This window comes from Lycorma delicatula, chromosome 10, assembly GCF_047948215.1.
Source record: "Lycorma delicatula isolate Av1 chromosome 10, ASM4794821v1, whole genome shotgun sequence".
Classification (NCBI taxonomy): domain Eukaryota; kingdom Metazoa; phylum Arthropoda; class Insecta; order Hemiptera; family Fulgoridae; genus Lycorma; species Lycorma delicatula.
Window position 1 is genome coordinate 22933027 of NC_134464.1, and position 72089 is coordinate 23005115.

General features: G+C 29.9%; 1 protein-coding gene across 2 annotated transcripts; it reads right to left on the reverse strand.

The window, feature by feature from the left end:
• Window positions 1-474: 474 nt before the first annotated feature.
• LOC142331784 (uncharacterized) lies at window positions 475-54045 on the reverse strand. 2 transcript variants are annotated; one of them, XM_075377883.1, is made up of 5 exons: window positions 53824-54045; window positions 49858-50046; window positions 44763-44910; window positions 36778-36912; window positions 475-10764 (listed from the first exon to the last, which is right to left on the reverse strand). In XM_075377883.1, the coding sequence occupies exons 2-5, from the start codon at window positions 50016-50018 to the stop codon at window positions 10543-10545; spliced, it is 666 nt and encodes a 221-aa protein (XP_075233998.1). In that variant the 5' UTR covers window positions 50019-50046; window positions 53824-54045; the 3' UTR covers window positions 475-10542. The 2 variants fall into 2 exon arrangements, with proteins under 2 accessions (XP_075233998.1, XP_075233999.1); XM_075377884.1 differs by lacking the exon at window positions 475-10764 and adding an exon at window positions 23232-23537.
• Window positions 54046-72089: the final 18044 nt, after the last annotated feature.

The window sequence follows — 72089 nt, forward strand, 5'->3', positions numbered from 1 at the left end:
TTGTACAAAGTTTAAAATATTTTGTAGAAATCAAAAAGAAAAAATGTTTATGATAAGGTTTGTTTAAGCATCATTGGCGGCAGTTAAGATAACAATTTTTCTTTAGATGTTGCACACCAAAGAAAAATGAATGAAAAATTTCCATTCTCTCAAAAAACATTTTTTGTTAATTTTTATGTAGAATCTGAAAATTAATGGCTGGATACACTTATTTTCTACATCTGTATACTCATATTTTTAATAAAAGAATACATTTTTGTAAATAATTAATCAGGCTTAAAAATGCACAGGTAACCGACCAATTTAAGAAAGAAAAAAAAGGTTCATGAGAAAAGATCTTAAAGCAGAATAACATAAAACACAATATATTTACAGGATCCAAATTTATTTATTTTTTAAAACCAATTATTATAATCAGTAACAATAAAAAATATTAGTAGATAAGATAGCAATATTATATTCATAAATATTTTAAATAAGTTTGTATAATACAATACAAAATTTTTCATTTGCAAAATGTCAAATGAACTTAAATAAATAATTTAATTATAATTTTATTATATTTAATTTAGTTATAATAAATAATTTATTATAATTCTAAGTATATATACATTCAATTTTACAAGTTTTAAAATAAATTTCACAGGTAACTGGCCATTTGAGATTCAGCATTTTAAAATTTAAACATAATAAACATATTATCATTCATCAATTTATTAATTATATTAGCAATTTGTTATCTAAATTATAAGAAAAAACATACTGAGATCTATTTCTATACTATTTTCAATAAACCTACCAGAAAAAAACACTACATCAGTAGATCACTTGAGACTAAGCAAAACTAAACCTATAATCCTGTCATACACACCAACCACTAATAATAAACAAACTTAAATGCAATTCGCATAATAAATATCTTATTTTAATATTTACTAGCTGTAGGAAACTTATAAAAAATAAATAATAGTAATATAACTGAAACCAAAGTGAAATATTAATTAAAAATTGGTAGAAAAATTCTACCTAATGCCATGAAATATTATGATAAACCATCTTCCCTTCTCAGAAAAATAAACAAATTCAGTACCGTAGATACACCTCATTAAAAATATTCCATATTTATCAAATTATTCCACTTTGTGCAAAGGATGACTGAACACAAAAAATTCATCTTTTCTAACATAAAAAACTTTCTCTACTCAATCTTACTCCTAAAAATAAAAACTTAACGTTTTTGCAAGTTTAACAAACATAGGGAGTTTTTAACACATACTTTTTACAAATTATATTTCATTTTTGAATTGATCAATTCTACATATTCATACTAATTAACAAAGATAATAAAAAAGAATAAGATTTCTAGTTTAATTGTGAAAAAGGCATGATCTGAAATTTCTACAGTACACATTATATTTGAACTGGGATTTCCTTGATATAATATTTTATTGTTACTGATATATATTATATCTTTTATTAATTTTAGTTATGAATAAATAAAACTTATATCAAGGCATATTAGAAATTAAATATTTCACTTCAAGGTATAACTTTTTTCCTCTTTTAAAATGTTTTTGAACTCTCAATGACCATCAAGGCGGCCATTATTAATTTACGGATGATGGCTTAATATGCTTTAGGAAATAATCCCTTAAGCATCTAGTGTTTTGTGAAAACACTAACAAGTGTGCTTGTATATTTTAAGTCTTTTTTTTATACTATTCACTATATTTTTGGAACTTTATATTAATTATATAGTCATGTTATTGGAAGAGATTATTATTATCACAAGGTTTTTGAGAATTACAGCATTTATTAGAATTGGTTGACTATATCGATAACAATGGAGTGAATCATTATTTCCATATATTCATTATCAGACTGATATCATAGTCAGTAGTCTGGAGGTCCCTAATATATGCTCAAATTAAGTGGGAAAAAATAGGGGCACTAAGGAGATTACCAGAAGGTTTAGAAGGGTCAGTTGCTGGAAAAAGCAAGAGAAGATTCAATAAACCAGTAGGTATAAAGGAGATCAAGAATGAAGTGGAATTCTTGAAACAGTGTTATCAAGCAAAATTCAAAAGTTAAGAAGGAATTAAAAGAGTATGGACTTAAGACTGAAAAAAAGTTTGAGAATGTAAAGAGTATTGGAGAGGATAAGAGATGTATTGCCAGGAATGAGATAGCCACTCGGAGTGGTTGGAAAGGACAAAATTGTTAAGGTGTGTGCAGGAGAAGAGGAATTGCTTGGTTTACTATAGAACAGGGGGCCAACAGATTTGTATAGAAACATGGTGATTGTGTGGGGAATATTTTTGAGAAGGACATGGCTAAGGTGGGAATAGTGTATGAAGACTAGCTAGTAATAAAAGATTAAAATTTGGTCAAATATTGTAGAAGATTCTCATAGGGTGAGTATTCTTGGTGAGGAAATAGAATTGGAAGTTAAGAAGATCTTTGTAACTGTCGAACTCATCTAGTTGTCTCCCAGGAGTGATCTAGTAAGAGCGGTGTACAAAATTGAGGAATTAGGGGTGAAGGTGCTATTCGGAGTGAAAGATGACAGCGGTGGACTAACCTTAAGAAAATTCTTGAGTATTTAGGATGGAGGAAAGGGCGTAAATATAATTTATATCTTGGAGGGGAAGTACCTAGAAATGAATCCAATAGAGTTTTGGGTGTGACGTCAAAGTTGGTTACTGTAAGAGCAGATGATAGAACTTATACAGATCTTTTAAAGGACATGAAGAATGGCGTAGGGAATGATGTACCAGAAGTTTTTTCTCTGAGGAAGGAGTAGGTAACATTAAGATAATCTGTAAGGATAGGAAGGTAAACATGGAACGGTATTAAAGATATAGATGAGTTAACCTCAGATGAGATTAAAAGGAATAAGCAATCTTGGAGGAAGAAGAATGTTGGTGGTTATGAAAGTGGCGAGGTGGCGATCTCTGCCAAAAGCACAGTCTTTTCTAAAAAAAAAAGGTAGAATAAGGTTTGGATGGTGGCATGCAGGATAGTACCATGCAAGGATACTGAAAGGCCCTTCAGGTTTGGATTGTAGAACACACAACAGTGTGATATATGGGTCCCAAAAGGAAGAAAGCATGTTTTAAATGGAAATTTTAAAGATCAATGTATGAACCTTCAAGGTGTATGGAATGCAGAGATGGCCATCAAACATGGAATAAAAATTTTACAATTAAATGTCAGTCAAAATTACAATTAAATGTTGAGTAGCGAATCACAGATTACCTTACAGGCTACAGCAAGACAAATAGGAGGAGATATACTGCTTGTCAGTGAGCAAAATCATCAGGTGGACGGTGAGAGTGGAGAGTAGGTAATTGTGCAGTTGGGAAATACCCAATATGTAATAGTGGAAGAGGTTCTGGTTTCACCTGGGCAGAGGTTGGGAGATAAATGTTATACTTCCTAAAATGCTCCCATGGATGAATTTCAGAATACTATTGAGAATCTGGAGTGATTAGGAGATTGAGAAGGAGATTTAATGGTAAACTGCATGGACTGGGGAGGTTACTGCATGGATGGGAGGATACTAGAGGAATGATACTAGCAGAGATGGTGGCTTCTTTAGGAATGATTTACCTGAAAACTGGGGAGAATATGTTTGACAGAAGGGGTTCGACTTTGTCTTGGACTTAACATTCATTTCTGAGGATCTAGTAGAGGATACTGAAATAGGATGTTTTGGAAAAGAGATGCTCAGTAAACATAGATGCTTAAGAAATTGAAGTAGCAGATATGATTGCTGGGCATACAGGGAGGGTTAAATCCTGTAATCTTAGGGAAGGTTGATTTAAATGATTTTAAGATGGTCATCTTTCCAGATTGAAAACGAAAGATTTAATTGATCTAGACTGAATTCACAAATCATTTTTAATCATATAACATTTTAAAGAAGAAAGATATTGATAAGAAGAAAACAATTTATTGGAGAAATAGGGAAATAGAAGCATCAAGCCAGAGATACAGAAAGGTTAAAAGGATGTTATATAGAGGACAGCAAGGAGGTACTATTGCTGGAATGAATGAGGTATGGGATCAGCTAAAGGGGGAAAGAAGTGGTCTTCAAGATGGTATGCAGGGTTCCACAGGGTCAGTTCTGGGTCTGATGGGAACCTGGTGCATGATGGGGTTTTTGGGTCTCGACTGCTTGAGGGGGTGGAATTTGTCATATTTGCTGATGACCTTGCCTTGATTATAACAACCAGGGATGTTAAAAGTGTAGGAGCTAAGGTGAATTTAGCAACAGATTTAAATGGAGAGTGGCTCCATCAAAGTAGTTTGCAACTGGCCTCAGAGAAAACACTGGTGGTGCAAATGACAGGAAGAAGGCAGCTGGAAAGATTTCTGTTAGGATTGGTGATTTGGATATCCAGCCAGTCTTCAGGGGAAAAAACCTTGGTGTCTATTGATGAAGTGGTCAAGAAAGCAGGGAAAGTGACTTCGGCATGAGTCAATAGTTATCTCTGTAGTAGAAGAAGATCTGCATAAAAGCATGTATACTGCAGGTACAGAGATACAGTGAAACATACATTCTTTGATTGTTGGAGGTGGGAAATCTTAGACCATTAGGGGAGAAATTTCAATACCCTGAAACAGTAATGGAATACATTACTAGAAGTGATGCAGATTGGAAGATATGTGCCAGTTGGTTTTGTGCAGTTTTGTAAATCATGTCATATGAAGAATAGTGTTTAATATCAAATAGTATTATTAAATTGAATTGTATATATACAATGCATAGTGTGTGTGTATTAATATAATATATTAAACGAAAGGAGGTTGGACGATATTTGCCAGATGGCTTAGGATAGTTTTCATTCCAAGTTGTATGAAGAATAATTAATGTTTAAATGTATATTTGTCCTGTGCATTTAGTGTTACATGTATGTTATGTACAGTGTATACATTGGTGTTTAAATCTTATTAAAGCAGACATGTTGATAAATATGCGCTGCCTGTTTTAGGGTAGTTTTGCTTATTGGCGTATGAAGAATGATGTTTGACTGCACGTAATTTACTGGGTAGAAATAGGAAGATGATAGGATAGCCTGTGCAAGAAGGCAGTTGGAGGCCTTTAGGAGTTGTCACTATTGAGGTACACAGGACTCCTCAAACTATTTTAGGCAGCTGCAACAAGTGCAGCACGCACCTGAGTAATGCTGACAATGAGGGGATCAGGGCATGCTGTAATAAGAGAGAAGAGTTATGTACAGACATAAGGTGTTTAGTAGAGCTGTCCCTTTCTCCGACATAAACGAAAAGGTATTAACCCCTTGCAACTGAAAACGTTTTGATGTTCATTAAGAAAAAAAATGTAAATACATAATGATTTGAAAAAACTGTTGCTATTGTGATTATTTATATTTACTCTTTGGCTTAATTCTTCAACAATTTTATTAGCTGTTTTTCATAATTAAGAGTCAAGACGATACAGTAATGTTACAATTAGTAACACTAAGCTGCCTTCTGGCAAGCCAGATGGGATGAGGTAGAGGGCGGATGTTATATGCATGATCTCTTCCCAAATGTTATTGGTTTGCGGACAGTTCTTGGATATACCCTAATAAGTACGTGATGCAATTTCTTTCTGACACTTTTTGGGGCAGACTGTACAAATATGGCCTGGTAGACTCCGGAATGTGCCCACAATGTGGACAACTAGATGATCACTTACCATGTGTTTCAGCTATGTGCAAAATACAAGCTGATGCCAAGTCGGCATTAGATCTCCATACTTATTGGAGGAACCGGGTTGAATGGACGATTGTTGAAAATTTTATAACTTATCTTGCAAATGAAAGGATTTCTGACGGGGTTTAGTGTTCTGCTTGGGTTTTTTCGTTTTATGTTTTGTTGTTAAGTGTTAGTGTTGCTACTGTTATTGTGTTTTGGTGCTCTTGTTAGTTATTGTTTTATGTTTCATGTTGTATGCTGAACTCACTTTTGACTATTTTGAGAAGATAGTTCAGTTCCTTCACTACCGTGTAGTCCATTCAGTCTTGGCATGATGTGTTTTGTTTATGAGTTCATTATAGTTAGTAGTAACACCAATGGGAATACCATTGGTGGTGTTGGTGGATACCACCCATCGGTGGCATCCTGGCTGAGACTAGACTGAAAGATATCAATGCCAAGATATTAAAGATGACCTTCAGTAAAGCTCATAATTGCTAGGTACCACCCATAAGGGTGTTATGGCAACCGGAACCAGTCAATTACATCAATTACTAAATCAGTCAGTTTACATCAATTAATAAATAACGGTGATTAGTAAAAAAAACAAAATCTCGCAAAGGTATTAAAGTATTAGATTAAAGATTTTTATTTAGAATTTTAAAATTTAACTATTTAAATTTACTTCTTATCTTAATTTAAATTTGTTCATCTCATTTTGTCTGTCAGATTTTAAAATTACGATCAATTAAAAGTGAATCAATTCATAAAACAATAGTCACAGATATAATTAGATAATTATTGTTACTGTACTTTGATTAATGTTACTTTTAATATTAAGGATATCGGTTTATGAAATAAATGAATATTTTCTAAAATATAAAATGAATATAAAAAATAAGCGAACTGATATTGTTCTCATAAAATGTCCTTCCTACACATATATTAATATGTAGTACACAAACAAATTCATTTAATGAATTGACATAATTGACATTACCACATAATTGTGGCTTAGATGAGCAAATCAATTTGTGTCACAGTATGCTATCATATCATATACATTCCATATTGATCTGTGCCGCTTCTGATCTTTTATACAGGTTACAAAATAATATATATATATATATATTTTAATGTGCAAATAGACTAACATTTTTTTTTTTTAAATTTACAAATCAAATGATACAAGCCTACAGTAATCAAAGATTTAACCATCCCAGAGTAAGGCCTGTTTAAGCAGTTAATAGGTCATACACTGGGATGGTTAACAGGTCAAAAATCATTCACATGTTTAGACCAATATCAGTGACTAAGAGTCATCAGTGATATTGGCTTCATTCAAGATATCCACTGAAATAAAATAAAAATCCTCATGAGAAAAGAAAACTAAATTAATACAAGGAAGATTCCAACAAAAAATTCTGCCAGAGGAACCAATTGTTTCATTTGGAAATGATACTAAATCTCAACGAAAAGCAAACTAAAAGCAAAGATTTCAATCTGGAAAAGATAAATTGCTGTTTTTTCAACACAACCATTGGTAAACAACAATTAAATTTCTGACTAGTAACCTTTGTACAAAAAGTAAAATGAATCTGCTTCTTCACATCTCTTAAAATACCTCTTAACAGTATGTCTTAAAATTTAATTATTTCATGAAAGCTAATGATGTCTCATTAGTATGCAGCAACTACAAAATTAAACAGACCACTACAAGTGTAAATCATTCAAATTACATTTTAATTAACAGGTTCCTGCAAAATACCAAAATTAAATAATGCTGGATCTAATTTCACTATACACTTTTGCCTTTTTTTTTTAACAGCTAAAGATGCCATAAATATTTTAACTGTAATTACGAGAAGTAATAACTCATGAATTTATAGCACAGTAATGCATAAATAAACAAATCTAATGTTAAATAAACTAATCAATGGTAAATAAATTAGCAGAGAATACTACTAGGATCTAATTAGCTCCCTTGGCTCAACCATAATTCAATTACAGAGTAAGTGATTGAAAGGGTAGTAACGTGAGCTATTTTAAGCTATTTTAACTTAAAATATTTCATTGCAGATAGCAGTACAATTTACAGGCATATTTACTAGAAATTTATGTCCTGTATTATTAAACATGTCAATATTTACAAAATATGTAGTATTTTTATTTTTTTAAAATGTCTTCTCTTTCATCTTAATATTGAGTTAGAATTTTAAAAATATTAAAAACAACAATTACTAACTAAACCCAGAAATAGTGAAACAAAGGATTATCATTTCTGTGAAATTGGGAAATTGATAAATATTTCACAAGATGTAATGAAAATCAAAAGATAAATGTCTGTGTAGAATAAGCGCAAGTGAAAAGAAAATGGAAAATTTTGATAATCCAATACAAATATGTTCTTTAATCAACAAAATTTTTCAATTTCTTTACACTTTTACTTATTCTACTCGATATTTAAGTTTTTAAGTTTTGTTACATCAATGAAGTATCCATCAATCTCCCAATTTCTTGCCAATTAAAATTAATTATGTGTACAGTTATTGTTAGTAATTTATGTAAGATATTTTTTATTATGTAATAATATAATTAATATGTTATATTACAACTTAGCCCACCAGGTTGGTCTAATTGTAAACTCATCATTGCATATCACTAATTTAACAGAAGGTTCTAACATTCAAATCCTAATAAAAAGTCAGTTACTAGACAGTGGATACCAGTGTACTTGGTAGTTGGGGTTCAATTAACCATACAACTCAGGAATGGTCGGCCAGATTCTGTACAAGACTACACCTCATTTACATGTCATACATATCATCCTCATCTCATTGGGTCATTGGCGGTTTTTTTGTTCAATAATTTTAACAGATTGCAGACATACACACTAACAATAAGATAAATATTACAACTATACTTTTATACAGTATACTTGAAAAAATGAATACAGTATGATGAAAAAATATTTGACATATATAATGACAAATATTTTTTCATCTTTAAGGATAAAAAGTTAACTGAAAAATAAAAACTTCCTTCAATATTTCCATAGCTTATTTATATATAAATAAATGAAATACAACCTTACCAATAATTCATCCGCAGTCTTTTTTCTTGTACCTTCGGTCATTTGACCATCCTCAGGTAAAATTATTTTAAATTTATACCATCAATATTAAATTAAAGTAAATTTATAACTACAACCTTCTTACATAACAGACATAACTAATTTTACACTATTATGACCAGTTGTAATTTTAACATTTTATAAATTTACTTTTACATTATATAATTTTAATGATATAAATTGAACTTTGTCCTAACTAATCATGCTTGTAGATTTAAGTGTATCTCTACTGAGGAGTAAAGATTATTGTTTGTGAAAATTTAATTGTAGAAAGAAAAGCTGTAAAAATACTGCTGAGTAGAAGAGACCTGATCCACACTTTTGGGCTTTTCTTTTCTGAACTCTTAGAAATAGAAAAAAAGCAACTTAAGTAAATGTGGGAACTTTTCTTCTTCATTCTCATAATACATATATTATATGAATTACACATATATGTATGTATTATGCTACAATATAATACATACATAAAAGCAATAATAATAAGATATATTATTTGTCATAAAATCGTGTTTTCCCAAATTCATCAGAACTTTCCTGAGGATTTTATTGGATGTGGAAATAAAACCCAAAAGCCAAAACCGATGGAAATGTAAGTTACACCTACATACTACTACTATACTTGTAAGTATTTCTAAGTATTTCAATGAAAATACTTCCTTAGAAAAGATATTTAGATAAGTTAAAAATAAAAAATAAAAAAGCAAACTGGAAATCGGTTTTGTCTCTCGAAAAATATTGGGAGTTGGGTCCACACTCTTCTATTAATTCATTCAGACTACTGATAAAATCAAGAGCTATGAAATTTTTTCAGTTATTGACTGTAATGACTTCAGATAGTAAATTACAGTGACAAAGACAGTAGCAAAATATTAAAATATTCTAAATAAGTTTATTTATATTGCCATACAAAACTTGACACCCTCAATTAACATTTAAGTATGCTGAGAATTAATACCACAAAACATTTGTTACTGTAAATTAAGTACTTTATATTTTGTCTTTTAATTTTTTTGCATTTAGAAAGCAAAAATCGAAGTGAACAAATCAATCTACATTAGACAAGATAAATGTTGCAACAATACCAGATTGCGCCAATACGGCAATAGTATTTTTTTGTCCATCTAGAAGAGAGTGTACCTTATTCATTATCATTGTAATAGCTATACAAGTATGTTACATTTCAGTGGTGATGCTTGATTTTGTTTGCTTAAAAATATAAAAACATATTTGCTAATATACTCAAGAGTATATAGTCATTTAAGTGCCTTAAATCAATAAATAAGTTATTTTATATCCAATGCCCACAATAATTTACTCTTACAATATTGTGCTGTAATATAACCTGGAATTTTACAGAGATCTTTCACACATTCTTCAAGTTAATTGAAAAACATTTTTTAAAATGTTGGTACTGCAAACTGAATTTCACAGTAATTATTTTATAAAATTTTCTTCACGATGCACTACAAATGTACTCTACACAAACATATATCCATGCAAATATTTACATAACAATGCTGCTCCAGAGCATTTTTATTTCTTTTACATCAGGTTAATTAAAAAATGACTGAGCGGTTTTATACTGTAAGAACAAACAATAACGTGCCAATGAGTAATACATTATGACAGCACCATTTTCGGTATTAACAATGTAAATTAGTAAACTGTCATATACGAGCGTGCACTAACAGAGAAAAAAATCATTAACAATTTTTTGGTAAAATTTCTTTCCACCAATTATCAGGATAGTGGTACTTCTGTATTTCAATACCTTCTCTTGGAACCGGTAAAACATAACCACCAAATTCACGTAACGGTAAAGGGGGTTTGACTAAACGAGGTGGAAAACAATTTAATGAAGGTAATGACTCACAGTCCGGTGGTAGAACACGACGTTTCCATCCCACACGACGCAACATTCCAATCTGTAAACATAACACAAATAGTATTGTTTTTCACTCATTTAAGAAACTTCCACAAAAAAAATCTATTAACTGGTGCAAAAGCAGACAAATTATAAGAAAATGAATCAATAAAACTAAGAAAAAATTCACATGGAAGATAAGTTCTGAGTAATTGGTAAAGATCTCAATTTTTTCTAAAAAAAAATCTAAGAAAAATATACTTAAGCTAACTGCAGTAGTTCTAAATTAAAGACAAATTGTTGTAAAATGAAATTTTGATTAAAAAATGTAATATGTCAAATTGGAAAAAAACAAAATATGTATTTTGATTTCAACAATAATTTAAAACATAACAGCTATTTTGATGCACACTACCGTCCACAGAAGTTTTGTATGGAATACTTTAGTATTCTGTGAAAATCCTTAATCCTGCAACAATATTATTCTGTACGCAACATCTAAGGAAAGTACTGTTTATCGAAACAGCTTAAAGTTTTTTAGTAGAGCCTTCTTTATTTGTAATAGTTCACATTTAGTACTTTTCAGTGACCATAAGACAATGCTTTTTTTATCTTTTCATTATAAAAAAAAAACCTACTAATTTAATGAGGACACTTTTGTGATTCACTTATCTAACAGATATTAGATGGAGTGGACACTTTTCCTTTTGATTTTTTGCATATGCCCTGAACATAAAGTACGATAGATTAGAGAATGCACCAATTTTTCTAGTTTTCTTTGGTCTAGTTAGCATTTGCTTTAGCCCATAATTTTTTTTCAAATTAAAAGTATTTAGAGTTTCTTTTAAGCTGACTAGTAAACTTCCTTTCCAATGTAAAGTAATATATATATATTAGGTAGATGTTACATGTGCATTTTTTCTGGTACCTACAAACTCTTGATTTAATTTTAGGGTCAGTTTTTCACTTTGTTTCAATAATAATCACTTCAAGATCAGTTATTTTTCTATAACTAAAATTGTCCTTTCTCTGAGATAAAAAGAATCTGTGTCTAAATCAGTATTCACAGTAAATAAACAAGCAGCACACTTAAAAATTATTTGAACTACTATATTATGAAAGAAAAATAATTTTTCAATGTTCTTTTTTATATTCTTCAACAAATATTTTGTCAAAATAAAAAATAAAAAGTTTAAATATTTGATTTTGTAAAATTAAAAAAACAAATTTCATCTTCTTTATTTTCAACTTTTTTTTTAAATTTAAATGTATTGATTTATTAATAATTATTAATCTCGGATTGTAAAAAAAAATACAATAAATAATAATTCAATAATAAAAAAATAAATAAAAAATATCAGTAGTTATTAATGAAATAAAATTTTATGTATTTTTCATTTTTTAAATGTATATTTAATAGACATACAAGGAAATCATGTAGTGTCCATATGAGATTTTTTTATTACAAAATGTAGCCTCCGTTTGAAACGTGCACCAAGGATTTCATAGCGTTCTACGATAAATTTTTTATTTCCTGTAAGTGTAAAACCTGCCAAAATTCACTTATGGATGTTAAAACTGTTTGGTAAAAAGTTTATTAACTGTACAAAATGTTATGAGTTTAAAGAAAAATGTTATGGGGTTTAAATCTGGGAGAATAAATGTCAGCGATTTTCACCGTAGCGAAAGAGCAGTGGAGTTTGGACTTACGCATTACAAAATCACATTAATGCTGGATATTTACTGAAATTTGTAATTCGAGTATGGGCATTGTCCATTCTATTATATGTGATAAGTTGAATTATCACAAAATCTGTTCGAGGTGGGTTTCAAATAGTCGACTAAAAATCTCAAAGACATCCTAATTTACATGTTTACAGAACTTAAACAACGATTTTTAGAAGAATGTCGTGCTTTTTTAGATCAAATAAAAACTAGTGATAAAACTCAGATTCATCATTTTGAACATCCAAACGTCAGAGTACAGAATAAAAACATTCAAATTCACCGGCCATGAAAAAAAACCTACGCGTCAAGACGATAATAAAATGATGCTAACGGTGTTTTAGGATTATTAAGACCAATTTATTGTAACTATTTTAAAGAACAATGTAAAATCAACAGCGAGCACAATTCTTACACGCTAGAAAATAAGATGAAACCCGCAATAAGGAAGAAACTTTCAGCTTCTCTTTCAAAAGGAGTAATTCTTCTGCACGATAACACCCGCTCCCGTTCTAACAGAAACATGGACAGGCAGGCTAAAGAAGATCTATTACTATGAACTGAACCTGGCCCAGCCTGGAACCCACCGAGGAAGATAGCGAGAGTGAAGATGAATTTCCCAACCCTTTAACCCTTGTTTCATCAACCACCCTAATTTCCTAACTCTAACAATTTAGGTTTTTTTTATCAGCACATAAGACTGCCTACAGTGTTAAGACTGCATTGCATCTTCTAACAACTGGGTCCCATCAGGCGCATTCCCGCTAGGCCTAAAGACGCTACCACAGACAGGACTTCAGACGGAAGGGGGAATCGTGCCGGGAGAAAGACGCAAATTTGCAGTTTTTCTCCCAAGGACGGCCCGAAAAGAAGTTTTCAATCTGGTCTGAAGGATCGGAACGTAATCCAAAATTCCGTTCATAAACTAAACCAATAAATAAAAGATAAAGATAAGCAAATATCCGCCCGATAATAAGAAAGACCCAGCATCAAGGTACTGTTGTCTAGGTTATGAGATGAGTAGAAGAATACATAAATCTCCCGCTATCCTTGCTTTCTGTTCCGTTCCGTTCCGCTCAGAAAACACGAGAAGCTATTTCAAAGTCGGGTCAGGAGGTTGCCGCATTCACCTTACAGTTTCAATCTTGCGCTTCAGATTTTTTTTTGGTTCTCTGAAATTTTTAAATGGCACCGAGTTCGGGCAGCAATTCCCGAGTCAATGCGTCAGACACCGATACCTTCTTACTAAAGAAAATAATAAAACTCGTGGAAAGACGGAGCTATTGCGTATATGTAGCCAATGATTACGTTGAAAGGTAGCGTTAGTTTTATTGATAATAGATAAATAATCATTTTTCTACAGTCATTTGTTTCTGTAATTACAATTAAGAAATAAAATGTTTTTTTTTAATTCCCTCGTGTTGACAAAGACACGAGGGTTTGAATAACCCTCGTCATTTAATAATTATTAAACGACCCTCATGTAAACAAGAATCGTTATTTACATTATAAAAGTAAATCACAAGGTGTAGTATTGTATTGTGTAGAATTATATGACAAAATAATGATTGTATGTGTGACAAATGAAGCAAAAGGATTAATACATATTTACATATTACATATACAGTTCGTATCAAGAAGTATGATGCTACTCTACTTACTTATTTTTATAAAATTTCAGAAAAACTTATGCCTACAATAGTTTTTTTTTTTTTTTTTTAATAAAATGTTAAAAAACAATAAGTAAAATGTTAATGTAAACAACGAACTGTTTAGAGTATACAATACATAGGCTTACCATACGTCCAGGATTATCCTGGACAGTCCTGGTTTTTTTTAGTGCTGCCCGGGGTTGCAAAAACGTCCGAGGTTTGAGAATTTTATGACTGGGGAGGAAGTTTTTTTAATTTTATACCTATTATGTTCGACGTCGCGTTGTTATACATTCTTTTACGACCTTGCAGCAAGCGCTGACTTCGATTTCGACGAAAGCGGTGGCACCGGTTCGTCAAAACTTTTTACTTAGTCATTTCGCAACACAACAGGGACAATGTATTTATGTTGTTTTCGTGTATGAAGTAACTCGTCTACACGTTTTTGATCATTTGACTCTACTCGTTTTTTTTCTCACCGCTTGGCAACGGGCAAAAGAAAATGTGTTTTAAATGTTAACCTGCAACAGGCATATAATTTTTTTTTAAATCGTGTAATGATAGTAACAATAAACGTGTTTATTGCACATTATATACTGGCATATTCTGAATTAATTTGTCAACTTCAGGAAAGAAAAGCCCACAAATTTATAAAATATTTCGCCAAAAAATTGCTATGCACTCTAAAAGAAAATAATGATGTTCAGGAAGAAAATTTTTTCTCAAGCGTAAACACTTTTTATAATTCTAGTATCTAATACTTTGAAGAACCAGTTTTGATAAAATTAGTAAGTTTCAGTGGATAAATTTACGAACTGAAATTGCCTTGTCTGATTTAGAAGAGAGTGCACAAGTCTATAAACATTGATGACCTTTTTGATGAACGTACACTGTTGAATCCTGTAATTCAAAACTAAAGGGTAGGTTGTGGTTCAAGTTCTGAAAAAGTACCCGATACAATTGAAGACGAGTGGAAAGCAATTTTTAAAGTGTTTCAAAAGATTGATATTTCATGTTGCTATATTTCTATAATGGTCGAGCTTGCGATGTCTTTGCTTAGAACATCTGCTCTAGTTCAGAGTTTTTTCAATTACGAGGAACATTTGGTCTGCAGAAAAGTGTAGACTTTCAGTATCTACAGTTAAACATCTGCTAAATGTTAAAATTTAATTTAGAACTTTCTTGTTGTGAATTTTAAAACATAATTAAAACAAACAAAACATTTCTGAAAAAATCACGTCTAGTGAAAAATACAACTGAATAAATAAAGTTTAATATTTCAGTAAACTGTTAAGACTTTTAAGTAATTTCAAAAATATGTCCTAGGTTGCACCCAAAAAAATATGGTAAGCCTAACAATACAACTGATTATACTGTTGTTAGTTCAATTTTTCCCGCTACATGGTAGCTCTTCATTCAAAATATAAATGTAAGCACATACATCAAAACAACACACCGTGTTTTTTTATTGGAGAGATATCAGCTACTTTTTTCCTGTTTAGCCTCCGGTAATTACCGTTCACATAATACTTCAGAGGATGAATGAAGATGATATATACGACTGTAAATGAAGCGTAGTCTTGTACAGTCTCAGTTCGACCGTTCCTGAGATGTGTGGTTAATTGAAACCCAAACACCAAAGAACACCGGTATCCACGATCTAGTATTCAAATCCGTGTAAAAATAACTGACTACTAGGACTTGAAAGCTGGAACCCTCGACTTCCAAATCAGCTGATTTCGGAAGACGAGTTCACCACTAGACATCCCAGTGTAAACTGACTACTAGGACTTGAAAGCTGGAACCCTCGACTTCCAAATCAGCTGATTTCGGAAGACGAGTTCACCACTAGACCATCCCGGTGGGTTAGAGATCACCTACTAAAGCTGATTTATCTAACGCATCTACAGTAACCAAATAATTTCGTATGGTTTCTATTTATTTAAATTGAGCTGAAAGACAACTATTTTTTTCTTTTTGAAGTAGGTAGATATTAAGAATAGTTAGAATGTTGTTTCGATAATAATTATTATATTTTTATACAAGTAGCTTTTAATAGACCTCACCTGAAAAAGTTTGATCGCATATTTATCGTTAAAACATTTTTACCACCACTAATTTATTGAAATTGAGTGGAAACTTCAACTTTTTGAAAATGTAATTAGTGTGTACGATTTTTTGTTTAATCGACTTCTTTTCGATTTTAGAATGACTTTTTAAAAAAACCGCTATTTAATTTTTTTTTTCGAAGGGAGAGTTTTTTAACATTTATCAGGGTAAGTAGTAAATTATATTATTATCTACAACAATTATTACCAAGGTTATTTATTCAAATTGAGTTGAAAAAATATTTTTTATTAGTTTTTTTGTAGACATAATTAATGAAGATGGATAATCAGTACTTTTTTTTATAATGTTTGAATCTTTACAATTTTTTTTTTTTTTTTGGCTTGTTATTGCCACATAAGTTTGAAATTTGTGCGTGGAATAAAAAAATGGAATTTTGTAGCGTATGAAAAATGTTCTGTCTGACCAAGATTCGGATCGGGGACCTACGGATGAAAGATCGAGACGCTACCAATCCGTCACGGAGATCAGCTACTATCGACAATTAATAATGCATTCTCTTATTTTTTTTTTAGAAGTAACTTATGAGACTGGAATAATACCATGAGATTTTTAATGTTATATTTACTTTATTTTTACAAAGTACTATAGCTTAGTTTTTTTTAAAATAAAATATGACAAATGAGATTCGGCGTACAGTGTATAAAGTTTATTCGATAGGAGACGAGATCAAAACTACATAATGAAACTGAAGCCTTCAAATTGTTACTCGGTATAAAAATCTATTTTGAAGTATACAATGCATTAATAAAGTATGGAAATTCTTAAGTAACTACTGAGAAACAAAACAAAGCTGAAACTAAACAAACGTTCCTACCAGAAACGATGTATTTTTTTGGTATTAGACCACCACAGCCCAAGCCCCTAAGGAATCCACATGAAGAAGGAAACTCAAAAATGGAAAGGTTAGTATTCAAAAAAACGTTTTAAAGAGCATTGAAAAACAACAGTTTTGGGGTAAAAACATCGAGCTACGACAATTCTAACCAAACTGGCGACCTTTTAATACTTTTCACAGCTCGTCTCAAAAATTACCTCCTCCAGAAAAAAGTATGTACGAAGTGTGTGAGAAAAGTAATAAGATTGGTAACATTGCGAGCGATCTGGCAACGCTGTGTCTACCGGTCTGTGCTAGACCGGTTTGTTCATCCCTTCCACATGCTCAGTACGAGTTTCAACTCCGTTCAGCGAACACATTATTTTTGACAGCGCCATCAGTGAAGTAGTGTTTTTGTTGTTTGTAACGAAATAGGGCATCGGAATTTAGAGCAATGTTGTGCAATCAAGTTTTATGTTAAACTTGGGGAATCCGAGTGTGACCTTTGAAAAGTTGAAAGAGGCCTCTGGGGAACATTGCTTATCAAGAGCACAAGTTTTCCGCAGGCACAATAATTTTTGGAAAGCCGAGAACACGCTGAAGATCAAACTCGCTCAGGGAGACCATCAACTTCAAAACTGACGAAAACGTCGAGCGTGTGAGAGTTCTTGTGAGATCAGACCGTCGTTTAAAGATAAGGATGAGTGAACAGTTAAATTTAAACACTTTTACCGTACATCAAATTTTGACAAACGATTTGGGCATGCGAAAGGTTTGTGCGAAATTGGTGCCGAAAAACTTCACAACGGAACAGAAGAATAATCGAAGAAACGTGTGCGTTGATCTTCTTGAGAGGTATGACAACGACCAAGAATTCTTGAATCGTGTGATCACAGGTGATGAATCCTGGATATTTGAGTACGATCCTGAAACAAAGCGGCAAAGCGAAGATTGGCACACTCCGTCATCTCCTCGACCGAAAAAATTTCGAATGAGCAAATCAAAGATCAAAACCGTGCTGATTTGCTTTTTTGACAGTAGGGATATCGTGCGTAAAGAATTTGTTCCTCCAGGACAAACTGTCAACCAAGTGTTTTACAAAGGTGTCCTTGAAAGGCTCAGGAAGAGAGTGATTCGCGTGAGACCAGACATTGCAGACAAGTGGATGCTTCATCATGACAATGCCCCGTGTCACACGGCCATTTCCATCAGTCAATTTTTGACCTCGAAACGCATTCCTACGGTTCCTCAACTCCCCTATTCACCTGATTTGAGTCCTTGTGACTTTTTCCTTTTCCCGAAATTGAAACGTGTCTTAAAAGGACGTCGTTTTCGAACTCTGGAGAACATTCAAAGACTGACCGACCGGTTAAAAGCCCTACCAGTTGAAGCCTTCCAGCACTGCTACCAGGAGAGAAAACTACGACTCCGCCGGTGTACAGCTGCGCTGCCCAAGGGCACTTTGAAGGGGATAATATTGTTGTTTGAATAAAATAAAAACTTTGGTAAGTAAAGAGTCAGTCTCATTACTTTTCTCAGACCTCGTATATCCAATGCTTCATCTCAAAACATTATATTTATTGGTATGACATCATCACACCTCCAAATTTCTATAAAAAGGTAAATAAAAAATTTGAAATTGATAGAATAGTATTTTGGTACTATTGTAAAAGGCACTGAAAGGGGTGAAATTTGAAAAAACTTCAGGCTACAATCCTAAACAAAATTGTGGCCATTTAATATTTTTTCACAGCTTCAAAAGTAGCCTACGGTAAACTCGTAAGTAACGATCTCACCTATATCGTTTTGATACAGTAACATTTGTTTTTGTTTTATCATTACTTAAAAAGTGTTGTAGATCACTTTTAAAACTAGCTGTGAAAATCATTAATGTCCAGCATTTTGGTTAGTATGATCGAAACCAGATGTTTTATATCAAAATTTATTTTTCTCCATTCCCTTTAAAATTTCAAGCCTTTTCATTTAAATTCTTTTCTATTTAATCCATGAGGCTCGAGGGTGTGGTGGACTCATACCTAAAGATAGATCGTTTTGAATTAGGAGCATCTGTTAAAGATTTCTATGTTTTACGCACATGTTTTTGCCATATTATTTCAATTTGTCATAAATAATCCATTAGTGGTAAACCTTAGAAATTTATACATATAGTTAAATAAACTGTTATGGATATACAATTATGTTTAAGTGTAATATAATTTATTACTAGATATATACAATGAATCAAAACATTAATGTCAATTTATCATCCATTTATGGAAAAAATAAAATTACAAACATATTATTCAATAGTAAATGAACCAAATCCATCGAATACATAAAAGTCCAATTATCCATTAAGTACAAAGTTTGAATCGTAATGGAAATAATTTTATCATTAGCATTTTAAATTGCATTACTGTAACAAAACTCATCCGTTTTAATACATTGCATTCGAAAGAACGTAAAGTATATAGATAACGGTCGGTTAAAATTTAAATAATTCGTTAAATAAAATCAAACCAAACGGGAATCTCTAACAGTTCAAAGAACTTTTAAAAAGGTTTCCATATAAAATCCCCGAAATGAACGACGATGAAAATATTAAAAATGAAGAATTTTTGCATTTTTACGAATCCGTAAAACTTGTTTTTAAGATGTACAAGTTCATCGGAACACTTCCGCTCAAAGAAAAACCGTCGGAACCCGGTTGTTTTTTTTACGATTGGAAAAGTATACAGTTTATTTACTCGTATTCATGTATAATCGGTTTTTATAGTTTTGCGTTATTCCTTTTCTTCAATTACGATTTCCAAACTTATAAAAGCAATACAAGTCTTTTTTATGTATATTCCGAATTCGCACAAACGATTTTGGAACAACTGTTATTGATTACGGTTTATAAAAATATGCATAAAATTTTTATAAGATTTAATAATTTTGATGAAAATTTACATAAAAGTTTTAAATTGCTAAATGTTAATAAGTTTTTTGATCGATTTTATACCAAATATATTATACTTGCCGCAGGGTTTTGGATAATTCCTTACAAAATAAAAGATCCATTTCTCAAATACTGTCGTAATGTGAACGCGAACACAACTACGTCATATTTTTGGTATCCTCTTTTTTTTACGTTGACGCTTTCGGCACACATTCATTTTGTAATTATCGCATCTGTTATTTATTCTGTTTATACACGCATAAATATATTGAGTGAACTGATAAAAAATTTCGTTAAAAGGATTAAGGAGGGCTCACTAAACGACCGTACATCCAAAAAGTATATTCAAAAAATACGATTTTTATATTCCGATTTACAAGGATGTGTCGCAGCACTCAACGAAGTATACGGTTCTTATTTGCTATTCATGAACGTTTATGCAATAGTCCAATGTTCGCTAAACAATTTTAATGGCATTTTATACCAAAACAGCAGTATTGGTGTATTTATTTCTTTGAGTTGGTCGGCATATTATGTGATTAATCAAATCTGCATCACTGTTTTGGCGAATATACTACATTTTCCGGTGCATATTTTTATCATTATTATTTATGTAACAAACATTATGTATGTGGATGTAAATGAGCGCTGGTTTCAGGAGTATTTAATCATTTATTAACTATTTATTTATCTCGCGTATAATCCCGTCAATCTTTCAACACCAATTCTGCTTCAAAAAAGGACACTTACTAATGTTAAAGAGTTCGAATTTTGCAAATATAAAGTCCTCGGCCTAAATGGATTGACAAAATATATATATATATATATATATATATATATATATATATATATATATTTTAATATATCTATTAATTCATCTTCATTATTCAAATTCATATTCATTGATATCGGATGGCCTTTCCTAATCCAGAAAATTCTATAAAATCTACATTATTTAGAGATCCAATAAAGTCAAATATTGTTTACTGATATGTATTAATATTATATAAAAATAGTATCAATACTATCTAAATAAAAACTTATGGAAAATCAAAAAAAATTAATCGTAAATAAAAAAATTACACCTTGTGTAAAAAAGTCCCCTTCTTTTCTGTTTATTTAACAAAAAAAAAAACACAAAGTTATTAAAAGAATGACTTCCAAAAGGAAAAGAAAATTCCACTTTACTACAATCTTATCTCGAAAAAATGCACATATTTAATATTATTAATCTACACCGGAAACCGAATCTATTTTATTCCTTAAATAAAAGAGCATAAAAAATTATTACTGCAAAAAGTTCAGGTCAGTCGCGTAACTTATTACTTGCGAATGTACGTGACGGTTCATTTTTATAATTACTTTAAATAAAGATCTAACACGAGTTTTTTAGTGGTGAAATAAGTTACGTATTTTTTCTTACGCGTCTACAGAGAGGTAAGCTTACGTAATTTTCATGAATATTTTAACAATTACCACACAACCAAAGGAACATGAGACTATTGTGCATAAAACATGGTTTAGCAGGCATATAGGCCAATCACTAACAATACAGGACCTAAAATATTACGGTATTTACGCGTGCGTGCGAGTGTGTGTTGTTTATATACATATATAAATTAAAAGAAATATTTTTCAAATTTTCATTAATTTGTTTTGTGACGGTGTGTGTGTTGAAAACAACAGCCCTTACACATAATTGAAACCCAGGACCATCAAGGCTTCTTTTATGTACACAAGCTTTGTGTTTTTTTTCATTCCATTTTAATTTGCTAAAAAGGAAAACTGACCGTAAAAGGATTTTTCCTTTTCTTTTCAGTTATCTTGCAATTTACTTTTCTCGCAGAAAAAAATCTATAATACATATATTATATCACAGAATGGTGGAGATTACTTTATTCGTTTGAGAAAAATGAATTAACTCCTATCATATCACGTCTTGTTCAAAACAATGCCGTTAATCCTTCCTAGGCTTTGTATGAGTAGAGAATCATAAGCTGTTCTTCTTATTCTATGCAATTCGCCACTCATTTCCAATAAGCGGTAATATCTTAAATTCAATGCATTTGTTATGTCATAAGTATTTAATTATTTCCATATATGATATATGGTATAGAAATTAGCGACCCTAGATGCACTGTTTACAAGTTAGTTCTTGTATTAAGAACAGAAATCTTTTTTCCCCATACACATGTTAAAAAATCTTCATAGTAAATTTTGTCGACCCACATAATTTCCAAAAATTTCTTAAACATCATATTTTAAAAACCTGTGTTTATTGCCGACCTTGCAGTCCAGTCACTCACGTGTCATTGCCGTTATCATTATATCCAAGTTCTATGTTGATAACTAGTAAAATTGTTGATTTGCACCCTTCCTTTTGGTTTTACCTTTGTGATAGTTTGTTTTTTATGTCTATTTAACTCCGTCTATCCTTTGCAGTTTTTACACGCCTGCCCAAAATGGAGTGTAATGTATTTGGGGTGGGTGGGTGTGGGTGTGTGTGTGTGTGTGGGTGTGGGTGTGGGTGTGTGTGTGTGTGTGTGTGTGTGTGTGTGTGTGTGTGTGTATATATATATATATATATATATAAATAATATAATGTGCATAATAATATAATAACAATATATACAACGTTTTATGTACGTATTTAAATTTTTTTTAAATTATATTATGTAAAAGCACTGTATATAAAATTGTCAGCCATGCTCTTTAATTATCCTACAATAGTAATTATTCTACATTAAAGGGCAATACTTATCAGCAATTTTTTTTTAAATATTTATCTCTTGTATTATCTTTACAACAAAATTCTATAACTTTTATGATATATATATATATATATATATATATATATATATATATATATATATATAAAATCAAAATTGAAGAATAACATTAACACAAAGTAAATTTATGAAATGTTAAAATCACAAGGTCATCATAGCATAATCAAGTCAGTTATGTAAGAAGGTTGCAGTTGTTATGAATTCACATAGTATATACTGCGACAACCAGTTGTGATTTTAACATTTCATAAATTTACTTTTTACATAATTCAATTTTACTGATATAAATTGAAGAATAAATTTTTCCAAAAGACTGCGTATGAATTGTTGGTAAAGTTGTATTTCATTTATTTATATATAAATAATATTATATACCAACTATGCCACGTGTAAAAAACGTAACTTTTATGTTATTGTCCTTTACAGTAATATTTTTATTTTCAGTACCATCTTTCAAGTTCAGTTACTTTTGTTTTAGTACTATTTATTTTGAAATTACTCTTGGATTTTTATTCTTCTTCCGTATCTTTCTTTAAAATCTTTTTCTCCCTTTTCAATAGGTTTACTTTTATCAGTAGCATAAGGAATGGTTAGAGATGACCAGACAAGAGATACAAGCCGAACTTGAATTTGGCATTTTTAAGATTTTCATACCGTCTTACTAGAAAATATAAAAAAAATAAACCATTTTCTCCTCTTTGTTGAGCCAAACATACAGGTGTGCATGGGCAGGTTGAGCCCCAAAAAGCAGGAAATCTGTGTAAGCAACACCTTCACTCTGTTCTATAAAAGATAAAACCATTTAGTAAACATTAATCTTTGAAAAAGCTGACTCTGAGTCTTGTACTTCAGGTGCTATACATGAATCACAACCGTAAGAAATACCGGAACATATATTAAAGGAAAAGTATGCATATAAATGAACAGATATAAACGGAAATTAATATACAGGTTTCAGTCTTGATAAAGTTATGCTGTACACGTTGAAAAAATACAAAAATAAATTATATTTAATTTCAACTTCGCCTTTAATTTCTCTCCATTTGATTGGTTCTTGAATAAATTATAAGTAACCTCCCTTCCATAAATATCAGTACTATAATGTTTTGTTTTGTATAGTATTAGACAGACATGTGATCACTGAACTTTGAACACAGATTGTGTAATCAAGAAGATGATGTAAAAAGCCATCCAACAAATGTCGTTTATTTTATTGTAATTATACAGAATGATGGGAACAGACCCCTTAGTTACCTTACATTATTTTTAGACAAGATGAAATTTTATATGTATGAAGAAACACCCAAGCTTGACCTGGATTCGAACTAAGAACCTTTTGGATATATTGAATTAGAAACTTCCCGACGATGATAGATTTGACTAAAATTATCTTCTACTAAAAGTGAACAGTAATTTTAACAGGCAGATCCATTATACTAGAACCTAAACTTAATGTATTTCGTAAAGATCCAGTAATCAATATGATGGTCCAATTGTTTTGATTATGGTTTTCTTTTTCAGGTTCGAAAAATAATCAAAGATTTATTGAGAATGAACACTGCATTTATCGATACCGAATTACATAATGAGGTAATAAAACTTTCAATATGTAATTAGATGGATATTGTTTTTTGCATAATGGGAAAAAGCTAATATAAATACATGTAAAGCATTACAGGCATCACACATGGCTATTTTTAATGATATTGTTTAACATTTTTTCAGATATATCTGTTAATTACTCAGCTTCATGATGTACCATTAAACATTTACAGTAAATTCAGTGTCGTCATGAATTGCGGCATTATAATTCAGGTAACATAAATTATTAATTAACTGCAAGAAAAAAATTTACAAATTAATTGATCATGTTAATTAATCAATCAATTTACTTATTTAATAAATAAAAAAACCATTTAGCATACAACTTAGTAAACATTTGATATTTTATGTAGGTTTAACCAAAAATCCGTTCAAAAATGCATACAAAATATAAAGTTTAGTGCTACAAAAATGTTTCATTTAGCAGTTATTAGCGATTGCAGTACAGAAACTACGATTAACTCCTGAATTCATTTTCTCTATTTATTGAAACGTGTTTTACTGATTCCATATTTTATTGTTATCTAATCGAATACTTACAGCAATTTTTAAGGGCAATGCACTACATTTTTTACGTTTACATCAACTGCATGGTAAAGTATTATCGCAAATAAAAGTCTCATGTCATCATAAAATTTTCCAATAGACATTCTAACAAAAACAGTAAGCAGATAAATAAAATATAGGCAGGAATATAAACAGAGTGTAAATAAGAGTAAAATTATCAGATGACAATTTTTAGAGAAGGAAAAAACTGATGTTGATATTAACGAACACTATTTCAAGATCAAAGTTTGATAAAAATTTAAAGAGAAATCAGGCAACAGCTATTTTGTCTCTTTTAGAATAGTTGGGACTATTCAGCACCGTCAACTGAACATCTCATAAAGTAAAAATGCTTTTCTGTTTAATTTAAGAGCAGACAGAATGTACAGTATAAAGCAGATTAATGAATGATAAGATGTTAAATTTGACATCAGAAAGAACATGGTACAAGAGAATTAATTTTATATGGCAAGGTTTAACAGGATAAAACCACCTAAATGCATTTAGAGGTTCAGAAAAAAGTATCTGATAATGGAAAATGGCATAAAAGTTTTCAAATTTAAGAGGGGCTGAAATATAAGAAAAGGAGAGTAATTTATGTTCTGTAAAGAGTCAGGTAGCAGTAAAAAGTATAGAAGAAGAAGGAAGGTGAACTGTGATAGAATTACAAAAAGGAGTGAGAGATGAATGTAGCCGGTAAAAAAAAAAAAAAATTGAAAAAATTCTTAAAGCGGAGTAATTATCGGAGAAGAACATTAAAATATCAAAATTTCCTGCTGACAGTTCTTTTGCCAGAAACCAAAACTGTATCAAAAGAAATTCTGAACAGTATGAATTTCATACTAAGAAATAGAATCCAGTTTGAAAATAAATAAGAATAAATCAGAAATAACGTAATATCAAAAAGAAAGAAAATGTTGAGAAATTAAAACGAGGCATGTTTTTAAAGTAAGATCGGTTTTGAAATTAAACAAAAAAGAACTGAATAATATGTACAGACTTTATCACTGACGTATAAAAACTAAATTTACCTGTTACTTTTTTTTACATAGTTGGCTTCAGCATCAATAAATTTTTCTTAACGTTTCACTAGCATCTTCATTCCCTCCTCAAGAAATTCTGCCGTTACTTAATCAACGACACCATTTTTTCAAATCGTCATCGTCAAACCTTTGTGATCCAAGCTACTGTTTAAGGTGAAGAAAAAATAATTGGAAAGTTAAGTCAAGGCTATGGAGGATGACTGAAGATTTTCCAATAAAACTTTCCAATCGCCTGAATGCCTGATTTGCTTAATATGATTAATCATTGTCATGCAGTATCATACCACATCCTTTGTTTTTTTATAGCTCTTCTAAGATTTTTCAAAATTTCATTTACATGATTTTTCAAGTATCAACATTCACAGCGGTTCCGCGATCACTAAATTTGACAAGTGAGACACCATTTTTGTTCTAAAAATAAAAAACCAGTAACCAGACGCTTCTTTACATTCTTGTTTTAATTTCTTCGGTCCAGCAGATGATGAATGCTGCCATCGCTGCTTAGTCTCAATGTTCAAATAAGCAATCCAAATTTCATCTCCAGTAATAATGTGAACAAACAATTCACCACATTCATTTTCATAAGACACAAAAATTCATGTGCTGCAGCAAGACATTTTTCCTTCTCTCTCTCTCTCTCTCTCTCTCTCTCTCTTTCACTCACTCACTCACTCTCTCTCTTTCACTCACTCGTTCTCTCTCAATCTCTCTCTCTCTCTGCGTGCGCGCGCACGTGTGTGTGTGATTTAACATCTTCAAGCACCCATCTGGTACACAATTTTTTTATAGCCCAATTTTTTAATCAAAACTTCATAAATGAAAGATGGTGAAACATAGAGATAATTGTGACATAGTGAAGCGCTGGTTTTCTCAATTTTTTGTCAACTTGCCATTACCACTGATCGCCATCTGCTGCGTTCCTAAGTACAAATGTTTATTTCCCTTCTTGAAAAGAATGGCATCACCATCTTACATAAGCGTTACTCATAATATTTGGCCCGTAAACATCACAAATTTATCTGTGAATTTCAGAGGCAGAATTGTTTATTTCCATCAAAAATTTGATTATTTCTCGTACTTACACTCAGCAAAACCACAAATTGTAGCACTCGTTATAAATGTATGAATATAAATAACTAATAAAGAGGCAACACTATTAATGCTGACAACTGACTGTTGATTAAAATAACTGAGCTATACAAATGCCATATGTTTACATCGCACATATAGGTGGCAAAATCAAAATGGACCTTACTTTAACAACACGCCTTGTGGATTGGAACATAACATATCAGAATCGATAGAATTTTATTATTTTGTTATTAAAGTTATACATATGAGCGGATATAAAGCACAGACTGGCAAAAGCACACAGGTATTTTTATGCTGAAAAGAAATCTGCTAACACCTAAAGGTTTAAACATAAAAATCTGTTTATCAAGTCATTCTTTAATAGCAGTGACACATTTATTGTGCATAATTTTGTTAACACGTTGGGTTACAATGCCTGTTAGATCGTGAAGAAAAGAAGGTGTTTGAAGTTAAGAAAAATATTAAAAAAATATGGCACAATACAGAAGCAATGAAAATAAGTCTGTTATCATTATTGTGCTATCATCAAAAAAGAAGGGCAAGACAGCATATGTGGATACACAATTACAAAGATAACACCACAGAGAAGTCGTCATTTTTATTATTTATACTCTGAAAAAAGGAAAGACAAACAAGAATCTCATAAATTTACTTGGATGACAACAACTACTTTCTACAAATTACTTACACAACTATTAAAAATAAATTCACTAATTAATTGTTCCACTTTAATTTTTGTCATTGTTCTAATGATTTTAATTTAATTAAATTTACAAAAAACATACTCAATTTAGTTTTTAAAAATCTTAAAAATGAAAAACAATAGATATAAATAAAAAATTCAATATCAAAGATAAACCAAAATAATAAAAACAGTCTAAAAGCAACTGCAACCCTGAATCGCTTTAGGCACTTAAAACCAACTCTGCAATTATCTTCTCCACCAACCAAGTTGATTAAAAAATCAATAGGCGGCGCTCACCATTTTATATTTTCAGTAAACTTATCAATTTTTTCATTTGAATGGTATGTGAGGATGATTCCAGTTGCCATACCACATCCTCTGTTCCTAGCCCTTACGGGTATTACCAGCGTTGTCTTATTGATCCTCTAAATCTGATTACATATCAGTCCTCAGTTTGGCCTTCGCTGCCACTGATGCAAATGCCTTGGTCAGTGTTTTAACTCAACACTGTTATTGCCTACACTGTAGGCTTCTTCCAAAATATTTTCACTCGTCTACTCTAATTTTTAGCCCCCTCTAATATTTAACTGTTCTGAGAAAGCACAATCCCATCATAGTAAATATGCATCATCACAGTACAAGGTTTAAGTGCAATATTCAAGTTGACGAACATCATTTAATATTATTTCAAAGTATTTATACTAAATTATTGCAGTAGATGATCATAATGATGCTAAAAGATCATTAATATTTTTAACAATGAAAGTTCATACTACTCACAATTAATGGATTACTTTCCAATAAACCTGGTTAGTCAAATTAAATTATTAGGATGTTATAAATTTCTGATACAGCACAATTAAAGATATTAATTTTGGTAAAAGATTAAGTTAATTGTAAGTTTTCCTATGATATTTTCAATTTCATACGATTTACATTTTTTTAAAAAAATCACTGCTTATAAATACTGAAGACTGACAGTTTCCTTTTTTTTTAGAATGAAAATACTTTTCCTAGAAAAAATAGAATCATTTTTTTGAATTAACTGTGTTTACCACATTAATAAATTAATTTCAGTCAACTCTAATAATCAGGATTTAACTGTAACTTTGCGTTACTGGATCCATTTAAATAAGTTTATATTAATATAAATATTTATAATTTATATTTATTAATAATATAAATATAATATTTCATATTAATATAAGCTGGTTTTTATTTGTAGTATGAATTTAATTAATCAAATTATTATAATTTTTTTTTTTATAATAAATCAATTATTATTATTATTATTTTGTTATTTCTTTTGTTTACAGTTACTGAAAGATATTGTAGAATACACAATAATATTTCTACAATTAGATCAAAGTTACTAAATACACACTATATATTCATATCGTTCTTAATTTACATGAAATTGTAACTTATTTAATTTCATTAATTAATTTAAGGTAAATAAGAATTATGATTAATGTATTAACAAATAAATAAAAATATTTAAATGACTATGACAAAATCTGATTTCCTCAAAATAATAATTTACAGGATCACGATTTAGTTAAAGCAGTCAGTAAGTCTGCTGCATACCTCACCCGACAATCTTTATGAGGCACCACCATACAAATTATTTGAACAAATATATAAAAGGATGCAGAAAATTAAGGTTTAAAGTTAATATGTAGAAAATAAAATTTTTTAATTAATATTGTTTTAAAATTTATCAAAAAAAAAAATTTATTGTATTTTAAATAAATTGATGGATAAACTTTTTGAACGGTTCGGTCAGTTATTAAAATTTCTGACGGAAGCAGGTCCTTTGTCGTAAGCTGAAGTTATTTACTGATTTACATGAAAAGATTTCTATTCTTTTGTTCGGTAGAGATGGATATGGTTATTTTTAAAAAATGACAATTATTTTTAGATAGACTGCAGATCAATAAATAAATATTAATTGAAAAATAAACAATGCTTATAAAACATTATGAAACGAGAATTTCTAATAATGATTTTAGAATATATATAAAAATGATTATTGTTTAGATTATCTTAGCCCAAACATACAAATTTTGCTGAAAAATCTCTAAACCGAAGAAGGGGTATTCCATTACTTCAACAAATTTTCAAAGATTTTATTGCATCACTATTTTCGATTTTGATGATATTTGGTACATGATAACCACCCACCTTGTAGAATCAAAAAATTTTTTTTTTTAATAAAGGGGTTGACGAGTAATGAATTTATCAAAGCCGCTAAAGACACTATTCTAACCGTGAAAAATGTATCTAAAAAATTCACATGTAATTTTTCAGTTAATAATGTAGGTCTACTATACAAAATATTTTGATATGTCTACAATGAGATTGCTTATATTCTAGATAGTTTGTTACTTAAAAGTATGACTCATACACTCAAACTCATATTTAAACACCAAAGTGAATAGACACACACAGACATGAATGTTTGTGTAATCCTGAATGTAAAAATTGTAGAACGCTCGGTTATTGTTGATTTCAATGTGATATGTTACACTGTTGCCAGTGTTAATACTGTGGTTAGGTAATGTACACTTGTTTATAAAGTAATTTTATTAGCAGTGAACTTCTATTTTATGCATTATCTTTTATTTTTAATTTTATTAATTAGAGATATTTTTATTTTAGCTGTAGAGAAACTGGGATAAGACAAAGTGAGGTGGAATTTGTAGTTTTATAATTTATACTTACTGTATTATTATATTATACGAACCTTACATTTTATAAAAACGGATTACAGAGTATTCAATTGGCATTCAAACTGAAATAGTATGTCACAAATTGACTTACAATGGATCTTTAGTAGTGCACAATATTTTAGAGTTTACCAAACAGCCAATAACATTGATATCTTTAAGTAGTGGATACACAAAACCAAATATTTAGATAAATATTTTCATATTAATGGGAAAAGTTGCTCTGACCCATTTAGCTGTCACACTAAACCAGTAAAAAAATTTCTGCAAAAAATATCTTTGACACTTTCAACAAGCAATTTAAATTTAAAATTAATTCCAGGCAGAGCACTGTGTACAAAATGTTTAAACAAAATACAAAACCACAAGATACAGAAAGCGAACCTGAATGTCAAGATACAGTTGAGCCTCAATATGTTATAGTCAAGTCTGTGAGTAAAGCTTATTCAACACTTGGCATTTCCCCCATTATGATTCGAAAATTATTGAGCAGCACAAAGGAACCAAATTTAAAAAATAAAGTTATAAAAATAGCCTAGACAGTTACCAGTATATTAAACAATTCCTTATATTTAAATATTTCTACAGAAGAAACCAGTTTAGTACCACAAAATTATACTGATTTAGGTAGGGAATATGAAGAATTAATCATTAAAATAAATGATAAAATGAAAACAGTTACATCAACCCAGGAAAAAATTAATATCTTAAGTTTACTACCAAGCAGCTGGAGCATTCTAACATAGCTTACATTTTGAAGCAACAGCAGCTTACATTTTGAAAAATTCAAAATGAATTTAGTGTTAGTCAGTATTTAGCCCGTCAATCAAAACAATTAGTTAAAATGAGTGAAATTTTGCCACAAATCGGCAAAAATAAACCCAGTCACATAAATGATAAAAATGTTATTAAATGTGTCCAAGATTTTAACCAGAATGATGAGAACAGCCGAATGATGCCAAGCAAGAAGGATTGTGTTCCTGGAAGACAAGCTGATGGAAAGAAAATTAATATTAAAAAATGGTTCATCTTATGTAACTTAAAAGAAATGTACACAGCCTTCAAAGGAAAACATAATTTAAAAATTGGTTTTTCAAAATTTTCTGATTTAAGACCTAAATTTTGTGTTCTGGATGGTGGGTCAGGTACTCTCACTCTGTGTGTGTCACCCACCAAAATGTAAAACTCATGTTATCTGCTCTAAAAATGAAATTTGATTATAAAATTCTCCTTTCAACTACGGTACGTGACATAGAAAATGAAACATGCATGCTGTTACATGAAGTCGTTGAAGTCAAAATACATAAAATTGAAGAGGAATATCGAATACACTTTTTCCATCCGCAGGGTCCTGTACATCATTCAAAAAATCATTGAGGGATAATCAGATACGGGTTTAACTGGAAAATATTTTAAAGATTCTCACACCTTCAAAGCTTTTTCTATCAACTACTGGAAGAGGACACAACATTATACTAAAGATGAATTAGGTCTTATCAGTTCTACTCAATAAAAAAATGGCAGGAACACTAAGTTTTATTAGTTCAGTTTGTTGTTAAAAAGTGCAAGATTTATTCATAACTTCCATTAGCAGGGTAAAATAAGGTAAAAGTTAATTAAACTTGTTAATGTATTTGAATTATCATTTTTTAATTATTATTTATCATTCTGTAATTGACTATTTATCACTTTGTAATTGACTATTTATTAACTAACTATTTATTTATTAATGAGTTTAGTTGTAATTTTTATAATCTGAATAAAGTACATAACATCAGTATTTTTTGATACGTTGTTTATGGTTACAAGGAACAATGTTTTTAGCAGTTTTGTTGGCCTCATTACTCGTCAACCCCTTTGAGTAACTAAATGAATTTTATATGGTTTTAAAGTACATAAAAAGTACTTACTGCTGTAAACATTTCAGATTTTTTCCACCTGTCCCACATGTGGTTTTTGGGCCCCAAAAATGAGATATTTTCAAAATATTACAATATGAAGCCATTTTTTTTTTAATGGAGAACACTCAGTAACAGTCTAATTTTTTTTATAAGTACTAGTAGCTAAGAATTAAAAGGTAAAAAACAAGCCAGTTACCCTAAGCCCTTCATTATTTATTTTGGGCCCAAAATTTGAGAACACAATAATTTGTAAACGTAACTTCTGTAAGCATTACACAATTTGGTAATGTAACAAAATGAATTTTGAGTACACAAAAATGAAATTCCAGCCTTACTCTTTCCAAGAGAAAGCTCTTTTTGATCCTCTGTACAATGTAAAATAAGAATGCTACAGCTCATGGAAAAAGTGCCAAAAATGGCTGTTTTTACCTGTTAGCGAGTTAGAAAATAGTATATTGTCAAGAAAATTTTTTTTAAAAATACAAATATTTTTGGCCACTATATTTTGTGGCCAAAAAATATTTTGTGATATTTGGTTATCTTATACCAAATATCAACAAAATCAAAAATAGTGATGCACTGATCATTTGTTGAATTAAAACGGGATACCCCAGAAGTGAACTCGGATTGCTGTAAGGCAATGTACTGTTTACAAATATTGTTTATTCAACTCATAAAAATAAACACCAAAAAAACAAGAAAAAAAAGATTATTGTTTATTCAATGATACTCTATTCACTTTAAGAACTACCCTGTTGCAAAAAATTGTGAGGCACCATATGACTGTCTCAAAAGTTACACGTACAAATAAGTAAGTAATGTAAGAATGATTCGTTTATTATCTGATGTTTTCACTTGGGCCAACTGAATCGAGCTATTTTCGAATTAATTACATGGCAATTATATTTATTTATATGTTACATCACCAAGTTATATCACTGTTGACAAAATAAATGATTATAAGTATTATACGAGTAATTACTGGTGAGGACTAACAAATTGAGTCATCAGGTATATTACTGCACTAACACAACTGCATATGCTGCAGTAAAATCTCACTGCTACAAACAACAGCTAGGATAGCTCTTACACTGAACACAATAGATTAGTATTAATTTTTTATTCATGCTATTTCTGCAGTGCTATTTTTTCACCAATAGAAGTGAAAATCGTTTAAAAATTATAAATTCATCTTGTTTCAATGATAAATAAATAAATATTTTTTATAAGCTGTTTTTGAGCGTTTTCTAATTTACTTTCATATAACAATATCAATTTTTAAAAAATACTTTTATTTACAGTTGCATCAACAATTAAAGTTATTAACAATTTATCAGTGTACTGTAACTGTACCAGTAAATGTAGTTTTGAAAAAATGTAGGCCAACCATTCCTGAGACATGGTTAATTGAAACAACCACCAAAGAATACCAGTATCCCTGATCTAATATTCAAATCCAAATAAAAGCAACTGCCTTTATTAGTCTTTGAATCTGAGAACTCTCGACTTCAAAATCAGCTGGTTTACAACAAGATTACCACTAGACAAACCTGGTGGGTAGAGATTTTTAAATAACTTGTAGAAACAATAAATGAGTAATGGGTCATTTTCCATAAGGAGAGACAGGTGAATTATTGTTTTACACTGTTGTTTCTGGACTTTTTTTTGCATTTGAAGTACTCCATATACAAGAGAGCTATTCAAATCTGCTCCCGTCAAGAGTAATTATGTTCTTTATACGAAAAGACCCTAGTATGCACAGAGTGAAGGTGACACTTATAAAAAATGAACATTACCTGAATTTCAATACATTTGACAAATTGATATGGGATAGTGATTTCAGTTAAATGAAAAAGGTAATCATTTTTACCTCTTCTTAATAAGTCTATGATGTTTATTTCCGTCAGAATGAGAATAGTTTTCAGAATTAAGTTTTTGCAGATGACAGTATAAAATAAATAAAAAAACTACAAAAAATCTGAGGTAGGCACCACATGACTTCTTTTTGTACACCTATTAAATAACACACATTTTTTTAAAATGAAAAGTACATAAAATTTTATTTCATTAATAACGTCTGATATTATGTCATTTTTTTTTCTTTATTGTTATTATTTATTGTAATTTGTCTTTAAAATCAGAGATTAATAATTATTATTAAAACAATCAATATATTTAAATTTAAAAAAAAAATTAAAAAACAAAAAACAAGAAATCATATTTAAATCGATGTGCCTTCCCCTTGTGATCCAAATATTTCATTAATTAATTTTTTTTTTTTTAGCTTAACTCTGGAACCAATGAAAATAAGTACCACTATGATATATCGTTGAAAAGGTTTCAATGAGGGCTTATTACTGTGGTTATGAAAAATTCCAAAATCCAATTTTTTGGATTTTGGTCTTTTTGGACTGCAATCAAACCCCAGCTGTATAAATAGATGTTACAGTCCTAAATCCAAAATTTCAACATCCTATGGCTAATCGTTTTTTAGTTGTGCAAGATACATACAAATATACGTACATACATATGTAAGTACAAACCTCATGCCGAAACTAGTCATAATGGATGGTCAAAATAGATATTTCAGTTGAAATCTGAAAACCTAAATTTTTCACGATCACAATACTTCCTTTACTTCATACAATGAAATATAAAACACACATTAAAAGAACTAATATTATTCCTTTTTAATTCATTAACTTGAATTAAAAACAAACAAAAAAAGATTCGATTCATAAATACAAGCACTTAATTTGGCACAAAGTTCAGAAAAAATTGGAATTTGGAGAAGAAATGAAAAAAAAATATTTACTTTAAATTTATTTTACTAACCATTTAATTTTATTATGTTAATTTATTTAAAATATGGATGATCTTAAAAATAGCTCTGTATGAAAAAAAGTTTGTAAGAAATGCAAAAGATGAAAACATGTTATCTTTTTAAGTAATAGTTCTGAATTATTACTGAGTAAAGATCTGAGACACTATCTGGAAAGCAACATGAATTATCTTTTGCAAAAAATATTTTGACTAATTTTCTTGAATTTTCAGCAAAAGATACTTTTGATATTAGAATGGCTATGTTATATAAATTCAAAAGTAAGCAATCTTCCAATTTGTATTTCAAATAACCAATGGATAGTCATTACTTGATGTAAATTCATCATAACAAAAGAAGTAAACAAACTATGTAATTAGATTTTCACAAAATTTATTTAAAAAATCACAACAGCTGGAGTATTCTGTTGGCAAATCCTGAGAAGGGTATAGTGTATTGAATCAGTTGTCATTTTTTAAATAAATTTTGTGAATATCTTATAACATATTTTATTCATTTTCTCAATTTGTACTTATCTGATAAAAATGGTGGCAGGAATCACTACAGGAATTAATTTCCTCTATAAGATTAAAAAAAAAATCATCAAAATTCAGAACGTTTTCCATTCATTAAGCCTAAATAAAGATTCATTCATTAATACGCTTGACATACTGATTTTACAAACTTTACATTCAGAATTCTACATGACCTACTAGTTTATTTGTCACTAAAGACACTAATTCCAAAAAATTATACTCATTAAAGGTATTGATCAGTTCTTTTATAAGCGGATATATTTATACAGAAGGTTATTTGTCAAAAGTTGTGAGCCTTTTTGTTTATGTCAATAATTAAAACTCAAGAATTATTGGTGTGATCTAAACTAACAGTTTTAGTAATCACTTTATCAGGGTGTATTTTAAACTCTCAGGAAGGTTGAAGGTGTAAAATTTATCGTTATAAGTCATTATCAAGCGAGTTGTAAGTCAACTTTTATATCATCTTTATTTTTACCATGTCATCTTTTACATCATAATTTTTCACGATTTATTTGTGTTTTGAGCCTAAATAAATCACGTTCTGCAAGGGATAGTGCTCTATTTCCTTCTGGAAATATGTTAAATTTACTTGTTAAGTGTATATCTTGTTTTCCTTATTCGCTGACGGTTCATCATGTGATCCACCTGCTTCGAGTCATATTCTTAATTTTTTTAAATTGATTTTTAGTTAAAGAAAAAAACAGCAACAACAGAAAGTATACTGAAAAAAATCTATTGTTACAAAGTATTTTATTATATAAAAGTATTTTTATAAGTTAAATAGATTAACAAAGCTAAAAATTCATGAACTACTGAACTATCAATATACACAATTTTTTAGCATTGTTTTCTTATATAGAAAAGTGATAAATGAACAAAAAAATAAATAGGAAGGAACTGTAGTCATATGAAAAACTGTTAAGTTTAGTTTATATGGGTCCTAGAAAATTCTAATGATTATCATAGAAAAATTTGAATCATTTGCAATAAATTATAATTTAAAAAATAATACAGCAAGAAAGAAAACAGATCAAGCACAAAACAATAATATAAAGAATATCTTACCAGCAGATCTTGTTCAAAAACAATAAGATGGACAGTAGCACCTGGTAATTGGTTATCTGTTATCGAGTATTTACCTTCTGTGGAATCATAATCCAGTTGCATTGAATGCTTTTTAAAAGTTCTCGATAAAAACACCTACCAACAATCGATAAAATTACTGATTTCATTCTAACATTCTCCCACATATCTCAATTATGTAAAAATCTGCCTTTAGCTGACAAAAAAAAAAATATTGTAAAAGAAACTTACCTTTAATAGAACTGTTTAATTTAAACTATTCCATGCTAATTGATTTGTATGCCTTAAGTATACATGAAACAATTGTTGAAGACTTAAACCAAGATAATTAAACAAGAAATTCTTAAATTTTTAAAGAATTATCACTATTAGTCTAATGGTATGTGCAATACACTCACTGTATTATGCATTGCAAAAACCACAACATAATAGTTCATTTTGGCAAAGTACAATCCTGTTTGTATAAAGTATAATTGTAGGCAATTATTTATTTATTTATATAGTACAGTAGCAACAGTCTTACACCCAATTAAAGTTACTGATGGATTATAATCAATGTTTTAGTGATCAAAAAATGCCATGCCTGACTGAAATTCGAACCTGGGACCACCGGATGAAAGGCCAAGACACTACATGCCCATAACTTTTAAAGTTATCAATCTTCATGAATTTTGTATGAAGTCTGAACTAAAGTGAAAAAATCCTGAATAGAAAAATTGGAAATAAATTACAAGTAGCATTTAGAAAATGAGTTTCAACTTTAAATAAAGCTCAATCAACCTATTAGGCATCAAAAGGTAAATTCCTATTAAAAAAAAATGTGTCAAATGCAATAAAATAATACTAGATTATAGAATCCCTCATATACATTACTAATAACTGTTCTGATGAACAGGTTGCTGCTCTGGCAAGCAAGCAACTGTTTGAAGAAAAAAATTACTAAAGCTTAGTATATTCAGTTTCACACAGTGTCTGAGAATACACGATTAAAGATATTTAAGTTTGATACAAAAATAAAAATTATTAATGTAAACGTTCAGAGGTACATAAGATCTGCATTGGGAAAGTAAACCACATGTATAATGTAGCAAAATATTGTACACTGCAGTATGCTATACAACTATACAATAAACTTCCTTAAAAAGAGAAAAAACCTTTTTAGTGAAATATGGCCAAAGATAGTTTCACAGGTCTGATTATTTGCCTAACATAACCAAGGAACCTGAACTACCACAATGACATCTGTCAAGTGAATCATGGTGTAAACTTATCGACATAAACCATCAGAAGTGTTATTTGTAGTGTGAATTTGAAATTGCAACCCCCTATTAAATTGTAATTAAATACTTCATTAAATGTAACACAAATTTGTTTCATTTTCAAAAGTAATTTAATTGTTTAATTTTTAAAGCTTACAAGAAAATGTATGTTTTTTCTTCAGTGTGAACTGTTAAGCCTAGTTTAGGATTTACATTTAGAGAAGATTACATTAAGAAATTTTCTGACTCCAATTTGCAAAAACTGGTCACTTATATAGAATCTATTTAAGGCTTTCCACATGTAAGTTATAATTGCATACGTGTCTTCCTGGAAGAGTAAATAAGCATTTGGACACGCATACATTATTGAAAATTAACATAAACCTATCATTTTACACTTATACTGAAAATGGAAAATTGCATTATATGTTTACAGAATTTTATAAATTTCATATTTCAGCATATTTTTATCAACTTCCTGATAATTTATGGACTCTAGTTATCATAAAATCATAAATACACTGACCATCTAATAATTACAGGAAAAGTCATTTTGCAATGTCATTTGTTGACCAAATACTCTTATTGATAAAATACTTGAGTTTTTTTCATCATTGTTAGATTTCATAATCAGTTTCTATTAAATATATGACAATAAAACAATTATTTTTTCTTTCTTTCATTGCTAACAAAACTAATTAATGATATTTCCATACTCTTTGTAGTAACCAAAGTAGATTTGTAAACACATTTAAATGGGATGAAAATAATTTTCATATGAAAACAAGGGTTATCGATATACGCTACAACAATCAATGGAAACTAACATATTAAAATATCCCTACCTGGAAAATCCGAAAGTGTAATATTTTCTCTGTGACTTCCTACTGTATATATGAAACTCATATAATCGTAACAATATAAAAATGTAATTTTAGTTTGGTAATGTGTAATTCAAGTTAATTTGCATATCAAGTACTGGATGATTGAACCAGAGTTTGAGTGTCCACTTCACATTCAGAAAATCTGTGTATGGTATGCTGTTTCTGGTAATGGTACAGTGGAACCAATTTATGGAATGGTCTGTCAATATGGAAGAGTGCTATACAATTTTCAAAAAATGCTATGCTTAGTTAACAGATTGTGAAAAAGAATACAGCTTCTTCCAACAAGATGAAGCACTGTGTCGCACATCAAATGATTCACTATTATGCTTTCATGCGGCTTTTACGTAAGAACGAATTGCCAGCACAGGCCATTCCCCAGATTTATTAAGTTATGATTTTTTCCTTCAGGGCTATGTGAAGAACAAAGTTTATGAATTAAAACCTCACACTGACAATGAACTGTTGATGAAAATTTAACAAGATCGATGGCAGTGACAACAACATTTTGCATCATATGACTCCTAACATGATCACTTGAGCACAAAAATACATTACTGTGCAGGACGCTCATTTTGAAAATCATTTGTTAAAATATGGCAAATATTAAACCTTTTGCTAATATAAATACAGATTTTAAATCAAATCATGTTTTCATTTTTCCATTTCATTCATAAAGTACATGTTGCAACTGTGTTTAGTCTGAAGTGATTAGGTTTGAAGTTGTTCACTTGTGTATATATACACGAGTACATATATATAACTTTTTGAAAAATTCAAATAATTCATTAACATATTGACCACTGTGCTAATTAAATTCAAAGAATAACAATTCTACTACCAGTAATGGCAGTGGAGTTGTGTTATTACAAATGTTGTGGTTGTTAGTGTATTTATGTTTTCTAAATTTTCAAGTTTTTATTTCTTTTTTCTTTTTTGTTTGATGCAATTATAGAATTGTGTACTGACTGATAATCAGGATCCCATGAAAGTTGACTCTATCACCTCTATACTAATAATTCAAATATGTATGATTCAACGTGATCCACCCATATAAAGAAGCTAAAATAAAATAAATAGGAACATCCAATGATATCTTGGAAATTATACTAGGACATCCATAGGTTATCTTGAAGATGTTATTTTGTTGTGTGGGTCAATAATTAGTAAGTGACTGCAACACTTTCATTAAACTTTAGTAAAATAAGCAGTTCATAATATAAAGTATCAAAATTATTTTCAAATTACAAAAAGTTTTTCTTGTAAAAATCAACACCATAAAAGTGCTATTAATACAGAATATCCAAATAAATGATACCCAATCAAGACATGATTTATATAATATATATTTTAATATACTGTTCTACATAAAATGTTTAACTTAATTACTCAATAATGACTTTTAATACTTTAAATTATTTCCTTTATCACTAAATAAATAAAAAAAAGATCTAAAATTGTAGAGACTACAATTATTATTTATTTACTAAATTTACTACTATTATTACTTAAATTATCTCATTAGAATATTCTATAATTATTTATTTTATTAATAGATAAAATTAAACAAACAGCACATAAATATTTTTTCTATGAAAAATTAGTCATTTCTAAAACATTTATCAAAACAAACACACACACACACATACACACACACACATACACACACACAACTTATGATAAATAATAGAAACCATTGCACTTGGTAATGCCATACAAATAAAAATTAGTAGGCAAAAAATTAGAAAACTGTATCCTACAGTTATAAATGATGTTTCCTTTTACAGACAACAGAGCAAAATAGTTAGATATTTTTGTTTCGTTTATTTGATTGCTCGATAAAAAAGTAACCTAACGATAGATATAAGAGATGCCATTGCCAACAATAGCGGTTACAGAAATAAACTTTGAATAAGTGTATACCATCACAAACATAAATTAAGCTGTGTGTTCATACATAAATAAGTACATCTGAAACCATTATCTACATCCATACATCAACATCTGTCAATCTCACTACTCATCTACTCAGGCTAATTAATAGGTAATATTATACACAGTATATTTTTATATAAATTGAATAAAATATTCATCATAAGTAAAATGTTTAATTAATGATTTTATTAAATGTGTTTTCATTTGTTGAAACTTAAATTATTTGGAAATTTTTTTATTGATTTAAGACCATATACAAGACATTATTATTATTATATATAATTAATAAACAATATTATATATATATATACATATTAAACAATATTATTATTTAATACCTCTTCTATATAATATGAAGAAAATCTTTTAAATTATGTGTTAAATGTGAATACCACAAATAAAACTAGATAATACTTTTTGCAGGATAGAAATTCTACACATAAAAGTGGCATTTACATTTATGGGTATCCAGTATGAATATTACGTGCTAAAACCAAAAAGGTTGTAGGCAATCTGATATAAAATACAAGTCATTCTGGAAACTAGCACAATCATTCTCAAAGAAAAAAATCCTTTATTCCAGGCTTATTATGGAAATTGAGGAGTGTATTGGTTTTCCATTACTGTTTTCTGCAAATCAAACAAATTGTACATGTCAAGGCCACTGAAATCCAGGAAATGTTTTACTCTGCAATGACAACTTCACTTTCTTGACCAGAAACTGGCTCTAAAGTGAACACAGTTACTCTCAGGGAAACCAACAACTCTGATTAGTGCCTCTTACACCTTAGGGGCTTCACATGCATTATAATCATAATCAGATCTGTAAAATAATAAATTAATATACTCTCTTCTATTATAAAACAATGCCTTACACAAACTGCCTCTAATGATAGAAAAAATTAAAAATTCTCCAAAAAAAAATTCATAACAGATGCTAAATTACCATATCAGTCAATTTTTAATTTTTTTAACGATATATATTTTCTAGTGATAATTCCTCAGGAATTTAAAAATAATATTTTCACTTAATGCAATGCTGATTTCTGTATTTAAAACATATTCTTGTTTATATTTACCGGTTGATTATTTATGCCGCTGTCAAATATTAGACAGTAAATTCAAGTCCTAAAATGATGTAATGTGTATCAAAGTTACATTTTTTTAAATGTCTCAGAATTACATTCTTCTTCTTTAGTAGAACTGTCTATTAACAGGTATCAAGAAACAGCATTCTCCATGATGGTCTACCTTGGGCTTTTTCTTTTAAATTACAGCATCCTTGTCTCACTTTCAAATCATCCAACATTCCTATCTTCCTTTTTCCTCTTCCCCTTACACCAGCAATTTTTCCTTTAGTTATTACATTTTGAATATAGTCATATCTTAGGTTGTGGCCTGTCCATTTAGCTTTTCTTCTTTGTATTGATTAACGATAATCCTAGTCTTATTTATTTGTCAAGACCTGAACATTATTTACTCTCTCTCTCTGGCCAATTAATAACTAGCATTCACCTCCATAGCCACATTTCAAAACTTTTCAGATATCAAGTTTCTCTTTTCATTATTTTTCATGTTTTTTCACCATTTAATACCAAAATCCAAACATAACATCTTGCAAATCTCTTTCTCAGAAGAATAGTATACTTTTTGTAATAAGCAGATTTCTAACATTGCTGAAAGCCATTTTACCATTTGCAATTCAGCTTCTAATCTTCTCAGTGCAACTTCCATCACACTTTATTGTACTTCCAAGATACTAATAGTATCTAGTAGTATCTGGTAGTTGTACTACCAACCTCTTCTAATAGTTTTCACCTCAAAGTAATCTTTTTTGCGCCATATTCCCTTGATATTCTTATTTGTTTGGATTTATCAGTGTTTATTCTCATTCAGTATTTTGCTCCTATCTTGTTTATTCTATCCACCAATCACTGTAGCTTCTCTTAAGTTATAGTCATTACTACTCAGTCTTCTGTAAACTTAATTGTCTTTCTTTGTTCTTCTCCTTATGTCATATAATTATCATCTTTTAAGTCTTTCAGAGCTTTCTCAATTAGTTGGTTTCCATAAATGTTAAAAAGGATTTGAGACATGCAGCATCCATGCTTATTTCCTCTTCTTTTTCTATTCCTATTTCTACTGCTTCTATTTTTTCTCCTATCTGAAACTACATCCTTTGTCCGATATATAATTCCTTAATAAATCTTCTATCCATCCAATCCAATCCTACTTCCCTCAACATTTTCATCACTTTATCTCACATAAAAGTGATGATGAGTTTATCGAAGAGTTTTCCTACTCAATGAAACTTACGTAAAAAAAAACTGGACAAAATTATAAATTTTCTCCATCAAGACTCAAAAAATCTATTGAGCCCCTAGTTTCCTTTCATTTTCTAAAACCAAACTGCTTAACATCCCCTCTATCCTGTTCATTGCTGTCAATGCTTTTGCAGCAGGGATATTAGACTTGTAAGGACAGTCCTGTCCTTACAATATTTGGCGTTCTTCTTTAAAAGACAAGTATCATAGTATTTTAAGCAAATCTTCTGATTATCGACCAGTCTTACAAATTTTTATTTTCAAGTTTTGTTAATTTATCTATTGCACCTACCTCTAAGACCTTAAACACTCTGCTGATAACTCATCACAACCTGTAGCTTTATTACATTTTAACTTAAATTTTTTCTCCCGCTTTTAAAATGATAGCCACTTCATTTCTTAACCATAATTCTCATTGTCACTGTATGAAGGTTTTCATGGTTATTTGAAAATCATACAATTCTCCTATGAACTTTTTCAGAATTAAATTACTGCTAATAAAAATAACAAAATAAATACGTTCATTATAATGAACCATTATCATAAGTAGTAACAAGAACTATAAACAAAAACAAAGATGATATATCCAGCTACTGACTTAACAGAATTTTTCTCAACACATTACAAAATGGATTTACAAGATGTGACGAAAAGATTCCAAATCTAACCTACAAAAAAAAAATGTTTTAAATCTGGCTATCATTCCCTTCTAATCCATGGTTAATTTAAATCATTTAAAATATTGTCATGGTCCTTCCCCTTTCTTGACAAAAATGATTTTATTTTTTGTATTTCCTAAGTGAGCATAAAACAAAAGAGCAAAAAAATAAGTAACACAAAATTTGTTAAAATCTTTTTAAAGTATTTTTCTTTTATTCTTGAATAAGGGCTTTCAAGTATGCTGACACTTTTTGCAATTTATTCACAAAGAATTGCTCAAAGAAAAAAATCTGAAGGGACATATATTTGAGAGATAATAAATTAAATTTTTTCTAACACGGTCATACAAACACCTTTTTTGATTTTAAATCAGGCTAATTAGAAAAAACTTTTTTTCACACTTAAGATATATCTTACATAAACTTATCTTAGGTACATCTTAAATAAACTTAAGATACATCTTACATTACAATGAATAGAAATTCTATGCAATTACTATATTCTCTTAGAATTTTTTAAAATTTAAACTACACATCAGAGCTTCAATGCGATCTTCACAGGTTTTTTTGTCATTTACCATGTAGAAACCCATCTGATCAAAAAGATTCAGTACATAGAAATTACAGCAAACTATCATTTTAGACAAGATGGCCCTCCGTACGTAACTGTTACAAATAAATCTTCACTTTTCCTTTTTGGTGATGCATTTTAGTAGAAGGTTGGTTAAATAGGACAACAATTAAAATAAAGAAAAATATTTTTCTTTTAATTATGTAAAAATTTGAATTAAGGAATGGATCCCTTCCAGGCAGTAAGCAATAACTGGTGCTCAGAGTAACTCTTGGTAATAATTCAGCTTGTAATGATAATAAATTATAAATAAACAACAGGATATACACACTCACCTCATCTTTTAAAGAAATTTCTTCATTAAGGATACAAAGTTCTACATGCGGCTCCCATGGGAGAGAACGTGATAACCTCAATTGGCCCCATAGTGAACCATAACATAAGAAATGAGATAAACCTAACGAGGAGAGCACATGATGGACTCTGTGAACAAAAAAATAAAAAAACAAAATAACTTTTACAGAAATGTAGTAAATGATGTTGATAAGATTAAATTGCACTGAACTGTTCTGAAGTTACAGAAGACAAGTAAAAATATATCTTAATCAAAAAATTACATTAAAAAATTGTGAATATTTTCTTCACTTATTATGCTATGCATTATAACATACAAAGAATCTAACACTTCATGTAAAAAAGAAATACTAATGATTCACACTTTACTATCAAAATGCTAACATATTTCAAAATGAGGGTTAAATACTTTCAATAATTAAAGACAAATGGCAACAAGTGGAAAAACTAATTAAGAGAATAAATTGAAACTGTCATGTTCAAGACGGCACCCCTGACAGAAAATATCAGCTCTTTGAAAAGAATTTCCATTATAAAATTCATTATGGATTTTTTTTCAAAAATCTTGAAACCTGTAAGGAGCAAGAACAGTGTGCTGTGAAAAAATTTATATTTTTTGAAGGTGTAAACGGCAAAATTCGCTTGTGGAATTTAAGACTGTATAGTAAAATGTACAAATAGTATGGTAAAAAATACAACTGTACAAATTTGTATAAGTGGCTCTAACAGTTTAAGTTGTAGAACAAGTGTCACTGACTTGTATCATAGCAGAAGTGGAAATTTTGACTGCGTTTTGTAAAATTCCATTAATGGTCTCACTCACAAGGTCTGAATTGATAGTGCAGTATCGGCACTCCATTCCATTATCTATAAGCAAAATTACGATAAAATGTGTTAAGTTGGGTTCCAAAACAGCTGACTCAAAATCGCAAAGGCACCTCACTTCATAATTGTACAGAACTTAAAAAATAGTTTTTCATCAGGTGTTGTCACACATCCACCTTTCGGTCCTAATCTAACACCATAAGATTTTTTTTGTTTTGGTGTTCTCAATGAGTTTGTATGTGGCCCCAAGTTTGTTATCAATTAGCAGGTCAAGAAGACATAAAAAGAATGGCTCAGAAACCAAAGTGAACAATTCTTTACGAGTGGAATAAGAAATCTCACAGAAAGATGAGCCAAAATTCTAAATCTAGTTGCAAATTACGAGGGATATCTCTAAAGTAAGGAATGCTGAGAAATTTCTTTCTTAAGTTTGTCGAACCTGTGTCGTTCATGACCACACTAGTAATGAACACATTGCATAATTGTCTGCAAGTTGTCACATTGTAGTATCTTTCATTACGTATGAGTTATTACATTATAAAATGAATAGGAAAATCGATATTGCCGCCAACCATGAAATATGTGGAGTCATACGTTTTTTAAACCATCAAAACATTAATCCGTCAGAAATTCATAGGCAGTTGGTTGCTGTGTATGGTGATAATGTAACGAATGAAAGAAACATATAAAATGGTGTGAAAGGTTTAGAAATAACAGAATTAATGTGAATGATGAAGATTGTTCGGAGGCCCTTAATAATCACTGAGGACTTGTTAAAACGCGGCGATGATGAAATCAGAAAAGATCATCACTCAATGATTTCTAATCTGGCCTTCTTTTTCCTGATATTTCAAGAGCTGTTATTGGTTGCATTGTTCATGACCATTTATGCTTTGTAAAGGTTTATGTACGTTGGGTGCCACATGTCTTAACAGAACGTCACAAAAAAAATCTGACTTTGATCTTTGGAATTTTTTATGCACTACACAGAAAAAGCTTAATCCAATTGTTACTGGTGAATCCAATTGAAACATGGATTTCATATTACACGCCAGAGAGGAAACAGCAGTCAAATGAATGGGTTTATAAATTTAAACCGGGTTAAAAATTCAAAATGAGTTTAGTGTTAGTATTTAGCCCGTCAATTCAAACAATTAGTTAAAACAAAAGGAATTTTACCACAAATCAGCAAAAAAAAAAACATCAGGTAATTGATGAAAATGTTATTAAATGTGTCCAAGATTTTTCCAGAATGATGAGCACAGTCAAATGATACCAGGCAAGAAGGATTGTGTCTCTAAGACAAACTGATAGAAAAAAAAATAATATTCAAAAAAAGCTTATCTTATGTAACTTAAAAGAATTGTGCACAGCCTTCAAAGAAAAACATAATTAAAAATTTTGTTTTTTTTTAATTTGCTGATTTAAAACCCAACTTTTGTGTTCTGGCTGGCGGGTCAGGTATCACCCCCCCCCCTCTCTCTCACTCTCTCTCTGTGTGTGTATGTGTGTGTGTGTGTGTGTGTATGTGTGTGTGTATGTGTGTTATCCACCAAAATATAAAACTCATGTTATCTGCTCTAAAAATGAAATTTGATTATAAAATTCTCCTTTCGACCGTGGTATGTGATACAGAAAATGAAACGAGCATGCTGTCACTGTGAAAAAGAGAGCTGGGATGATTTAGATTCTGAAATTATCTTCACACAGTGGGTTACTCAAATTCTTCCATTTCAAGAGTATTTAGATAAACTTACTGAAAATTTGAATAATCTAAAAAGGTATCACTTTGTTACAAAGAAACAAGCCAATTTCCTCAACATTAAAAAGGAAAACGTGTTGGAGGGTGAATGTACTGTAATCGAAGACTTCTCTCAAAATTTTCCTTTTGTGATACAGAATGAAGTCATATTACTGGTCAAAACTTGCACAATATTACACTGTTCTTCTGCTTCCAAAAGCAACTTATAAATAAAGTAAAAATACTGTTACCACAAGTATTTTTTTTTATTTTTCTGATGGTTCTTCAGGCCAGTATTAAAACAAAAAAAAAATGCATAAATTTTTGCTACCATCAAAAAAATTTTGAAATTGCAGCAGAATTTTTCCTCATACCATGGAAAAGATTCATGTGATGGTATTGGTGGAACTATAAAAAGAACTTTGACTAAAGCAAGCCTTCAAAGGAAGTCAATAACCAAATTGTTACACCTTCTGTACAATTGTTCAATGTACAATTATTGCAGACAATATTAAAAATATAACATTTATTTTCTGCTCTAATAAAGATTTTAAAAAGATTGAAGAATACCTCAGTTCACATTAACAGGTAATCACAACATTCTCAGAAAGAACATTTCACAGTTATGTTCCAACAAGTCAGAAATGTATTCTGAAAGTCTGGGCGACCTCTCAGAAACATTTACGTTAGTATCAGTACACAAGGACATTAGTGTTTCTGATTGCTTTATAGGTTTACAAAAGCCAAAACGTAAAAATTATGTCTACTGCATATCCAATGGCAAGTGGTGGTTAGGTGAAGTCATTAAGTCAAAATACATGAAAATGAAGAGGAATATCAAATACATTTTTTCCATCCGCAGGATCCTGTTACTTCATTCAAAAAATCATTGAGGCATAATCAAACATGGGTTGAACTGAAAAATATGTTAAAGAGTCTCACGCCTTCAGAGCTTTTTCTATCAACTACTGGAAGAGGACACATTACACCAAAGATGAATGAGGACTTAAGTTATATTCAATAAAAAAATGGCAGGAGGACTAAGTTATGTTAGTTAAGTTTTTTTATCAAAAAGTGCAAGATCATAACTCATAACTTCTATTAGCTGGAGTAAAAGAAGGTAAAACTGCCTTGAACAACTTGTTAATGTATTTGAATTGTTTATAATTTTATAATTATCATTTATCATTCTGTAATTGTCTATCATTTTGTAATTGACTATTTATCAATTTATTCATTCTAATGAGTTTAGTTCTAAATTTTATAATCTGAAAAAAATACATGACATCAGTCTTTTTGAATACATTTTTTACAGTTAGAAGGACAGTGTTTTTAGCTGTATTTTTGGCTTCATTACTTGTCAACTCCTTTGAGTAACTCCATAAATTTTTATGGTATTAAATTTCATAAAAAGTACTTTGTGAAAAACTGCTGTAAACATTTCAGATTTTTGCCAACTGTCCCACACGTGGTTTTTGAGTGCCAAAAATGAGATATTTTCAAAATATTACAATATGGCAGCCATTTTTTTTTTTAACGGAAAACACTCGGTAACAGTTCAAGTTTTTTTATAAGTACTATTAGTACCTAAGTGTTAAAAGGTAAAAAACAGGTCTTTTACCCAAGCCCTTCATTATTTACTTTTGACCCAAAATTTGAAAAAACAATACTTTGTAAACGTAACTTCTGTAAACATTACAAAATTTAGTTATGTAACAAAATGAATTTTCACTAAGGTGAAGTTCCATCTTCACTCTTTCCAAAAAGCCGTTTTTGATCGTCTGTAAATAAGAATGCTACAGCTCATGGAAAAAGTGGTGAAAATGGCTGTTTTTACCTGTTGGTGAGTTAGAAAATAGTTTATTATTCAAGAAAAACATTTAAAAAAAATATAAAACAATATTTTTTGGTCACTACAAGGTGGGTAGTTATCATATATCAAATATCATCAAAATCGAAAACAGTGATGCACTGATCATTTTATGAATTAAAATTGAATACCTTGGCCAGCACATGATATAAATTAAATTACCTGAACATCACTCTATTGTTTCCATATATGCTAGTTCATTAAAATAAAGTTGGAAAGGAAACTTTAAAATGATAAACTGAATTTATATACGATTTTAATTCAGTGCATAAATCAGTGGTACTTTTCTCAGACGATCATGAGATAATTACAAATTCTGAATAAAACTAAGAACTCAATGACCTGAATTAAAATTAATTATAATGAAAGGGAGCATGAACAACCAGCTTCCAAGGCATTTCACTGATAAAGTTTAGTATGTACTCATTTCATAACAAATAGGGCTTACTCTGCTGATTACCATAGAGAATAGTAGCATATCTTTATACACAGATTCCAGATTCAAATCCTAGGTAGGTATGGTATTTTTCATGCGGTACAAAATTAGTTAGTTATCTTCATCATAATAATTATTTTTTGTCATCAGTTCTTTTACTATCTGAATAAATAATCATAACAAATATGTGCTCTATTTACTTACCTATCAGCTAGCCGGTGTAATCCTTCTTGAAATTCTTCAGAATGATGGCAAGTTTGAGTGAAATTCTGCTTTGTAGTATATTTAACAATAGTCCACATTAAAAGCGCTGCAGTTGTCAGACTTATAGCTGATATAAGTCGTGGTAAACGAATCCTCATCATAGCCTATTATACTCAGATGACTAATTAACTGTTAAAAATTAGTCAAGATTATCAGGAAAATATTTTAAATCCATAGAACTAAAAGTCACTACCATTATTACAAAATCTGTTATTTTAAGTAAAGCATATCATATCAGAAAATATTAATCATTAATAAATAAAACTACTAATCGCAAAAAGCAACAGGTACATGATTTATAGAACAGCATGCCTTACATACATGAGGGAGATGTTGCAGACGGGCTGGCAAGTTTTTATAAATTCATATTGTTCTTAATAAACTCATTGTTGTACTCATTCATTCTTATTAATTTTTTTTTTGTAACCTGTGATTTTATGAAATAAAAATTTTTAAACAGATTTCTGTAAGAGGAGGATGTTCTAAATATGATCCATATGTTTTTTCTTCAAGTGTTACACTTCACCAACATAACTGATATTGAAAATTCTTTTTTTTTTTATTCTTCAGAGGAAGTTTTTCTGGTAGTGTCAAAGTTAAGTTTTCCCATACAACTTTTGTTTTAGTTACCTTATTTAAAGATTGTTTCCATGTAAAAATACAGAGCTGATTTGAATATATTTTCATTTTTGTGTCAAAATATATTACTTAGTATCAGATACAACAATAATCTTATCCATCTGACACACAATTCTTTTTTTTTTTCAAAAATTTAATAAACTTAGTTGCTAAAAGTTAGGAGAAAACTGCATAATCTCACCTTCGTGAAAGTATCAGCTCATAACCATTAGACGACTTCATGTTGTTTCTGCACTCCTTTTCTTATTTTAATCAAATATAAAAAAGAAGACATAAGAAGTTCTTAATTTTGCAGAACCTTATCACACACTGGTTGTAATTTCTTTCCATTGTTTCTTTGTATACTTGATATCTTTAAGAAGACAACTTTCCCACCTTTCCATGAATTTTTTTTAAATGCATAATTTTTATAGGCCTACTATTCAAAAATAAAATTTTAAAAATAATACTGAAATGCCATTTAATAACAAAGAATCAGAATTATAAAACCGTATTCTTTTTTCCACTTTAACAAAACAGATTTTTGGCCTCACATTTAAACATTCACTAATCTTTGTAAATGATATCGTTTGAATTGAACAATATCTTTCAATGAAATTGTAAACTATTTTGATAGACTAAGGGATAAATCTCAAACATGTTAATCTATAACAACAAAATGGAAATTTACCTGGTAAGGTACAGTAATAATTCTTAGTTTTCTGTTAAGTTTTTAAATGATAATGATGAAAATAATAATAAAACATGATTTGTGCACGGCGTAAAATGTGATCATAACTTCTAGCTAAAGAAAATTGTTTAGCTTTTTCCTCATTTTTAGCTTTAGATAAATGCTAAAAATTAGCATTAATGCTAATTGTATCAATATAATGCTAAATTAAGAATATGACATGGATGAAGTAACAGGGGTGGAAATATCTTGTCTTATCACAGATTGAACTAAATTAATAGCTATTATAGCATAATAAATGTTTTATTTTTATATATTTAACACATAACCACAAATGAGATATTACATCAAATAGTATGATAATTAGTGTTTTTAAATGACTCACAGAATTAGATAAACAGGCTGTATTCCTTTAACACCGTAAGTAACTGATATTTGTAAACAAATTTTATCTTACATACCCGTATATTCACCTCTTTAACATTATTTATTTTTTCACTTAAAACATACACGTTAGACAGATTGAAATATCTGTAATTTATTTGCTCAAACTTGCTTATTAATAACGTTTTTGCGAGCAAAATTCTTAAATAAATCCAAACCTATAGACTATTCTTTTCCTACTGAAATACTATATTTTTCTTAAAAAAAAAGATATTAGTATTATCTCAAACACTTTCATATTATCTGAGACCATACTGTTAAGTTACTAGAATGGATAGGTAATTTAATAATTAAATTCAGTCTTGTCTAAAAGAAAAAAATATTGAATGCAAATAATTCAGTTAATAGGAAATATTTTTTTATTAAAAGATTATCATAAAATATAAGGAATGTAAATAAAATAGTACCAGAAAAGAAACTAATGACCAAAAATAAAAATAGTGGTACATTTACACCCAGCGTTTTCTTCTCCTTCGATTTTTGGTTTTCATCTCTCTATTCACAAACATTTATGAATAAATTATTTTGAAAAAGACAGCCTAACAACTTCTTTTTATTACCGGCAGTCAAATAAGGTGCATAATCAAATTACTAAAGATTTAGGAATTATTACCATACTAAAGTCATGGACACGATAATAAACCATCTCGACAGGTGACCTTTCTCAATTCCTCTTTTCCTCATCCTCTTCTCTCTAGTTTTCTATTCTTTGGCTATACAATTAGCTAAACTCACTCCTAGATTGCCCACAAATGATTTATAGGTAGGGAGAAAATATAGTAACGCCAGGTAAAGATGACTAATGTTCTAAAATATGCATTTAACCATTAACATTAGAAAGAGTTAAAATAAGTCACATTGTAATAGAGTATATAAAGATGCTCCTTATGACAAAAGGCCATGAATGATGATGCACTTATAACTTTCTTTTTTATTTTAAATGGTTTTTGCATTAACTTAAAATGTATATAATTGTGTAAAAAGATGAATATTTTTTCTTGAACAGTCTTCTTTTCAATTAACTTCAGGTTTACAATGCATCAGTAAATACGGTAAGCCAAATTAATTATATTACATGATCTTGCATAGCCTAAGGCTCGCATAAGATCAATTTACTATTACTAGGTCCTGATGGTTTGTAAGGTTGAGATACGATAACAGAATATATTATGTAATTATATAAGCATACTGTAATATTTTTCATGCTTAAAAATAATTTATTTACAAGTGACTAACAAAACTAATTAAAACCAACCATGATGGAATATTTCACAAAAAATGTTTAAATAAATTCAAGGTGGGATCAATTTAACTTAATATTTTTTATTTCATACTCATTTTTAATATCAGTATATTAATAAGGTTAAAAGGTATAAAAGCTGTCAACGCCATTATATAGTATAGAGCTCAAAAGAATAACCACCCTAACTTGATTATAACTCAAATGTGAAGACCTCACGATTTTTCAGCATACTTATGTTAGTGACAACCAATTCAAAATGGCATATCTTAAGTAAGCCGAATCTAAGAAAGTGACTGATAGCTAAGAAAAAAGTGATGTAAGTTGGCAATCCAAACATTCAGGTAGAGTTGGATACACTTGGAAGTTGGAACGGTGTAAGGGAGAGAGGCAGAGAAAGGATCAGCCAGTGACTTAATAGATTTTTTTTTGTATTCTTATGTTGTATATTTTGTGTAACTGACAGTAAACGGTGTTAGCCACATGATACACTGCAATGTACAAAATATGTTGATAGTATACAACAATGCTATTGGTAAGGTGGACATTTTTCAGTATTAAGTAACAACTTCCTCATTAACCTACTGATAGATCCGTTTTACAGTTTACATTCACAAATGTCAAAGGACATGCCAAATAATACATTCACTATGATATTAAGTGACATATGTTTTTAATACAGTTTTTGTGAAATAGTTTTAACTGAAATTTCGTCCACGTTTTAAGTATACAAAGAAATACATGCCGACGGCTATTGTATAGTAATATGAATATATATCATAGTGAGTATGAATACATCAAGACAACATATATCACATTTCACGCAGAATATGACACAATTATTTTATAAATAAGTGCACAAATTCAATAAATATAGTACGTTAAATTATTATTTCATAAACATGCTACCCACCGTTAATTCATTAGTGAACGAAAAAACCCTAACCTAAAAATACGTTGTAATGTTTAAAATTCTAATAATTAAGTAAATACGCAGTTATCTTATCTACATGGCCACATTTTGAAAACTGAATATGTATATACAGTTATTTCAGCAATTACTGAAATATACCAATGATCACAGACAAATATTACGACAATACCGATCAGACAACAACCGCCCAAACTACTTGAAAAACACTCACATTATCAACAGTGCCGCCAACAAAAACATCTTAATGTGAACATTTAAAACATCAAACTATTTCAAGATGGTTTTATAAGTTAAAATTAAAATAAATTATTACAAAATAAATAGTTAAAAAATATATATAAATAGCCAAATTCAATTTTTTTAAGCATACATTCTAATTCACAGAGTCTATACGAAGCTCAAGCAAAAAGAGCTGGATCGTTCTAAAACAAATAATAATTAAGAAATATTTAGTACTATTTCATTTAAATATATATATATATATATATATATATATATTAAATATCAAATGTAAAATGATTTTATATATATATGGTTCATATATAGAAATATATAAACCATTTAAATTTAAACTAATCGTATCATTTATTTGTTATACTATTTCTTTTATTCCATCACAAGAGAAATTCGCCGCTAGTTTCATCACTTCTAAAATAATTACCATAAAGGATTCCTTTAATTTAGACAACAAAATCACTAGGGGGCTAGATACGAACACGAACTACGCGACGGGTATTAGAACACTTCGGCTCAACCAAACTTAAGAATCAGCAAGTGTGTTGTAACCGGGATTTTGCAATATGGTTTATTTCCGGTATTAGTAACCGTTCGCGATCATTTTCTCGGTCCTTAATAACCGTTTTTACAACTTTTTGACTGTGGTATTAGTAATTGTAAGCGAACCGTTTGCGCTCACAGTTCTTGATTCTTTTGTTGTAAAAGGGTTCTTGAATGATGCTACTTCAGTGGTGTTCGTTTACTCTCGGTGTAGTTGTACGAGACGTCCATAATTCATCACCAGTAACGATATAATTAAAAGATTCATCCTTTTATATAACAATGAAGAAATATCAAAACTGCTTACATTCGCCTTTTCTTTTCTTCTTCAAACTGCAATTTAGGAGTAAATAGATTATATATATATATATATATTTATAGAAATAGATAAACCATTTAAATTTAAACTAATCATATCATATATCTGTTGTACTATTTCTTAAAATCTATCAAGATTCTTTCGACCATCTGCAGCAAACCAAATATAACTTAAAATATCATCAACTGCCAAAACATGCCTCTTATGAGGCGGAATTAAAACAGGCTGCGCTCCAAAGCATTCATGAAGATTATCCGGAAGAGGAATGTTTACTCATTTATACAGACGGATCATCATTACCGGGAAAAGTTGAAACAGGAGCCGCGTACTACTACCACCACTTCCAGGGCCACCTTGCAGTTGTCGCTCCACAATTATGACGGAAAGATTCAAGCAGATTATGCCGCGATTCAAGCAGCCGCCACTCAACTTAAAATCCTTTCCATACGGAAGGCAGTTTTCTTTGCCGATTCGCAAGCAACCATCCGGAACTTGTCATGTAACACTATAACTGACTGCACAAGATGTTTGGAGTGCAGGAAGACCTTAAACGAACTGGGATGTCAAGGCTGACAGTTTGAAATTCCTATGGGTTCCCAGTCATGTTAACGTATATGGTAATGAATAGGCTGACAAATTGGCAAAGCAGGGAACCTCTCTGCCTCACCCATCCAGCACTCCTTCTCTTGACTCAGCCAAAGCGCAAATAAACTCTGCAGTCAATAAATGGTTTGGCGAAAACCGCAAAGAATCAGCGGCAGGCAAGAAATGGGAGAGCGTTGTCACACATGGCCCTGTAAGCTATAGCCTCTTCCTCGAGCAGTTAGCGTTGTTGCATTTAGATTAAAACCCGGAAATGACTATCTGGCCTCGCACCTACATCGGATACGGGTTCTGACCTCTCCAGCCACAAAAATATGGATGTAGACCATCTGGGGACCTGCAAAGCTCTGGACCACTCACAGAGGGTTGATGAAGGCTCCGTTTACACAGAGTCCCGTCTATACTGATCAGCGCGTCACAAAATGGCTCAACAGCCAAGAGTGGGCGTTGGCTAGTAAGTAAGTAATTTAGGAGTCACCTATCACAAACTCTTTGGAACTCGGGAAAACGAAATCTAGTGAATTGTCTGTTCTATGAACTACAATGCCAAATTAGTCATCACTGAATATAGAGCGAGTCAGAATTTGAACTTAATATAATGTTTGAACCGACAAATAACTTATTTACTGCTTAATTACAATCAGAGAGGTATATAAATCCTTCTGTGGAGCAATAATATTTTTCAATTTAAATCTTTAAATTGAATTTTAACACTTTAAATTTGGGATTTATTTTTATCGTCATTCGCTAATTTTCCTTGATCTTTGGCCCTGTATAAGACGAATATGGTAATCGGGAAATTCACTGAGTTTAGTTCCTGCAGAGAAGTGGACTATATATGGACTAAATAAAATTTCATTGAATCCATCCTTTAAATAAACGAGTTATCACAATTTATATTTTGAGTAAACCGTTTCTATGGTATAAAACAAAATAGAAGTGATTGAACAGAATTTTGTAAAAAAAAATTGTAACTAGACCGGTATAGCGAGCCTGAGTAACGGATTCCTACCGATTATTATGAAATTAATATAAAGTATAAAAATTGCAGAATCCAGAAAGGGACAAAAAGAAGAACCCTTTTTGTAAAGTATAGGTCCGTTTAACAATTTTCCTATGTTATACTGTTCGCTAACACACAATGAACACCTGTTGTACGGTGAGAAGAGACCAGGTTTGAAATTCATGAGAACAAAAGCCTCGGTCGACTGTTTTCACGCTTCGACTTGGGTCTGGTCCGACAGATAAAGAGGCTAGCAGTATAAATAGCCCAGTAAAACCAGCTAAAAAAAGAATTCTATTAGAACCAAGCTGCGAGGCGTTATGACGTCAGTCCCGCAAGGGCAGTTCTGCGAGGAGAGGCTGCGAGTTGTGTGGGTTCGGCGGAGTTCTGCGAACCAGTCCAGCGACACGTTACGACGACGGTCCAGCGAGGAGAGTCACAGGTGTGAGTATGCGAGACGAGAATGCAAGACGTCAGTCCAGCGATGAGAGACTTGAATCTAGTACGATACGAGTAAGATGACGCCACGAGTAATTCTAATAAACCAGAAATTCTATTGGTGAGTTACAGTAAAACTATAAGTGTATAACTGAAAGAAATAATACAATATACTTCGTTCGTAAACTGATAGGGTTGATGACAAAGGTATTTTCAAGTGAACAATACACTGTAATTTGTTAATATAAGACTAGTGGTTGAAAAGAATTATGACTAGCGGTTTCTTTGGTTATTGGGTCTGAATACTAGTTTTCTGTCTATATACCTGCAATAAATTCCGAACGATAATTTATTTTGAGCTCTGTGGTATGTGTAATCTGTATTTATTTTTTACTATTGACATTACTATCATTATTTGATGTGTAATATTTTAATTGTTATTCTTTGTTGATTACGGTATGTATTTCTCTCTGTTTTTATGACATGGTTGCTGTTTTAATTATGTTATGTTTTATGTCATGTAATTATCGTTTACTACTATTATTGTGGTTGTAATTACCATATTAATATTTGTGTTCATTAATTATTGTTTTATTATTGTCAATCTATTATTATCATTATTGTATTTATCAACATTGTTATTAATACTCATTTGTCTGGTTGTAATTATGAACATTTTAAACCAATAAACTGTAATTACATAAACATTCTAAATTGTCAACCTCTTAATATCCTGATCAAGCCCCGGAACACGCGACAATATTTAATATTTTTAGACTTAACGGATCTCAAAACGTAGACAAAAAAATAAATCAAAGCAAGAGTAATTTTTTTATTGATAATACATGCACCAATTATAAGAATAATTCATAAAAGGTTTCATTATAGTGCTCATAAAATAAAATGAAAAATAATATTATTTTTATAAACAGCTAGTATCAATTGAATGTTTAATTAACACGGGGGTGCCATAATAAAAATTTAACAAACTAAATCCTATTGAAAGATTTTCCACAAATTCATTGTTTTTGTTTGTTTAAAATCACTTCATGAACAACAGACCTAACTTAATTTTCAGCAATCGACTTTTAAATTGTATTTAAAGCTATGCACCGGGTAAAATAATATTATTTTCTCGTTATACGACATCACGTCGCGTACAAAGTTCTACTTTTCAAATCTATATTTAAAAAGTTTCTTTCAAAGAGTGATTACGGATAGCGTCTTACTGTAACATCTAATCGCAAGGCTGTACGTCTGATTACATCCGGCTGTATGTCCGACTGCCTGTGCCTAGGATTAAGTAGGGCACGTAATACTATCCTGTAATTTATCTTTACGTCTTATATGCACTTCATTTCTATTTGATTAATGAAATATTCTTCGCAGCGAAACTTTTTAAATTTACAGCAAAATGTTTAATATGTATTCTCTGTTTAAATTATGATATTTTTTCTCTCATTACTGTAATTTTAGGTATTACAAAATTCTAATTTTTAAATAAAAAAAAATAATAATTTTTCTCATTTATAAACAATTTTTTAAAGTATGTAAAATTAATTGAGCGTAAATAAAAAGCCTGTTACACTACAATATCATCTTATAAGTACGTATTAGTGTAAAAAACAAATAAATAAAATAACTACTCTGGTAACTCGCATAACGGGTTAACCTGAGTCGGAACTCAGGTTTTCAGTCCCTTCGTCCTCCACTTACTAAGCCGATCCATATAAATTAGATACAGTCAAACACGGAACCCCTTAATTAAGTGGCGTGCCATCTCCATTTTTTTTTTATTCCGCAAGCGCTACCGGATATTCTAGTCTTAAAAATTTACGTAAATCCGTACATTACATAAATAAGTATATTATCGGAAGAAAGCTCTTCTTGAGCATGTTTTAAATGTCTTATATCATCTATAAGTGTAGTTAAAACCAAACCGAATTCTTTAATCGAGATCTAAATTCAGTTAAAACTTGTTACGTTAGATATATAGCTTAGATGAATGAAACGAACGGGCCGGGTAAACATCTTCGGAATGTACTATTTCGTCCGTACGAAAAGATAATTTAAAATATTTCCGTTAGATTTTAAATATTTTTTTTTATTTCCGTTAGTTTTTGTAATCTTCAGATAGTAGGCGAGTTAAAAATCGAGCGATTCGGTCCCGAAAATTTTATAGCCGTACTAAAAAATTATAAGAATCCTTTTGCCACTCTCACCTAAAAAAATTGAATTAAGTGGTTTCTTGCTGTCTTTTTCATCGAGCAAAATATACTGCCGTCACCGGCACATTAAGCCCATTATTGGAATACGGGTGATAGTCAACCGTAAAATATTTTACCTTCATTGTGCGGTTATACAATGAATTAACTCGAAGAAAATAACGCTTGTTCCCAGATGCATTACGGCCATAACAAAGCTCGGGACAGATAAGGTTCTAAATATTTCTTCAAACAAGAAATATTTGTACCTTTTCTTGTTGATAGAAACGGATTATATTTATCGTCTCCACTCGGTAAGGTGAGTTTTATTCAAATTAATAAAGTAATAAAGTTTGTGATACGGTAAATAAATAATTGATTTTTTTAAATAATAAACGATATTATTATCTAGAATTATTTACAATAGAATTAAGGACCGACTAGAAAGCGAGCTAGGCGATTACCAAGGTAGTTTTCGGCCTTGGCGCAGTTGTCCAGATCAAATTATTGCTTTGAAATTACTTATAGATATTTATAATAGAAAGCAAAAACAGATGAATATTTCTTTTATTGAGTTCAAAAAAGCGTACGATTGGATACATAGGCCTTCGATGTTAAAAATTCTGAGAAATTTCGGATCGGATTCTAAATTGGTAAATATGATCGGTTTAACATTGACAAATACAAAATCTACAGTGAAGTTTCGTGGCGAATTTTCCAAACCTTTTTACATAAAATCCGGACTGAGACAAGGCGACGGACTTTCGCCTTTATTATTTAATTGTCCGCTAGAATTTCTGATGCGCGAACGGTTTAAAATTAATCCAAAAAAATATTCACATAGGATACAAAAGAGATAACTTAAATTTAAATTGCCTAGGATTTGCCGACGACCTAGCTTTATTAATTAATTAATGGAATATTAATTCTTTAATATTGATTAATTAATTAAATTAATTATTGTTGAATTATTTTATTTATTATAATTTTTTTTACAATCAAAAGTTAATAATTATTAATAAATCAATATATTTAAATTAAAAAAATGTTAAAAAAAAAGAAGGAAATAAAGTGGGATTTGAACCGATGGGCCTTCCTCTAGTAAGATCAATATATTGTAAGAATTAATATGTTATTAATTCTGTGAATATTAATGGAAACAAAGTAGAACTTGTAGAAAAATTTAAATATCTTGGAGAGATCATTACTTGTAATTGTAACGAAAAACAAAATTGGACTGAAAGACTTAAGTTATTTAAAGTGCTTCAAGTAACCAAAAATACTTACAACAAAAAATCGCTTTCGATTAACACTAAAATTAGACATTACAAAACTGTGGTTAAACCAGTAATTACTTACGCGAGCGAGACTTTATTTTGATTAAATCAGAAAAATAGGACTGAACCTTTGCTTAAAGTTGAACGCAGGATTCTTAGAACCCGCATAAACAAAAAATATAAACACGAAAATCAGAACAGATTATTGCTTAATACATTTCTGTACGAAAACTTGGAATCCTTAATTGATACTATGAAAAAGAAGCGAATTTCTTTCTGTGCACACTTGTTAAGATTACCGCAGGATAGGATTACTAAGAGATATTATCGCTCAATTTTGGTCTAAAAAATCCGCCATTATGGATCAAAGAAATTGAAGAAGATATGCAAGAATTAAATTTTACTTACAAAGATTTACATAATAAATCCGAAAAATTAAAATTTGTTATTAAAGATCCGAATACCAACTTTAAAGTAAGAACTTTTAATTATACAAAAAGGGTTTATTCCAAAGAGGATCGTAAAGCAAGATCATTAAGAATGACTAAATATTGGGAGAAAGTAAAAGCTAAGAACTTAAAGGCCAAAAGATTGGCAAAAAAAACGAATTATTCTGACTAAAGTGGTCCTTTGCGGCCTTAAAAGTAAAAAAAAAAAAAAACTATATTATTGTATTGGTATTTATACTTTGTAAAATTTTCAATATTTTTTTAGGAATTATTTTACGACATTGTCTTGGATTGTAAAAAAAAATTCTTTTACAAATAACTTGTTGCCGGACGTTATATGTAACGAAAAAAATCTGATGCGAACACTACATGACTTCCTTGTACGCCTATTAAATTACATATACACAGTTTTTTTTTTAAATGAAAAGTACATACAATTTTATTTCATTAATAATTTCTGATTCTTTTTCACTTATTTTTTTTATTTTTATTATTGCTATTGTTGAATTATTTTATTTGTTGAATTGTTTTATAATTATTTTATTGTTTTATTATTTTATTTTATTATTATTTTATAATATTTTTTACAATCAGAAGTTAATAATTATTATTAAATCAATATATTTAAATTAAAAAAGTTAAAAAAAGGAAATAAAGTCGGATTTGAACAGATGGGCCTTCCTCTTGTAAAATCAAAATATTTCATTAATTAAAATATTATTTGGCTATAACTTTGGAACCAATAAAAATAAGTAACACTTATTAAATATCGTTGAAAAGCTGTCAATGAGAGCTTATTACTGCAGTTAAAAAAAAATCCAAAATCCTGATTTTTTTACATTTCTATTTTGTTCATTTTTGGACACTTTTGGTCCAGTCGATTGCAATGAAAAGAGGAGATGTACAACTAGGAGATGTTACAACAATGCTAAATCCAAACTTTCAACTTTCTACGGCTAATCGTTTTTTAGTTATGCGAAATACATAAATACGTAGGTTCAGATGTCACGCCGAAACTAGTCAAGATGGATTCAGGGATGGTCAAAATGGATATTTTTGTTGAAATCTGAAAACCGAAATTTTTCGTGATCACAAAACTTTCTTTACTTCGTACAAGGAAGTAAAAATTACGTGGATCGCCAACATTTTTATCCGCTATTTTAGTTCATTCGGCTACCACTTACACGTATTTATTTATTTTTTTTTTTTGTTAATACGATAACCAGACAACTACTGTAGATATACATGTCTGTAGATATACATACCGATTTCATATTTTCATGTATAAAAAAAATAAAAACAATGAATAGAAATAGTGGAAAGATGTGATAAAAAAAGATAGATATATTTTATCGGTGGAGGTAAAGCGATGGGATGTGAAAACTAAGGATAGGTGGTGGTCGTCTCTTTTTCATCCCGAGTGAAGACGTCATAGCCGACAATCAATACAACAGTACCTATAACCGCCACCAGATGTCAGAAGATATTTCCTTGTAAAACCGAATTCTGCCGATACGAGCGTGCGGTTGGTTAAAGGAAGTAGTGATTTTTCCTTTAAACGGTTATCCGACTCGTATCGCAATAATTGTAACAGTTAATTTTATATTAGTTTTTTGGTTTCGTTTCAGCAAAGTTGATATATAAATATTCGTTAAATAAGACTGAAAATTTTAACATAATCCGTTAATTTTATTCGATAATCGACCAAATGTTCGAAGAATGCTGCTTCTATCGGACAATCCGATGACACGAACATCGTAAGTACCAAAGTAGGACAAAATTATATATTTATATTAACATAAAAATTGTTTATTTTCTTCTAATTATAGATATTATTAAACATTATGTAATACTAAAGGTTAAAAGAAAAGTCACGCATCGAACGACTTATCTGATACATTATTAGAAACATTAATGGACCTAACTCCATATTTCAAGTCGTGCGCAAAATCTAAAGGAGTGAAAAGTGAGAATTAATATTTATATGTATTAAAGGCTACACCCGATTATAAGGAATACTTTTAATTGTAATAACCGTTTTAATATTGAACATACAAACCGATTTATTAGCAAAGAAATAAGATTTATTAATAATTTATGACAAAGGGGAATAAATATTAAGAGAATATGGCGAATAATTTTATTGAATACTTAGTTATAGCTCGATAACTTTCTTTCTTTTCCTGTTTAGCCTCCGGTAACTACCGTTCAGATAATACTTCAGAGGATGATATGTATGAGTGTAAATGAAGTGTAGTCTTGTACATTCTCAGTTCGACCATTCCTGAGATGTGTGGTAACTAAATTAATAATATTAGGCTAAATTGGGGGCGCGTGACAGATATCGATTTTGTTAATGGAATCTACTTTACTTTTATTTTAACTTAACAACATTTATCAGATGGAAATTTAATAAAATTAAGATAAAAAGAATATGTGTCGATTTAGGAATCGATATCAGAAGTGTTTTGACCAATTTTTTTTTAAATTTATATTATATTACAGCAGACTATTAGAATCAATAGGAAAACGGAGGTAATTATCTGAAATATATGTTCTACATTACTACTAAATTTTTCAGTGATCGCCTTTAACAAACCTGTATCTGTGTAGACCAGAGTTTCGAAAAAATTGTACAGTGTACCGGTATTCTTTGGTGGTTGGGTTTCAATTAACCACACATCTCAGGAATGGTCAACCTGAGACTGTTCAGAGTGCATTTCATTTACATTCATACTTATGACTTTTATTCATCCTCTGAAGCAATACCTTACGGTGGTTCTGGAGGCTAAACAGAAAAAGTGTGATAGATTTCGATTTATATCGATCATAGACTACGCGAAAGTAGGCCAACATATGAGTCCTATTGTGAAAAAAAACGAATTCGGTCACCTACAGTATGAGTAAAAATTCAGGAAGTAATCTTTATTATGCTGATATAAGCGTAAAAGTCTTACTTATAACATCAGAATTTTTCTATTCGCTTCACTCTGACACGACAAATACATAATTAATCGCATGAATTCGTGTTCGTGCACTCGTGTAAGCGATAATATATACCGATGTATACATAAGGACAGTGTTATATCGGTTCGCTACAATCGATACGACATAAACTTGCCCTATCTGTACCATAAAGGATATCGTTCGATGTCCCATAAATTTAAAATCCGACTGACGTATACCCCATCTCATTCTTAAAAGGGTTTTTATTGTCGAAGTAAGTACCGATTATCGTAAACCCATACAAAATTGAAATGAGTTTTGCAAAGGAAAAAAATCTAAAATGTCGAGCTTTTTGTAGATTTATGTTTAATTCTAGTTTAAAATAAAATAATAAAAAAGTAGACTATTCGAAATAAATGCGAGATCTAGAAAACGACAACCGGTTCAAAATTCGACTTTGAAATTACATCAAACGGTAAATATTTTATCATAATATTTCATATAACAAGCGACCGTTAAATATTTTGTTAACAACACAAAAAAAATCTATTAAAAGTTTAGATTCCGTAAAAGTAAGCTTATTTCTTCTTTCAAATACTTATTTTATTTAAAAAGAAAACATAATAAAATTAAATAATTGTTATTCAGTTATATAACAGGTATATCAGGTTAACTGATTATAATAATAATAATAATTAGCATCTAGCCTAGTACAATAATTAGTATCGCCCAGTCTGTAATAACTGTTAATGATGTATCGCATTGGTAAAACCGATCTTCAGGTCGATAATGAATTTAAAAATTTAAAACCCAAAATATAATGAATTTAAATCTTACGACGAAATGAGAGTTTTATATCAGATTTCGTACAGTACCTATACCGATAAATAAATACACTATGTAATACAACGTACGGAGAGCTCTACTATAAAATCTTGTAAAATAAATAAGTTACAAACTAATCGGAAAAAATGTATTTAACCCAGGGAAAATTAAAGGAAATTTTTACTTTACCTACTATAGCGATATATGCTGCTACATCAGCTACGGATATAACTGAAGTACATAGGTCAGTAAAAAAAATCTACAAAAATTGATATTTTTTTCAAGTTGTGTCTTAAAAAATACTATTAGAAAAATAATAAATTTACATAAATTGTAAATAATCTGCAATTTTTTTTTTATTCCAATGCTTTAAAGTCCAAAAATACTAGTTTTGTGTAAGTACGTATTTGGCCTGTATTTGGTCTTATAACTCTGGAACCCGTTGACCGATTTTCTTTAATCTCAGTAGACAGGTACTACCTTCCGGGGGGAAAGAATATATTAATTTTTTGAAAAAATCTGAAAAAAGGGGTGGGGTGTTTTGGTCAAAATTAAAGTTCAAATCTTTAGTGGGCCACTTTAGCTAAAACATTTTTTTTACAAAAGTTGAACTTTTGTAAAAGTTTTATGTTTATATATTTTTTTTATTTCTTTGATTCTTTTTTAAAATTTGTATCATGACCACAAATTTCCAGAAATATTTATTTAATAATCATCCCTTTTCTTAAAAAATGACTTTTTATATTTTTATTTTTTAGCTATGTTTTAATTCAGAAAAGGAGTTAATGGGAGTTTTTTGCATCTATATTTTTTAAATCGATAGGCCTTGAAACCGCTATAAAAATAGTTTGCCCAACCCCCTTCAACGGTCTATGGTAACAAAAAATAAGTTAATTAAAAACTTAAAAATTGTAGAGGGACAAGTAGAAAAAGTAAAAAATGTCACCTCTAGAATTTTTTTAAAATATTTCTTTATGATAATACATTGAAATAAAAATATATCGTTACGATTACAATCTGATTATAGTAAATTAAATTATTATTATTTCCCTTATTTAAATACTATCGATAATAATGAATATTTTAATACGAGTAATTTAATTTAAATTTATTATTTTACTAAGCCTAATTCTAATTATTGACAATTATTATAGATTTTATTAATTCATTAATTATATTTTCATTATATGTGTATTTTTTTCAACCGTAACAGGTATAAATTAGACTCTACTGATTTCCAAAAATGACCTTTTTTCTAAAATAAAAAATAAATGTTTACTGTCCTTAACATAAAGAAGCACAATTATATTTCTTTCGTTGTATAGCTTATAAACGTTCCTGAAAAAAATTTCTGAAGTTTCTTTAAGGGATTTTTTGTTATTTTTATGTTTTAAAATACTATATCTAAATGTACAATCGATTAAAATTATGAATAATTTAAACGAGTTTATTTAAAACTTGCTGTAAAAGGATGGAATACAATTTTGTAAGATTCCATCACTAAACGAAGCGAAGATACAACGAATTGGCCTAGATATAAATGAAACGATCGTATGTAAACACAGTAAAACAGAAATAAAAGTACATTCTTTGTAGAAATTTACAATGTAAAGCCACTGGCGCTTCTTTTCAAAATTCACAACAAAATCTATGTTTGCATATCGTTTAGTAAATTGATGATTTTGAGAAATCGTCAAGAGTCTAACGCAGTCATTATTAAGACTGCGTTATACACACACTATGTACGGTTAGCTTCTGACAGTTTACAGAATTAATCAGATATGTACATGTAACTAAGCTGTTGAGCAACTATTAACACTGCCGACTTATGAAATAAAATACTTTCATCTTTAATTTTCATTTCGAATGTGAAAGTTTCATTAACTATTTTTATGTAATTTAATTATACTTTAACACTGCTGCTCTATTACACCGGTATTTTATTTAAAAGTTTATCCTTTTTATTATTACTTCTGATTTATCTATATCAAAAAAACGTATGTATGCATGTACGTATGTCTCGCACACTTTTGGACTTATAATATCTCAAACGTATTTTCTTCAAAAATCTTTACAAACGTAAGAATTTTAAAAATCTTTAAATTGCCGAAAATGAAAATATAAACATTATTAAATATATATATATATATGCAGATTACAAAGCTAAAAGACAAAAGCATTAGATTTAAACAAAAGACAGACAAACGACAAAATACAACGAAGAGGGTGTTTACAGATGAAGAAAAGAAAGCAAGATCTGAACGGATGAAGAAATACTGGCCAGCTCGGAAGAGTAAAATAACACGCTTTTCTCAGAAAAGATCCAACTAAAATTGTCTTAAGTGGTCCCATGTTGGCCGTAAAAGCATAATAATAAATAATAATATATGCAGATACTGCATACAATTTAAAGTAGTTTTTACGTCAAAATATTCTTTAAAACACCTGAAAATCTTAAAATATTGTACGTTAATACCAAATGAAATGAAATAATTGTTACAGTAAAATATTTGTATGTTTGTTTTCAGTAAAGTAATTGTAAGGTAAAATATTTGGAGAAACATAGAGTAATTAAAAAAAATTTCTAATACGGAGCATTGATCATATTATAATTTTTTTTTCAAAATTCGTTATGGGAATGGGGAATGTCGGGAAATAACAATTTTGATTTTTTTCAGAGGCATTTTAGAAAAAAGTATATTAAAGCAAACCTACTACGCATTTATAAATAATAAACAACTCTTTCAATAAATCAACATCCAAAATCTTAAAATGGAAATATGTTTTTGTTCTATTCCTCTATCTCCCTTTGGATTAAATATTTTTCAAAAATATTTTGAAACTTTATACTTCATATGTAGAATTATCAAAAACAATGTCTAAATTTTTTTTTAAATTACAGAGCCCGGATGTAAAATTGAGAAAATTATTTTTGAAAATTTTCTCTTTCTTATTTTAGCCTTTATCGAAAGGGTTGTCAGATTTAGAAAAGCTTTACTTAAACAAATCTGTTAAGGTTAACCTACATATGAATATTTTTTGAGAAACTTATCTTAAAATTTATTCTCCCCTCATAAAATATATATTCAGTTTTTTTGTTTTGCAATAGTTGACTTCGTGTTTCATTTACTCATTTTGTGTTTTATTATTTTTTGCGATATCAAAAAGGAATTTGGTTTCATTTAAAATTTTAAGAACTGTTTTTTTTTTTACTTCCTGGTACGAACTAAAGGAAGTATTGTAATCGCGAAAAATTTCGGTTTTCAGATTTCAACGGAAATATCCATTCTGAGCATCCGTGAATCCAATTTGACTAGTTTTGGTGTGACGTCTGTACGTACATATGTATGCATTTCGCATAACTCAAAAACGATTAACCGGAGGATGTTTGAAATTTTGAATTTAGGACTGTTGTAACATCTAGTTGTGCATCTTCTCTTTTTATTGCAATCGACTGATCAAAAGTGTCCAAAAAAGCCCAAAGTCCAAAAAATTTGATTTTGGACTTTTCTTAACTGCAGTAATAAGCCTCATTGAGAGATTTTCAACCATACATCATAAGTGGTACTTTTCATTGGTTCCAAAGTTATATACAAATAAAATTTTAATTAATGAAATATTTGGATCTTACAAGGGGAAGGCACATCGGTTCGAATCAGACTTCATCTCCTTTTTTTCTAATTTTTTTTTTTAATTTAAATATATTGATTTAATAATAATTATTAACCTCTGATTGTAAAAATGTTTTACGATAAACAATAATTCAATAATAACAATAAAAATTAAAAAAATGAAAAATATCAGAAGTTGTTAATGAAATAAAATTTTATATACTTTTTATTTAAAAAAAAAAGAGTATATATAATTTAATAGGCGTACAAGGAAGTCGTGTGATGTCCACATCATTTTTTTCTGTTTTGATTAATATATTAGTCGAATTTTATTAGCTCTTCATCGACATTTTCAAAAATAAATTTTCTTATAATTAAATTCTCTAAGTATTTAATTACGTAGTTTTATTTATTTATAGGCGATTTAACGAAGTTAGTTTAGAAAAATCTAACAAAAAAAAGTGTGTTTTTTATTCCAATTTTTTGGATTTTATAACAATTTTTTCTGAAACTTTGGAAATACTGTTATGAGAAACATTTTATCAGGACAAGAATTTTATAAATTACTAATTTTATCCCTATAATCTGCATCCAAAGAATTTCATTATGGACTCAATTTTTACCACCGGATGCAGAAATTAGGTTGAAATTTTTCCCCAGCCGTAATAAAATAAACCAGAATAAATGTTTTTTGCCTTTATTTTCATTTTTATTTCCGTTTTTTTTTTCGTGAGATATTCTGTATACTTTTAGAAAGGACTTAAACGTAAGAATTTTTTTTTTAATTTTTAGATCGCCAAAAACAGAAATAAAAAATAATTATTATATACACTGAAAATATTTTAAAGTAGTTTTTACGTCAAAATATTCTTTAAAACATCTGAAAATCTCAAAATCTTGTACAGTAAAATCAAATGAAATGAAATAATTACTACTAGAGTGGAAAAATATTCGGAGAAACATAAGAAGTAATTAAACTGTAGAACTAAGTAAGTTAATTCTATTCATATTTGATTTTTATAAAATTTTTTTCTTTTATTTAATCTTTTAACAACTGTAATAATATAGGCTCGCCGACCCGACTATAAGTAACACACATTTTCTGATTTTACCGGGAAAAATTATTCAATTTTCCAAAAAATATTCAGTACATGTTCTTCCGTTCCATTTTAAGCCGTCTGGTGCTGCGCTCTGGTATGTACTAGCGCTGACCAGCGAGTCTGTCTCGTACATTCATTCGAGTGCCGGATTCCGCTTGGGGTGTTCATGCAGTTTGTTTAACGTGACATTCGAGTGCAGAATCCCACCGGGTGCGGTCGTGTAATACCTAGTCTAAGGTGACTAGTGGTATTTAACATTTTACATTCTAATATGACTCAAGTTATTTATTAATTGCATTCGAGTATAATTCCATTTGGTGCGGTCAGCGATCAATTATTCATCGGTCTAATGTGACCTTGTGTAATACTTTAAAGGCGTCTAATGTGACAAATTAAATTTAACTATTCAAGAAGAACGTGGTTTTAGTTCATTTCATCCGAATATAGTCCATACTAGCTCTAAAACTTAATCCATGTATATTTGGAATAGAAAATAACCTACTTTGAAATAAAAATTTCAAAACATGTAAAAAAGAATCTATAGAAAAAACTTGTTAATTTTTCAGTAGTTCAGGTTCGGTTCAGCGTATTGACTTCGAATTGTTCTGTACAAAAGCACTGATATAAGCACATTTTAGTCGGGGTTAAAAATAATTAATCATAAGCGATTCAGCACAAACTTCACAAAGAGAATTGTTTATAGAGGGAGAAATTCGGCCGAGAGGTCGAATTATATTTTTGTCATCGATCAGTCGACCAGTTCAACGTATTTCATTACCTTTTGTTCTTCGCTATGTCTAGTTATTTCCTTTATGCGTTCAAATTTCTCTCTTCCCTTCTGTTTTTACCTTTTATACATTCTTTTATGGCTAAATTAATTAATTCTTGATGCACTACGACTTCCCTTATTTTACAACTAAATCATTAAAATGCGATATCGTAACTAAGAAGCGATAGAATGACTGCTACAGTAGTAATAAAACAAACTATTTACACATTGACAATCGAACTACTGAACCCCGTTCGAAAAACTTTAAAAGGGAAAGTATAGAGAATTACTAAAATGTTGGGTGTCAAAGTTTTTGCAAATTTCGACGTTGGAAAACCCCTCATTAGTTCAAAAAATAAAAAAAAAAAACTATTTAAATTTCCGGAAGGTGTGTACATATAACATGTATGTTGGCATATATTTTAATTAATATCTCCGGACTGGTTAGACATAAATTCTTAAGAATATCTCAAAAATGTTTTACATATGGGGGCAATGATACCATTAAATTTTTTATAAAAATAGGAACGGATACTTTTCGCCATTTTTAATACCGTATTTATTCGAGTACCCCCGCACTTTTTTTCTTGGAATTGGAAAGAAAAAATAAGGGTGCGGGGCTTACTTGAAATATAGCCTTTAGCCAGGATAATTTATGTAAACTAAACGTTTACTTAGACATACCTAAATTCAATCACATAAATATAGTTACATTAGGCTTTCGTTTATCAATACCGGATGCCGCTTATACAGAATACATCCTTAATTATTAATCTTGTTCATATTATCGATAGGAACAACGAAGTTGCGGTATTTTTATAAGACTGATTCATTCTGTATAGGCTGCATCCGGTTCTAATGACACTACAGTTACAGAATCAGTTACCCATCGTCGTCTTGTCTATTCGCCATACTCATTGTACTGTTTGTATATGTGGACAGTTATGTGCATTTTATCTGTTTAGTTTATCTTGTAAAGTTTAATACGGTGATTTATTTTAATTACGGCATTAAAATGAGTACCAAAGGACAGCGTCTACGATCTTTTACAGTAAATGAAAAACTGCGCGTTATAGAAGAGTCTGAAAAAATTGGAAATCGGGCGGCAGGAAGAAAATTTGACGTAGATGAAAGCTGCATTCGAGACTGGCGTAAGAAAAAACAACTTCTGGTGAAAGGCACTGGTAATAAAAGGGCTTTTCGTGGCTTAAAACCAAAATACACAGACATAGAAAAAAAAATTGTATGACTTTGTTATGGAAAGAAGGAAATGCGGTTATGCTGTCACGACAGAAATGTGTCAATAATATACTCGTGAAATCGTTAAATCGTTGAATAAAGTTGTTTTTAAAGCAAGCCGTGAATGGATAACACGATTTTTTGCACGAAATGATTTGTCAATAAGACGAAAGACGACCATTTCTCAACGACTTCCAGACGCTTATGAACAAAAAATATTACATTTCCACAAATACATAATAAATCTTAGAAAAGATAAAGGCTATTTACCTTCTCAAATAGGAAACGCTGACCAAAGCCCCGTATATTTTGAAATGCCATTTGACAAAACCGTAAAAAAAAAAGGTGAAAAGAGTGTTCGCACCGGTGGTAATGAAAAATAAAGGTGTAGTATTATGCTTTGCATTACTTCTGATGGATGAAAATTACCTGCGTACATTGTTTTTAAAAGAAAAACTCTTCCTACCGTACGGGTAAATGGAGTTATTATCAGAGCACAGGAATCAGGTTGGATGGACGAAACCTTAATTTTAGATCGGATCAGGTGTGTATGGCAAAAGCGATCAGGAGATTTACTTAATAAAAAAAATACCGGTAAGCTAGTAATGGATAGTTATCGGGGGCATACAACTGATAAAGTGAAAGATATTTTAAAAAAGGTTATGACAGACCAAGTAATAATTCC

Coding starts and splice junctions, on each gene's coding strand:
- LOC142331784 (XM_075377883.1), bottom strand. CDS start 50,018: ATGATGAGGATTCGTTTACCACGACTTATATCAGCTATAAGTCTGACA. Junction 44,911..49,857: donor TTACACCGGCTAGCTGATAG/GTAAGTAAATAG, acceptor TTTTGTTCACAG/AGTCCATCATGTGCTCTCCT. Junction 10,765..36,777: donor TTTTTGAACAAGATCTGCTG/GTAAGATATTCT, acceptor TTATGTTTACAG/ATTGGAATGTTGCGTCGTGT.